The sequence below is a fragment of the Macaca mulatta genome, chromosome 14 (assembly GCF_049350105.2).
Source record: "Macaca mulatta isolate MMU2019108-1 chromosome 14, T2T-MMU8v2.0, whole genome shotgun sequence".
NCBI classification, from domain to species: Eukaryota; Metazoa; Chordata; class Mammalia; order Primates; family Cercopithecidae; genus Macaca; species Macaca mulatta.
The window spans coordinates 22,783,609-22,855,697 of record NC_133419.1 but is presented as its reverse complement, the minus strand read 5'-3'; positions in this window follow the sequence as shown (position 1 = coordinate 22,855,697).

Sequence of the window (72,089 nt, the reverse complement as noted above, 5' to 3'; positions counted from 1 at the left end):
GGTCAATTTCAAGTCGCTAATGTAATGTCGCTGAATGCAAAGTTGAGAAGAAATGTACCAATATTTACATACAGATGGAAAAATACCTAAATAATAGGCATGGCTCAAACATTTATGATTCATGCACTTTTCTCCAAGAAGATCCTCAGACATTTGCTCCATCAAAGCAAGGGAGGAAATCATGAAAAATCATTCTGAAAATGGTGTTCGCAATTCTGATTGGAAGAGATGGGAAGTCCCAGGAAAAGTGCTGTGGAGCTGATTTAAAGAGCAAGTTCAGGATAGAGCAGAAAGTCAAAGGACTCCAGGAGGAGGGCTTGGAAAAAAAAATTAAAAGGAACTCACAGTTTCTTCATTTGTTTAATTAATATTTAATGAAACTATATAATTTGGGTGGAAATTGGACTTGAGAATGAAGAGTTTGTGACACAGACAGGAAATTAAGAGAATGAATAAATAAGGGACTTATTAACTCCTACTAACATAAATAGCTATGCACAAAAACGAAATGTCACCAGTGAACAATACTTATGTAATAGGAATAACAACAACGAATAGTTATTTTTACCACATGAGATATTAAGATAAAAACATTGAGGGTGAGTCATGATGGTGACATCATCCTCCATAGTTAAAACACAATATATAATAGCTAAAATTTTAAAATAAATAGCATTATTTAAAATAAAAAAGATAAGTGCTTAAATTTACCTTACCAGGTCAGGAGTTCAAGACCAGCCTGGCCAACATGGTCTACTAAAAATAAAATAATTGGCCGAGTGTGACAGCGGGTGCCTGAAGTCCTAGCTACTCAGGAGGCTGAGGCAGGAGAATTGCTTGAACCTGGGAGGCGGAGGTTGCAGTGAGCCGAGATTGTGCCACTGCACTCCAGCCTGGGCAACAGAGTGAGACTCCATCTCAAAAAAATAAAATAAAATAAAATACTCTTGTATTTCATCAATTAACATGAATATACAAATTACCTATTACCAACAGGTCCTGATTCTGTTTACATAGACGGATACTAAGAAAAATAATCTATACTACATTTGGTTCTATTAGTGACCTTATTTTACAAATACCCTACAAGTAAATATGTTTAGGGATTTTCTAAACGTGAATCACCATGAAAGTCATATAATAAGAGGATATGAAATGAGAAACATGACTTTTGGGTTTCCCATTTAATCTTCTATGTCTATCCTTAGAGTTTAATGAGCCACTAAACACCTAGGCTGGCACTCATATTCATGGCTATAGCAAAACACACCCAGGAACTTTGAGGTGTGTCCCGTGAATAGATCAGTTTCCCATCTTTACATCTCCATTTTCAGCTATTTGGTCAGGGATCCTGAGAAGGTGTGCAAGAGAGTGTGTTACTCCAGTCATGTGGTGACAAGCGGTGCCATGAGTAACAAATGAGCCCATTATTGCTTTACAGTAGAGGAGACAGGTTAATCCTTTGTCAAATCACTGAGCACAGTGTCCTCTGCCTTGTTCCAATTACCCAGGAAGTGATGGCACTTTCTCATCCACAGCCTTTCAACACCTGCTGACATGTATTTAGGACATTGCTAGGGCAGTGAGTCTTAACCACACCATGCTCACGAATTCTCGTGGATAATAAAAGTAACAAAGACACAAAAGAGACTGAGATCCAGTGCTTTCTAGACTCAGATAATACCCATTTTTAAAAATCAGAGGAAGCCCCAAGACAAACAGAAAGGGAAAGATTCTTTTTCCAAATCAAAATATTTATTTAAATCCAGAAATAAAATAATTGCTGGAGTAGGATTCTTCATAGAACATAGCATATCACCAGTAAACAACATCTTGATTTTAATAACGAGGATGCTGATTCCAGGAAAATGCACTGATTTGCCTAAACCAGCTCATCTCACAATCCCTGTGATAGCCATGCCCTGAAACATCATTTACCTTTTCTCATCATTAGCAATTCAGGTTCCTTCACATTTTTCAAAAGCATTTTTTTTTCATTCAACAAATAATTTTGTAATGTCTTCCATAAAATTACTACTCTAGGCACTAGGGATTCAGTCAAGGTTGAAATGCAGTGATGCTGGGAATATAAAAGCAAAAGTCACAGGCTGGCTAGGAGATAAGCTTGTGGACAGATAATTAAAGTGCAAGCTGATGAGCAGAATCAAAACATAGTGGAAGCATAAAAGAGCATGCCTCAAAGTCTGCCTGTGAAACCCAGGGAGAATTTCCCAAAACAGGTGGCCCTTGAACTGACGTGAAAGAGGAACAGGAGTTTACAAATAATGAAATGGGGGAAGAACATAGGGGGCAGAAGGAATCGCATATAAATGGGATCCAATACTTAAGCAGCTACATAGTGTTTGCTCAATTTCTTGACCTCTTGTTAATAATTGGCTCTGATGACACACTTCCTTATTGACATCCTCCTTATTTTTTGTTTCCATGGCACCTTGTTAATATCCTGTTTCTCTGAATAGCTCCTGGTGTTCCTAAGGGTTCAGTCCTCAGCCTTCTGTTTCCTGTATACTACGCCTTGATTTCCAATGCCTTCCACATATCTCCCAGCTTTCTCTCTCCATAGCTCCAAATTGATACACATAACTCTGCCATGAAAATATTCACTTAGCTATAACATAAGCACCTCAAACACTACATGTCTGAAGGATTTTTAACATTTTCTCTTCAAAATCCATGCTCCTATTCCAGTGTCATATTAGTAAATGGTGCAATCACCAATGTAATTACCCAAGAAAAAAAATATCTGAATCCCTCCTGTTGCCTTTCCTTCATTCCTCACATCTAAATCAGTCAAAATTCTCCCTTACACTCAGCTACTGGCCTGACCCAAGCCAGTAATATGTGTACTGTGGTAATAGATTTAACTGCCTCCATGTCTCTCATTTTACTCCCATCCGAAACTATGTCTACATGCCATCTTCATTTCTGAGAAGCAAAATGAATCATGTCATCCACTCCCAAATACTTAAAACTCTTTGGTGGACTTCTAATTACCTTAGTCCAACTAATTAGTTACAGTTTCTGTGATCTGGCCACTGACTGTGTCTCCCACCTCATTTCTTACAATTATCTCCTCACAGCCTTTGATCGAGATTTATTCTAATCTACCTATTCTACTTCTTCATGCCAGGTTGCAACATATATGTCTCCTACTGTCTGAAAACATGTTTTCTTCCTTCCCCCTCTTTTCAGACTGGAGTGCAGTGGCACAATCTTGGCTCACTGCAACCTCCGCCTCCCAGGTTCAAGCAGTTCTCCCGCCTCAGCCTCCTGAGTAGCTGAGATTACAGGTGCACACCACCACACCAAGCTAATTTTTGCATCTTTAGTAGAGATGGGGTTTCACCATGTTGCCCAGATTGGTCTCGAATTCCTGACCTCAAGTGATTTGCCCACCTCAGCCTCCCAAAGTGTCAGGATTATAGGCATAAGCCACCACCCCAGCCTCCCTCCCCCTCTTTTCATGCTTCACATATCCTTTCACGTTAGGTTTCAGATTCAATGTAACTTCCCAAAATAATCCTTTCCCAACCCTATCCTAACTTGCTTTGTCCTATCATATTATTCATTAGCTTCTGTTGTTATGATGTTTCAAATGTGTACAGATTGATTTCTGTCTCATTTCTAGGCAACTAATTGTTGGCTTTCTGTCACTAGAGATTAGTTTTATTTTCTAAAATCTTATACAGATAGAATCAAATAGTAGGCATTCATTTTAGTCTAGCTTCTTTCACTCATCATAATCATTTTGGGGTTTTCTCAAGTAGTTTTCTGGTATCCATGCATTCATAGCAAGAAACAGTATTAAGAAAAAACACATAATGGAAATAAACTTTCAGGTAACATGGATAGTTGAGCTAATCAGAAATTAACTTTGAAATTATTGGAATTAATATATTTAAGAAAATAATAGGGCTGGGTACGGTGGCTTATACCTATAATCCCAGCACTTTGGGAGGCCGAGGCGGGTGGATCATGTGAGGTCAGGTGTATGAGACCAGCCTAACCAACATGGTGAAACTCCATCTCTACTAAAAATACAAAATTCAGCCAGGTGTGGTGGTGGGCACCTGGAATCCCAGCTACTCAGGAGGCTGAGGCAGGAAGTGGAGGTTGCAGTAAGCCAAGATCGTGCCACTGCATTCCAGCCTGGGTGACAGAGCAAGACTCCGTCTCGAAAAAAAAAAAAAAAAAAAAAGAAAGAAAGAAAAAGAAAAGAGAAAAGAAAAAAAGAGAAAATAATAAAATGTTTGGCAAAGAAGTGAAAGTTACAAAAAAATCAAGTGGAGTTTATAGAAATAAAAAATACTATAGTTAAAATTAGGAGTTCAGAATAGCTTGGTACAGCTGAAGTGTGGATCAATTAAATGTTTTAAAAGGCACACAGGAAATGTCCAGATTAAAGCACAGAAGGATAAGAAAGAGACATATGGGATATAGAAAAAAACTTTAACATACATGCAATTGGAATTTGATAAGGAGTCAACTATAAAAAGGAAAAAATAGTATTTGGAGAGGCAATGGTCAAGAATCTTATAAAATCCATGAAAGCCTTCAAATTATATATTTTAAAGCCACTCTGAAACCCAATCAGAATAAACAAAACCAAAAACTAAAAAATACCTAAATATTTGAAAACTAAGCTATATACTTCTCATATAGTATATGGAATTATAAAAGGGATCACAGGGAAATTAGAAAATATTTTAACTCAATGATACAAACAAGACATTCAAATTGTGGGCCACAGCACTTTGAGGGAATTTCGTAGGTTTATATGTCTATTAGAAAAGAATAAAAGTTGAAAATTAATGATTTATAAATTTAGGATACCACAATACATCTCACAGACATTCAAAAGACATAAAAGGATAATCTGGATAACTCTGTGCCAATAAATATTTAAATTCACTTGATATTAACAATTGTTTTTAGAAACATAATCTATTAAAAATGATACCAGAAATGTCAGATATCAGATTGGGATCCTATCTATTAAAGAAATTAATTTGTAATATTAAGAAAAACCTTCCCACAATAAAATTTCATGTTTAAATAGCTTCAGTGGTAAATTATTCAACAAAATAATTCTACTGAAGATTTTTGAGGGACTCTAGTGTTTAGATGAGAATATAGAGAACCAAATGTTACTCGTTACTAACAAGTTCAAAATGGGGGTCATGACAGGGATTCCTGCTCTCTCCAAAACTTTATGCAGTAAATTAACCAGCTAGTTCTAGTCAGAGAAATTGGAAAACCAGGCACTGATGAAGTCTTACTTGTCTGTTTTCTAAATGAAGGAAGATATCAGTAAAGATTTCCCAGCACTTCTTACTGATTCATATGGAAGCCAACTATAAGAGAAAACACTTGAGTTAGAGTAAGCACTATAGTAAAGGCAACAGCAGGTGAATAAGTGAGAGAGAGAGAAAGAGAGCCCTTTGCCTTTTGAATATAAGGATGACACATTTAGCTCTTAAGATTACCCAATGGATGACAAGCTTTACACATATCACCAATCAGCTAAAAACCAAACAAACAAACAAACAAAAAACCACACACACACACACACAAACAAAAACCTACTCCTACAGAAAGTAATAACTGAGATAGGGATAGAAAGTATTGGAGAATTGGTTTTAATATTGTCCCTTACTAAGAGGTGAAGCAAATTTCCCTTTTCAGAAATGTGAGAATTGAGGAATAAATGTTTTCCTTATCAGTCATTTCACTGCTGAAAACCAGGAATGAGATGAGAAAGTTGGTGATAATCAAAGCAAACCATACCTTTGCCTGTTGCAGAATACACTGCTGAATAATTTATTATGCTTTTTGTAGCTCTCCAGACCACAACTGAAATCTTGACTCTTCCTCTTACCAGTTGTGAGGCCTTGAGTGAGTCTATAAAGCCATCTTTGAAAAATGGCTAAATAGATTTTAACAAAATTTACATAGTCTGTGTAGAATAGTCTGATATATAATAGGCATACATAAAATCACATGGGAACAGTTTGAATGGGATAGTCACTTATTTACCATGGCAAGTGACATAAAAGCACCGAAAAATGTCAGTATAACTGCATACTGAAGATAAATAGAGCAGATGGATGGATGGATAGATGGATGGATGGATGGGTGGATGGATGGATGGAGAGAGATAGAGCAAGCTTAGATGAAAAAGAAAGAAAGAAAGAAAGAAAGAAAGAAAGAAAGAAAGAAAGAAAGAAAGAGAGAGAGAGAGAGAGAGAGAGAGAAAGAAAGAAAGAAAGAAAGAAAGAAAGAAAGAAAGAAAGAAAGAAAGAAAGAGAAAGAAAGAAAGAAAGAAAGAAAGAAAGAAAGAAAGAAAGAAAGAAAGAAAGAAAGAAAGAAAGAAAAGAAAGAAAAGAAAGAAGATAGAGCAAGCTTAGAAGGAAGGAAGGAAGGAAGGAAGGAAGGAAGGAAGGAAGGAAGGAAGGAAGGAAAGAAGGAAGGAAAGAAGGAAGGAAAGAAGGAAGGAAGGAAGGGGTGAGCCAGCTAGTTCAGAAAAAATAAAAATTTAGCTTAAAATTAAATGAAAAAGTGTTCCAGATTGTAAGCAGTTATTTGTGATTGAATTGTTTCTCATACAGATAATCATGTGCTAGCTTACTCCACGGTGATTAGTAGCAAGAATTGATTTAATATTGCTACATTTAATATTACTTATTATATAAGGTTTTATTGGGCATACTGTCTGTGTCAGGCACTGGGCTAAACACACAGTTGATGTAAGAGTTGTCTCTAGTTTGCAAGCATCTGGATTAGAATACATGGCTAGCCCAAGGATAAAAGCAGAAAATCACATCATTTTATTACACAGTCAGAGAGAGAGAGAAAATAATACGAAGGAGAGAAGGGTTATCTTCTAGGCACGTATACATTCTATTCCTTAGAAAGATAGTTGCCAAAGTTGCCCAACATTGCCTATTAATTGCAATCAAGTTTAAATCATAGCAAAGTCATAGAAAGTTTGATTGCAGTTATATATATAAGCTGTATTCTCCAAATTAATTCTAATCAGTAATAAACTAGTATTTTATTCCACAATTTACTTAATTTATAAATTAAGTAAAATTATTCAAGGGAGTAAATAAATGTGAAGTGTAGGAAAAATGCTATGGGCAAACTAATTATATTATCTAGTAAAAACATCTATCATTTATTGAACACTTATGTGTCAGATCCAGTGCTGAGTTGTGTGCGCGCGCGCGTGTGTGTGTGTGTGAGAGAGAGAGAGAGAGAGATTAAGTCCTTCAAAGGAAGATATTGCTAATTCTGTGTTTCAGACAGAAAAATGCCATTCAGAGATGTAGGAATGTCACTCAAGGCCAACAGCTGACTATGGAATGCTACACTCCAGGAGAATTCTATTCTTGCCCCAGAAGCCTGTTGACGCTCCTAGATCTGGTGGGTTTTATGTCATCTTTATAAGTTACAAAACCTGAGATATGTATTTTATGCAAAGTAACTGATTGAGGGAGTCATCTCAAGATAAACCTGTAAGTAAATGAGGCAAACAAGAATAGAACAGGAGAAGCAGCTACAGAAAGATATGGTTTCAGGTGAAACATGGCCTCCACCACTGGTTTTTTTTTTTTTTTTTTTTTTTTTTTTTTTTTTTTTTTTTTTTTGACTCAGGGTCTCACTCTATTGCTCAGGCCGGAGTGCAGTGGCACAATCATGGCTCACTGCACCCTCCACTTCCCAGGGCTCAGGTGATCTTCCTATCTCAGACCCTCACCCCAGGTAGCTAGGACTACAGGTGCATGCCACTATGCCAGGATAATTTTTGTATTTTTTGTGGAGAAAGTTTTCACCATGTTGCCCAGACTGGTATCTAACTCCTGGGCCCAAGCAATCTGCCCACCTAGGCCCCCCAAAGTGCTGGCATTACAAGCATGAGCCATCATGCCCAGACTCAGAACCACTTTTATTTTACGCTAAGTCTACTCCATCCAGGCATATATTCTACAGTATTCTGGATGGTCACATTTCTGGAGAAATGTATAAGCAGAGGGTCAGTGGAATGAACTTCAGCCCCAGCTACTGCAGTTAGTCCTAAGGTTGTAACTAAATAACACTCATCATCTTTGACCACACAGAAATCCCCCATTAGCTTGACTGAATAGAAGACCCTGACCCTCATCCCTGAGAGATCTCACACTTGTTTATTATGCCTATATCAGACCATGGTTGCTTTATTTGGCAATTTAAAGTTAAACGTTGGCATGATAGTGCCACGAATATGTCAAATATATTCTTCCCCAGAAGCCTTCAGGGTCTATTACCCTCTCCACTTTGGTGATTCTGTACTGTGTCTGCTGATCTATTGGCATGAGAAGCTGAAAGTGACCAGCCAACAGCCATAACTTTAAGTTTAGTGAGACTCATAATGGGTCTCCTGCTGGAAGCATCTCCCCTCTAAGAATCAGTAATTCTAGACCTGCAAAGTTTGAAGTTGTAAGCATGGGAAACACAAATTCCCCAAATACACCCGGATAGTGATAGAGAATAAGACACTTACTTGCCTACTTTCATTTCTCAACCCAGATATTTTACCTATAGTGGACATGCCCACGCAACAATGGCTGTTGGTTTGAGGTATACATTGCACGCTGAAGGACAGCACCTCATCCTTGCAGGGTGCCCTTTCCCAGCTGGCACCACAGCTGTACCCTCAAGGAGCTATTCCACTTCCCTATCAAGGCAATAGCTTCTAGAAGGTCTGGCATGTAGGAGGTCCACTGGGTCTGGATTCACGGTCATGTGCTCACTGATGTACCTTTATTGCTATAAAGTAAACTCCTTGGTTCAAGGAGAGTTACACAGAATCCCATGTTGGAAATGGTGTTGACAGAGCACTGTTACCAGAAAAGGTAAACCATCCCTGAAAAATGTTTCATTTCATCAGCCCTTTGTCAGATGGATAGATTGCAAAAATCTTCTCCCATTCTATAGGCTGTCTGTTCACTCTGATGATAGTTTCGTTTGCAGTGCAGAAACTTTTTAGTTTTATTAGATCCTATTTGTCAATTTTTGCTTTTGTTGTAATTGCTTTTGGCAATTTCATTATAAAGTCTTTGCCCATTCCTGTGTCCTGAATTGTATTGCCTAGAGTTTCACCTAGGGTTTTTATAGTTTGAGGTTTTACATTTAAGTCTTTAATCCATCTTGAGTTAATTTTTGGATAAGGTATAAGGAAGGGATCCAGTTTCAATTTTCTGCATGTGGCTAGCCAGTTCTCCCAGCACCATTTTTTAAAAATAGGGAATCCTTTCTCCATTGCTTGTTTTGTCAGGTTTATTGAAGCTCTGATCATTGTAGATGTGTGGTTTTATTTCTGAGTTCTCTATTCTGTTCCATTGGTCTATGTGCCCATTTTTATACCAGTACCATGCTATTTTGGTTATTGTGGCCTTGTAGTATAGTTTGGAGTTGGGTAGCATAATGCCTCCAGCTTTGTTCTTTTTGCTTAGGATTGTGTTGGCTGTGTGAGCTCTTTTTTGGTTCCATATGAATTTTTAATTTTTTTTTTCTAATTCTGTGAAGAATGTCAGTGGTAGTTTAACAGGAATAGCACCGAATCTCTAAATTGCTTTGGGCAGCATGGCCATTTTCACAATATTGATTCTTTCTATCCATGAGCATGAAATGTTTTTCTGTCTGCTTATGTCATCTTTGATTTCTTTGAGCAGTGTTTTGTAGTTCTCCTTGAAGAGGTCTTCACATTCCTTGTTAGCTGTATTCCTAGGTATTTTATTATCTTTGTGGCAATTGTGAATGGGAGTTCATTCATGATTTGGGTTTCTGCTTGTCTGTTGTTGATGTATAGGAATGCTTTTGATTTCTGCACACAGAATCTACAAGGAACTTAAGCAAATTTACGAGAAAAATACTAACAACCCCATTAAAAATGGGCAAAGGATAGGAACAGACACTTCTCAAAAAAAGACATACATGCAGCCAACAAACACATGGAATATATCTCAACATCACTGATCATTAGAGAAATGCAAATCAAAACCACAATGAGATACCATCTCATGCCAGTCAGAATGGCAATTATTAAAAAGTTAAGAAACAAATTCTGGTGAGGTTGCAGAGAAATGGGAACACTTTTACACTGTTGGTGGGAACAAAAATTAGTTCAACCATTGTGGAAGACAGTGTGGCGATTCCTTAAAGATTTAGAACCAGAAATACCATTAGACCCAGCAATCCCATTACTAAGTGTATACCCAAAGGAATATAAATAATTGTATTATAAAGATACATGTATGTGTATGTTCATTGCAGCACTATTCACAATAGCAAAGACATGGAATCAACCAAAATGCCCATCAATGATAGACTGGATAAAGAAAATGTGGTACATATACACCATGGAATAATATGAAGCCATAAAAGGGGACAAGATCATGTCCTTTGCAGGGACATGTGTGGAGTTAAAAGCCATTATTCTCAGCAAACTAACGCAAGAACAGAAACCCAAACACTGCATATTCTCACTTATAAATGGGAGCTCAACAATGAGAACACATGGACACAGGGAGGGGAACAACGTTTACTAGGGCCTGTTGGGGGAGGATGGGGGGGAAGAGCATCAGGGAAAAGAGCTAATACATGTTGGCTTAATACCTGGGTAATGGGTTGATAGGCACAGCAAATCACCATGGCACACGTTTACCTATGTAACAAACTTGCACATCCTGCACACGTACCCCAGAACTTAAAAAATTATAAAATTTTTTTAAAAGATTAAGCAGAACAAAATGCTCCTGGGTAAAACAAACCAAAAAAAATGTTTTATTTCAAATCTGAGTGAATTGTTACCTTTTCCAGAATGGTACTGGGTCTAATGTAATCAACTGCACACCAAGTGAATGACTAGTGTCCTACAGTGAAGGTACAGTATGGAAGGTTTAGGGTTATTCTCTGTTAATTAAAATTTGGCATTCAGCAATGGCACTAGCTAGATCATCCAGGCTATCACCCTGCATAGCCTTCATCTCTGCCACTGTGCCTTTTTATTTTATTAGTCCATTGTACATTCAAGGGTTAGCTGGGGACAGACTAGCTAATATCCACTGGCCAAGTTATCCTATACACTTGATTTTAAATTAAAAAAAAAAACTCTTTTGCAATAGATATTCTGTGGTGAGCATTAATATGCAATACAAAGGTTCCTGTATTTTGAATCTGTTCCCATAGGTCCATCCACATGACTCTCCTCGAGGATTCTTTGTCACAGATATTCCAGTCTTGCTCCTTTCAGGCTCCTAAGCAACCCATAAAGAAATTCACCACCACACCCGAGTTTGTGTAACTCAGGACACTTCTTCGTTTATACAAAGTAGATAATCAAGAAAACCAGCTAAAACTCTCGTTCTTCTCACTGGGAGAATGTCTACTTACCACTGTTTTAGAGGGCCACTCAAGAGTTGGGCTGTAGCATAGCCACAGTGTATTTTTGGCTTCTACCAATATATCTGAGCTGACTCCTGCATAAACCAAGCATGGTTTTTTTGTTTGTTTCCTCCTACATCAGCTGATCACAAAAGAGTCCCTGTGAGGCCACAGGTGTGAACTGAGGGAAGGTTATCAGTGCAGCAATGGTGAGTGACATGAGAGTCATGGGCACCTGTTCATGCAACCTACTTGTGATCTCTGAACTTGCTCAGACTTAATTCCAGAAGTAACAATACCATCTTGTAATAGATTGCTGTGGAGTCCACTAAACCTTACTGCTTGGTGGGTCTAACAGCATGTAATTCCCAATAAGCAATGCTGACTACACACTTACTTGATGCCTGGTGGTCGCATAACCAGTTTCTACCAGGGCCCAGCATCATGCCAGTAGCTATTTTTTGAATCAAGTTTGGTTTTTTTTGCAGATGGCATGGCCTTGCTCCAGGACCTTAGGGATCTGTGCTGTAACTCTCCTATTGGGGCTTGCCAGAGACACCACATGGCGTTTTTGCTCACTACAAATACCTCTAGTAACTTGGGATCAGCTGAACCATATGGCTCAAGTGGAAAAGCAGCAGTCTAGACCTGCTGCGGAGGCTTTTCTTGCTCTGAGTCTCTTTCAAAATAAGTAGTTTTCTCCATCACCTAATAAATTGGTAAAAGCAGTATTCACAAACTGTGGAGTATGCTACTTCCAAAACCCAAAGCATACTAGTTATCAGCTCATACTACCTTTCAGCTTCAGAAGGTGAGATCTCTTTAAAAGCTTCAAAGGAGGCCCTCTGAAACTCACACATTGCTCCCAGTTGGTGATTACTAGATCTGAACTTGTAATTTTCTCTCTTCAACGTATCAGCGGTGCTTTGCACCGCCACCCAAGTTCACAGTCCCTATAATTATTATTCTAATAATATTTCAGTGAGATTATATAAACATATGTATCCCCTCTGCCTGTATTCAGTTCCAGTTAATCACAGGTGAAAGAATAAACCATTTCATTGCTACAGCATCATCGCAGAAACCATCAGTACTCCACCTACCATCAGTGCTGGGATCCTCACTGCCACTCAGGCAGCAAATGATACAACTCCAGAATCCCAGTTTTTAAAGTCACCTTTTAGGGTCATTTCTGGTTTTAGGTCAGATTCCCTAGATGCAGCAGCTGAAATGGGAATTTTGTGCAAGTGACTTATTAAAAGAATGTTCTCAAAAGGACATTGTGAGAGAAATGAAAGCAGAATAGAGCAGGGAAAGAAGCTAAGCAAAGACAGGACTGCTGAAATCTCGAATTAGATTGATCTCTTGGGGGCATTCTAGGACATATAGAGCCTTACAAAGTTGTCTCATTTTGAGGCCAGGTGACCCAGCTTTTGAACCCTGACATTTGTTAGGATTGGCTGTGGACCATACCTTAGAAGGTGGGCTTAATCTCCCAGACACTCATAATAAGTAAAGAGACTCATGTCAACTAAGAAAAGTCCTTAGAAAATGGATACAGGTATGAGCCTTTATTGGCCAATATTTTCAACAACTGGAGGGATGGGTGCACCAGTCTAGTTAAGGGTAACTGGATGGGCTTCCAGATTTCTCTGGAAACCATCATTTTACTCTACCCAACGTATAAGTGAAGAAATTAACTGCCTTGCTAGTTACCTGATGAGGCTGCCACATATCACCCTCACCATAATTCCCAAATGCCTCCCCTACCTGCATTGTTGGATAGTCCCCTGGTATCAAGCATCTTCAGCACCTGCCATGATCAGAGAGTAGGTCTCATCAGCCAGCATAATCCACAAGTGTAAGTCATGGGGGGTAACCAAAAGAATTTTATTTTGTAGCTCACTTCCTTTTAATTGTGCTCAGTGAGAAGAGCTTTTATATTGCTTCTAAGAGCAAACTCAGGTAAACACTGTGATATTTCTCACCTTTCTTAGACAGACTAGAAATTAAAATGTCCAAGCCAGTAGTCAAAATCCCAAACTTATTTTGAAGTTCAAGACTCTCCCCTTCTAGGGGAGAGTGTCTCTTCCAAGGTTGGTGCTGAGAAGCGAGGAGAGGTGAAAAGATAAGACAGGAAAGTTCTTATTTGGCAGGCACTTTTGTGGTTTCCTCTGTATTCTCAGGGCTGAGCCTCCAGAAGAGCTGACTCTTTATCTGGGAGATACTTTCAAGGGTTTTGCAAAACCATGCCACTCACCACTGACACTTTCCTATCTGCAACTTTCTTTTTTTCAGGTTTATTGGTATATAATTGGCAAATACAAATTGTATAGATTTTAGGTCTACAACTTAATGTTTTGACAGATGTGTACATTGTGAAATGATCATCACAATCAAGCTATTTAACCTAGCCATCACCTTACATGGTTACCTTTGCTTTCTTTTATGGTGAGAACCCTTAAGGTCTATCCTCCTAGCAAATTTTGAGTACACAAAATGGTACGTTTAACTATAGTCATCATACTGTACATTACATCTCCAGGATTTGCTCATCCTGCATAACTAAAACTTTGTATCCTTTGACCAAAATCTCCTCCATTTTCCCCACCTCCGGACCCCTGGCAACCACCATTCTACTCTACTATCCTTTAATCAGTTGGTCTGATGACAGACATTTAAGTTGTTTTCGTATTTTGACTATTGTGAAAAATTCTGCAATGAAGATGGGAGTGCAGATGTATTTTTGAAATACTGACTTCATTTCCTTTGGCTATATACCCAGAAGTGAGATTGCTGGATCCCATGTTACTCCTATTGTAATTTTTAAAGGACCCTTGATAGCATTTCCCATAATGGCTGTACCAATTTACATTGCCACTAACACTGTACAAGGGTTCACTTTTCTCCACGTCTTCCCCAACATGTATCTGTAATCTTTGATAATAATAACCATTATGACACGTTTAAGGTGATATCTCATCAGGGCTTTTAAAAACCCATATTAAGTGAGCAAAGGGCATGAACAATTTTCAAAAGAAAATATACACGCTGCCAATAAACATATGATAAAAAAGAGCAACATCACTGGTCATTAAAGAAATGCAAATCAAAACCACAATAAGATACCATCTCACACCAGTCAGAATGTGTATTATTAAAAAGTCAAAAAATAACAGATACTGAGAAGGTTGTGGAGAAAAGGGAATGCTTATATACTGTTGCTGGGAGTGTAAATTAGTTCAATCATTGTGGAAAGCAGTGTGGCAGTTCCTCAAGGAGCTAAAAACAGAACTACCATTTGACCCAGCAATCCCATGACTTGGTATGTACCCTAAGGAATATAAATCATTCTACCATAAAGACACATGCACGTGAATGTCCATTGCAGCACCATTCACAATAGCAAAGACACGGAGTCAAACTAAATACCCAGCAGTGACAGACTGGATAAAGAAAATGTGGTATATAGACACCAGGGAATACTATGTAGCCATAAAAATGAATGGGATCATGTATTTTGCGGGAACATGGACGGAGCTAGAGGTCATTATCCCCAGCAAACTAATGCAGGAAGAGGAAACCAAATACTGCATGTTCTCACTTTATAAGTTGGAGCTAAATGATGAGAACTCATGGACACAAAGAAAAGAACAACAGACACTGGGGGCCTGCTTGAGGGTGGAGGGTAGGGGCAGGAGAGGATTAGAAAAAAATAACTATTGGGTACTAAGCTTACTACCTGTGTGATGAAACAATCTGTACAACAAACCCCTGTAACATGAGTTTAGCCATATAGCAAGCCTTTAGATGTACCCCTGAACCAAAAATAAACATTAAAAATAGAAATACAAAAATAAATTAATATTATTTTTAATGGACAGATGATGATTACATATACTTATAAGGTACATTGTAATGTTTTGTTAGAGGTATACAATGTGATTGAATCAAGCTAATTAATATATTCATCCCCTCACTTAATTTCAAATCTATCATCATTGTGGCTTTGATGTGCATTTCCCTGATGATTATTGCTATTGAACATTATTGCATGATCTGTTGGCCAAATATATGTCTTCTTTGGAGAAATATTTATTCATGGCCTTAGCCCATTTTTAATTCTGTTAGTTGATTTTTTTTTCTATTGGGTTGTTTGAGTTACTTATATATTTGGGATATTAATGTCTTATGAGATACATGGTTTGCAAATATTTTCTTACATTCCGTTAGTTGCTTTTTCACTCTGTTGTTTTCTTTGCTCCGCAAAAGAATTTTAGTTTGATGTAATGTAATTCTACTTGTCTATTTTATTGTTGTTGTTGTTGTTGGCTATGCTTTTGGTGTCATACCCAAAGAAAAAAGGTCATGAGGCTATGGCCAGGTCCACAACCATGACTGCAGATGGTAGGCTTGTTACCAGGGTTGCAGACTGGTGTGTCTCCCACCAGGTCTCTGAGCAGACAGGACTGCCTCCAGCACTACAGTGGAGAGAAGCCAGAACCAAGTCACAGGGCTGTTTTAGGATCTACGGTTGAGTCCACAGGCCTGTGGTCAGTGAGCCTGTTACTTGGGATGCTGATGCGTATGGCTCTGGCCAGGTCCTTAAGTGGACAGGATTCTCCCTGGACCATGAAAGATCAGGTTTGGAGCAGGTCACAGGGGTGCGTCAGAGTCTACAGTTGGGTCCAAGGTCAGTGGGCCTACCACTGAGGTATAGACAGTGTGTCTGCAGCCAGATCCCTGAGTGAGCAAGCCTGCCCCAGACCATGGTAGAGCAAGGTGTGAGCACGGTCACAGGGCTACTTCTGGATCTGTAGTCAGGTCTGAGGTGAGCATGCCTGTTACTGTGGGTACAGATGGCAGTGGCTCCTCCTGGATCCCTTTACAAATGGGGCTGGGGTCAGGACCATTGCAAGTGGGGTTAAAGTTGAGTCTACAGAGGGATGGGGTTGCTTCCAGTCCATAGCCAGGACCACGATCCGTGAACATGTCTTATGGATCTGTCTTCTAAATGTGGCCCTTCTCAGTCATGGGCTCCTGCCACAGGATTTTGCACTCTTTTACCTGGGTCCCAACACTCCTGCCAAGGCACGTTTGTCAGTGAGTGGCTGCCAAATCATTATTTCTTTGGGGAAAAAAGGTGTCATGAGCTGGGGACATTCTATTCTCCCATATTGCTGATGTCCTTGTCTGCAGCTTTCTTGATCTTAACAAATAAATCTCAGTTCAGCTATTCACTTACTCCCTTGCTAGTCCCTATGAATCTGGTGATATCAATTTCTGTTAGCTGAAGAATGTTCACATGTCTGTTCCGTCTTAATGTGTATTGAATTCCAGTTCTCTCTGCTGCCTCTGACCCATGGGAAATACTCACTCATTCTTTCCCCTGTATCTTGGAAAGATGAGGATTTTTCCATACTGTAGGATCATGACTTTGCTCCACTCCAAAGCAACTGGTTGATCAGGCTCTGGCTCTTTAGATTTGTCAAGTAGTTTTTAGAAACAGGCCACCATGTCCTCCAAGTCAAAGAGGATAGTTGTTAAACCCAGACCACTGAAACCAGTCATTAAGTTTGAGCTACATAGAAGGGACCCCCCCCCCCCACCCCATCTCCTTTGAAGTGCATGGTGGGATTTGTAGCACAACAAAAGCTTATTCCAGAATTCCACACTACAAAAATTCTCTCCATCTTTACTCTTTCTGCCTTGTTTTCTAACCTCTAATGTGGATAAGGAGTCTGAGTGTTTTATAATCAGTTTTTTGGCTACCTTTTTAAAAAGTGCATCTGCATTTGGCACTTCTCTGTGAATGAGATGCCCAGAAGGCTTTCACTTTAACATCTTGTTACATCCAGTTTTCAGTTTTTGGTATGAACTCTTTGGCTCTCTCTCTCTCAAACTTGAGATTCTAAACGTATTTTTCCCCAATTCTCTACGACACTTTTCCATTCAATCCTTTCACCTCTATTAAGCCCAGCCCAAAATAAATTTATTAAATAGCCAGCTATGTTCAGAAGATAATTTACTCACCTGCGTTTAACGCCAGATTGAGCTAAGATCAATTCCCACCTTTGTCATTCATTGGTTGTATGATCTTGAGTACGTTACTTAGCCTCTCCTAGCTTTATCCATAAAATACTTGCTTACAGAATCATTGAGATCTTTAAATAACATAACAGTTATATAGTGCCAGGTAACAAAGTAGAGGCTTCATACATATTAGAGTCTCTTATCTTCACCCAAAATTTTTCCTGCAGATTGTTAGCTAAAAGTATCACCACACAGGCTCCAATCAAATGCCAGCACTCTTTTCCTGGCCACCTCTTACACAGCAATTGAAAATCAATATCCTCACTCCAAGAAGAGAGTAGTGTCCCTAGGATTTGGAACTATATGCAAAACACTCTGAATCCTGTGTGAATGAAGGATTGAAGATCACTGGAGCAGAAACAGCTACATAATTTGAAGAGCCTAGTGTTAACTGAAAATGTGAGATGCTTTGTTCAAATATTGTTAAGAATTACAAGACATCAACAACAGAGTATTAAACTAAGCACAAGGCCCTTGTGGAGCTGGCCCTGCACTGAGGTCTGAACTCTATGATTGGATGCTGGCTTCCTATTTCTATTCTCTGCTGTACTAGAAAAGTTACACAGACAAATGAAATAAACTCGTTCCAGCTACAGCTTAATTGAAGCTGACTGGGCAAAAACACTAACTAGCAAGACAATGACCCTCCCCTACCTTCTTTGACAGAACAAGAGTTACATGGTTACCTGACAGGCCCTATTCAGCTGATGGAAAGTGTCAGAAGGCAGATTCTTTGCAAACCTTTCTACTGTTTAAATGTCTCTATGAAATTCTAGACAGCTTAGTCCTGGAGCAAGTTGAGGTCTCTTAGTCCTGGAGAAACTTGAGGGAGGGATGGGAGAAAAGAAGAAGAAGAGGTAGGCAGCTATAAGCCTCATCAAAAGCCAGTCCCCTAAAAAAGTCATGTCCCCACCAAAAGTCAGTTACCTAGAAATGTGATAAGAAGAATTCTTTGACTTCATCAGCTAGGTGTCAAAACCTGAGAGACTCCTGGATCCTTTCACCTTGGGTACTGCCAAGGTGATCATGTAGCATCACTTAATGATAATTCATACCTTTTTCTCTCAGATAAAGGCAAGAAACTTTGACAAACACCAAGACCCTATGCTCTCAATTTGGACTTAGATCTGAGCAGTTTTATTAAAAGTGTGTTCTAAAATATATTGGAGACTACAATCCTGCAAAAAGAAAAAGGACATCAGATTTTTTCTTTCCAAACTAGATGGGATCTTTGAAATCCTTTAGTGTATAGTTTCAATCTTTTGGGGGTTCTGAGCTATAAACACATTAATTTGCAGTCCCCAAAAGCTTTATGGAGTCTGCAGAATTCCCTGAGACCCCCAAACATCTCACAGAACAAGAATTACAGACTTAGAATCCGCCCATAGTATAACCTCCCTAAGTTTTCGCATTAATAAAATAAAGATAACAATGGTACTTATTTTACAGGATCATTATGACAATTAAAAGAGATAACCTAATACAAGTGCTTAAAATGCACCTGGCACATAGTTAAGTACTAAGTAAATATTAGATAGGCTAGTATCTTGCAACTCTACGTGTGGTCCTCAGACCAGCAGCCTTGGCACCCATTGGAGCTTGTTCAAGTTGCAGAATCACAGGCCCCACTCCAGGACTCCTGCATCAGAGTCTGCATGCTCACAAGTTCTCCAGGCAATTCGTATGCATGCACAAGTTTGAGAATAGCTGTCCTAGTGGTAATAATAATAGTTTTTCTGGAAGAATATAATATTATTCTTGGTATTATTATTACTATAGAAAAATTTTTAACCCCCTAAATACATATTGCAGGCATTTTTTACACTACTGACATAACTACCATCCTGTCCTCTTGGAAAAACCCCAATTTTGTCTAGGAATCCACCTGTCATGTGCTTTAAGAAAGGTAGCTCCACCTTGTGTTCCAGGAGTGAGTCGCATTTGTACAAAGCCTCACATAACAGTCTCATCTCCTTTGCAGTGGCCAGTTGGCAAAAGCCTGTGACTCAATTCTGAAAAATGGGAACTGTAAAGAAGCCCATTAAAAAGATTTGATATTGACCGGGCGCAGTGGCTCATGTCTGGAATCCCAGCCTTGGGAGGCCGAGGCGGGCAGATCACAAGGTCAGGAGATCGAGACCATCCTGGCTAACATGGTGAAACCCCGTCTCTACTAAAAATACAAAAAATTAGCCAGGTGTGATGGCAGGTGCCTGTAGTCCCAGCTACTCGGGAGGCTGAGGGAGAATGGTGTGAACCCAGGAGGTGGAGCTTGCAGTGAGCTGAGATCGTGCCTCTGCACTCCAGCCTGGGCAGCAGGGCGAGACTCCATCTCAAAATAAATAAATAAATAAATAAATAAATAAATAAATAAATAAACAAAAAACAAAAAAAAGATTTGATATCAGGTTTTCCTCATTTTTACCAAGACACATTTTGGATAAATCAGTTCCTCTCCTGCCACTGAATATTGCTGTAGATTTATATGGTTTCAGCATCTGCAGTAGTCATCTAAGCGCCATGTAGAGAAATAGACATACCGATATTTTTGAGGCGAGATTTGGAGAGCAAGTAGAAGCTTTATGACATAGGTGAGCTGCTGAATGAACCATGTAATGAAACAGTCTTTCCTCATCGTATCTCAGACACTGGAGTTACACTATGTGGTGAGTGATACATGTACTGCTTGACCTCCCTTCAGGACTCATTCCTCAACCACTCTGAGTAGTGATGGCTGGCAGCAATGAGGGGTGTCCCTCATCTGAAGACAGCCTCCTTGCCAAGATTGTGCATCCTTTCTGGGGAAAACCTCAGTGAAACAACCAGCAGGTGCAGACATAGCAAGGCCTGGCCCTGCTGCCCACTTTCAGCACCACTCCAAAGAGCTCTCTCAGCACTAAAGCTTCTGTGGAATTGGCTGAGGCCTTTTTGAGAATGGACCACAATTAAACTCTGTCCAGTCCTGCTTCCTTCATGTTCTCCAAGGACTTTCTAATAAACTTCCTGCATATAAGCCTCCAAATCCAAGTTTGCTCTGGAAATACTACTGGTCTGTGTCTGTATGCAACTCCTGAACTACACAAGGAACAAGATACCTGAGTCTGGGGCCAGCAGGTAAATTGCTAAGCAAATGAGTGGAGGATCACATTGGAGGAGATGGCAGGTAAATGCAAGCCCGTTAGAGGACTCAGGTCCAGCAGATAATGAAGGACTAGATGCAAGGACTGTCTTTGAAGGATAAGATGTCAGTCCTGAGAGAAAGGGGCAAGCAATAGCCTTAGGCATAAATGATCTGGATTCCTAAGTAAGCCCAGTGATTCAAGTATAGGAGAACAAGGAATGCAGGAAGCTAATAGTGAGAAATTAAAAAAAAAAAAACAAGGCAGAATAGAGTAAGCAAAGGATCAAAGAAGCTGAGCCCTCAATCTCTGTCTGGATCTAGAGATGCTTAAATTCATTCTCCTAAAGGGATTCCATGGGGTTTGGGCACGGCATACAAGGGAAAGCTTAATAACAAGAACTATGGATATTTAGGAACAACGAGCTGAGCTCATCACAAAACCTGAGGGTTGAAGAATAAATGACAGCAACTGGGTTTAAACCTCAACAGGACCTGACATTTGTGAAGGCAGTTTGTCACTAAGATGTAAATTTATGTGGTTACTCTATGTGCATAACTCCCCACTCAAATGAGATCTCACCAAATGGTTTTTCATTACACTGCTCTTTCCTCTGTTTAAATCTGAAGTTATTGTTTTGCTGTTGGTGTGAAGTATTCCTTTTCGGTAATTCCTTTTCTATGGTTCTTTGATGTCCTGACACAACTTAATAAATACTTAATACTTTATTAACTTAATAATACAAAATAAATATAAATGTCAATGTGGTTAATAGAATCTTAGGGAATGGTAGTGATGGCATACTGCTCAACTCATCTCCTAAATGGACATTCTAAACAAATCATGATTTAAAAATAGTAAGAATTTTCCCCACACCTTGCCCTGTGACCACCATCTTAATTTGGAGATGTGTTTATTGGGAGGTCTTCTCCCAGATTCTCTTTGTGAGCAGTTCTATGAATCCTGTGCCATTCATATTGGCATCTTGGTGCTTAGAAACTTCCCCAGTGGGAGGCCAGGAGGGATGCCTCACACCTGTAATCCCAGCACTTTGGGAGGCCAAGGTGGGTGGATCACGAGTTCACGCGTTCGAGACCAGCCTGGCCAACATACTGAAACCCCGTCTCTATTAAAAATAGAAAAAAATTAACCAGGAGTGGTGGCGGGAGCCTGTAATCCCAGCTACTTGGGAGTCTGAGGCAGGAGAATCACTTGAACCTGGAAGGCGGAGGTTGCAGTGAGCCAAGATCGAGATCGTGCCACTGCACTCCAGCCTGGGTGATAGTGCGAGACTCAGTCTCTAAATAAATACATAAGCCATGCGTGGCGGTGTGTGCCTGTAATGCCAACTACTCGGAGGCTGAGGCACAAGAATTGCTTGAACCCAGGAAGGCAGAGGTTGCAGTAAGCAGAGGTTGCAGTGAGCCAAGATAGCGCCATTGCACTCTAGCCTGGGTGATAGAGCGAGACTCTGTCTCAAAAAAAAAACCAAAAAATAAAAAAACTTTCCCCATGGGTAGAATAAAAAAAATGAGAACAAAGAAAAGCAGACAACTAAAATTCACTAGGGAAATGATAAGGACAATGTATTCTGTGATAAAAGGTACTAGAGTATTCCATCAGCGACTCTTTTTAACAAATAAATATAGATATCTGAAGAACATAAGGCAGAAATATTAAACTTTGAATCCAGGCCACTGCTGAGTCTAAATAGCTTGCAATTCCAACTGAAGTCATCAATTATATATGATCACTCTTTGAGATAGACAACTAAAGGCGGAGACATTATTTCCAGAAAGCTGTTGTCTTTCTAGGTTACTCAAAGAGATTGTAAGCCTTCAATAACCATGAATTTCTCTCTTGGCCCTCTCCAAATGGCTCATTTGTGCAAATTTTATCATATTATTTTATTGTCTTTTTATAAGGCCAAGATTCTGCTGTGGGTTTTGGATAAGGAATGAGAACTTTCAGAAGTAAAGCAGAACAGCTACTTTGAATTTCTAAGATCTAGACATGTTGTAAATATCACATTCTTTTTCAGACAATATATTTGGACTTAGGGTTTGATTGTTATCTTTCTTCAGAAAGTGGGAGGAGGAAGATATGTAGGAGGATACTTATTCCTCAGTCCTCTAGTTTCCGTGATAATAATTTTTTTTAATAAATGCTCTTGACTTCTTTTCCATTCCTTTCCCTGCAGTGAAATATTCGTGGTAGGCCGGGCGCGGTGGCTCAAGCCTGTAATCCCAGCACTTTGGAAGGCCAAGACGGGAGGATCATGAGGTCAGGAGATCGAGACCATCCTGGTTAATATGGTGAAACCCCGTCTCCACTAAAAAGTACAAAAAACTAGCCGGGCAAGGTGGCGGGTGCCTGTAGTCCCAGCTACTTGGGAGGCTGAGGCAGGAGAATGGCATGAACCCGGGAGGCGGAGCTTGCAGTGAGCTGAGATCTGGCCACTGCACTCCAGCCTGGGCGACAGAGCGAAACTCCGTCTCAAAAAAAAAAAAAAAAAAAAAAAAAGAAATATTTGTGGTGAGATTTCTAGAGGAGAGATTCAATATTAGGCAGGTCAGCATCGCCTCCCACTTGAATCAGCTTTGTCAATGATAAAGTTGATAGGTCATCTATATTTGCCTATTATTGTGTCTTATATTTCAGTTACCTCAAAATACAGATGGGAAATAAAATTGGGAAATAAAATTACTATTTCTTCATATGTATTCAGCCCCCTCAAACTCTACCATTAAATATAGGATATTGGCCCGGGTAGGTGGGGAGGTGAGGGAAAATGCTAACCAGCTTGGAACTGTAGCCAAAGAGTGGCACCTAAACAGAGTCCATGTGGGATATTTTTAAAAATAATCTCTAGACTGGGAGCCAGAAAACCTGGATTCTAATCTCAGGGTTATCTTTGTCAGTTTTGCCTCTGAATAAAATGAGTGAGAATAAATGAGGTAAAATGAGTGAGAACAAATGAGGTCCAGTCTCTGAACTAGATGATGCCATGTGTTTGTACAACTTTAATATTTCATGGTCCCAAGACTAGTGTCTGATTTTGATAATTACTGTATTCTCCTTTCGTCTTTTGAGTAATACTTCTCAAAATCTATGTAGACAAATTTTGCCACCCTTGCCCATAGCTGAGAAACCTCTAGCCATGGGTCGTGAGTTCCACCCTTTCCCTTACCCTTTCCTCATTCCCTCTCAATGCTGATGAAACCTCGCAGTCTAAGATGTGAGTAGGAATGCAACCCTCCATGCTGGGCTTGGTCCAGACCATTCCTACGATTGAAAAGCTGTCATATTATGGCAGTCTTAATAAGTAAAATTTCAAAATATGTTCCAAAAGATTCCCAATGTTTCCTCAGAGGGCATGTCAAAGCTGTGAAACTGAGGAGGAAGATGCATTTGAAAATGCCCAAGCACACCTCAAATACAGCACAGACTATAAAGAAGTCCTTTCCCAGCCGCTAGTTGTCCTCTAGTGAATATGACCAGTCAAGAAATGAGGAAAGTGAGAGAGAGGGATAAGAAAAGGTGGAAGGAAGGAGAGAGGGAGAAAAAGAGGGAGGGAAGGAGGGAGAGAAGGAAAAGAAGAAAAGGAAATGAAAGAAGGAAGGAAAGAAGGAAGAAAAAAGTAAAAGAAGAGGAAGAAACAGGAAAAAGGAGGAAGAGAGTGAGGAAGGGAAGAAGGAAGACAATCATTTATACTACTATGAGCCAAACATTAAGCTAGACATATCCACATACCTTACTCCATTTAATTAGGATAAAGCCCAGAAAGTAGCATCAGTATTGTCAGCACCATGTTGTACATATGGTAACTAATAATTCAGATGCTTTTTTAACACACCCCACCAGCTGAATGATTTCTGATTTTCTATTTGAAATGATGCCTCTTAGAGAGCTTGGGACTGATCATCCTTCAAAGAGAAGACCCAGGTACTCTTCGCAGTTAAACTTGGATTTAGTGTTTCATTGACTTCTCTTTCAAGTGCTCAAACAATCTGCTCAGTTAGTTGAAGCAAAACTGACCCAGACCAGTAACAAAAACTCATTGTTCCACAGTCCCAGGGCTAATTCCTAATGGCTTCATGACTTTCCTGTAATTCAGATCTGATAGCAGTAGAGAGAGGAATGGAGAAGTGTGAGGAAGGGGAGGGAGAGGTGGCCCTACAGATGGCCTTGGAGCAACGTGAACGATGTCTAATGTTCAGCAGTTATAGGCTATCAGACACTAATATACTCTCTGGGCTGAACCGAATAGGCCCATTACTCTCGACTGCAATTCGCCATCTGTGAAGTGAGCTGGTGGCCTCAGACAAGACTACAAATTGCACTTGATACCAAAAGAGACAGGGAGGTGATTGCGATGTAAAAGTAAGGGAAGAGCAGACAGAGAATGAAATTGACCAAAAGCCATACAAGGATAAGAAGAAATAAAGCTTAGCCTTCAGAACACTCGTAAAATAACCCGAGCCATTCACAAGATTGAATTTATGGATCCTAACAGACTGTGTATAAGTTCCGGGATCAAAGGTTTGCTGTCATTAGGAGAGATGTGCACAGCTGGAGCCCATAATGCCCTCCCACTAACAGGCAGCCCCATTCAGTCTGTTGTCACAATTCATTAGCTTCTTCTGACATTTGTGTGACATCATTTCAGAAAAGGGATCTAACCACAGCTCAAAGAAAAGACAGAGCCATTACAAAAAATGATGGCTGCAGATACAGTGCAGTTCATTAGTTTTGCATAAAGATGATGAGGATGATAATGAAAGCTCATGATGTTGACTAATGACATGTTTTCCTTCCCACCATAAGCAATGTCATTCTTGAGGTATAACTTTGCATTTTGATCCTGACTCTACCACCTAGGAGCTGTTATGTACTGAAGCCTGTTAAAATTCATATGTTGAAGCCCTAACCTCCAATGTGACTACTTTGAAGAGATAATTAAGGGCAGATGAGGTCATAAGGATGGGGTTCTAAGTCGATGGATGAGTGTCCTTAAAAGGGAAATAAGAGGCACCAAAGAGAACTCTTTCTCTGCATGCATAGAGTGGAAAAGCCAGTGAGCATGCAGCAAGAAGGCAGTGATCTACGAGTGTGGAGGAGAGGCCTCACCAGAAACCAACCCTGCTGGCATTTTGATCTTGGACTTCCAGCCTTCAGAACTGTGAGAAAATAAATATCTGTTGTTTAATTCAACAAGTCTATGGTATCTTGTAATGGCAGTTTGAGCAGACTAATAAAAGGATCCGTAGCTTAGGCAAGGTATAATGATACCTTGGGCAGTTTGGGAACATACACAATATTTATTCAATATTGGGGGCTTAGCATGGCGGTTGGCACATTGTCAGGAACTAGTAGCTCTCACCATCTTCCCAGTGACATTTCAAGCAAGTGAATCACGTTGAATATGCATATGTCTTGATCTTCTGCCTAAACTGAAGTCACTGGGCATCAGGAACCTATTGAAGCTGGGGCACCCTGGGGCACAGAGAACTTTTCATTCTACTTTAAGAAATAGACAAAAATAACTCTTATTCATTGAGCGCCTTCTATGTACTAGATATTATAAGAAGAACCCCTATGTTCCTTTTCTCATTCTTACAGCAACCCTGTGAAGGAGATAACTGTAACTCAGAAAAATTAAGAAACTTGCCTATGCACACACAATGAAGCAATGAAGACAGGCACTACGATCTCACAGGCTATAAAGTTATCTAGCATGATCTCCATGGCCTCTACACGGTAGGCCTAACTGCAGAAAACACTCTGCCTGGCACAATGAGCCTGTGCACCTGAAGCGCACACAGAACTATCAAGCAAAAGAGAGCAGTCTAATTGCATGGCATCAACCCAAATGGCCATCAATGATAGACTGGATAAAGAAAATGTGGCACATATACACCATGGAATACTATGCAGCCATAAAAAGGAATGTGATCATGTTCTTTATAGGGACATAGATGGAGCTAGAAGCCATTATCCTCAAACTAACTCAGGAACCAAAAAACAAAGACCACATGTTCTCATTTATAAGTGGGAGCTAAACAATGAGAATACATGGACACAGGAAAAGGAACAATACACACTGGGGCCTGTCACAGGGTAGAGTTGGGGGAGGGAGAGCATTAGGAAAAATAGGTCATGCATGCTGGGTTTAATAGCTAGCTGATGAGTTAACAGGTGCACCAAACTAGCATGGCACATGTTTACCTATGTAACAAACCTGCACATCCTCCACATGTACCTGGGAACTTAAAATAAAAATAAAGGAAAACAAAAGAGAGAGAGCAGTTTAAATAAATCATGCGCAGTCAAGTAGTATAGAGAACTTAAAACCATCACTTCTATGAATACCTAATGGAATGGAAAAAAGTATTATGATATATAAATGAAAAACCAGCATATATGACTTTGTAAAAGTATAATTCTACTTGTGTGTGTGCACGTGTGTATATATATATTCCACTTGTATATACATGTTCATTAAATTTGTTTAACATTCGTTTGACTTTATTTCAGGGAAATAATACTAAAGGATATGTATGTCTCATAATTATGTGTTTATATATATATGTATTCATTTTTAGAAAACTGAAATATATCAAAATATGCATTTTGTAGGGCAATCTTATTTCTCTTCATATGTCCAGTGTTTTCTATAGGTTTAAAATAATTACATATTTTTCATGTTTTTTTTTTGTTAGTTACATATTACTTTTTTAATTCACTTAAAGTCATATATTAATCAGATTTCTTCAGGTTTTCCACAAATGTCTTTCTTTCTGTTCCAGGATCCCACCCAGGATATTACATTACATTTAGTAGTCATGTCTTAGGGTCTTCTTGACTGTGCCAGTCTCTCAGACTTTCCTTGCTTTTGAGAGCTTAACAGTCTTGAGAAATACTATTCAAGTATTTTGTAGGATGTTCCTCCATAGGAATTTGTCTGACATTCTCTCATGATTAGACTAGGAGGAAGACCACTGAGGAAAAGTGCCATTTTTATCACACCATGTAAACAAATATACTGTCAACATGACTTATATCTGTCGATCTCGAGGTAGTGTTTGTCAGATTTCTCCACTACAAGGTACTATCTTTTCCCTTTCCACGCTGTACTCTTTGAAAGGAAGTCACTATAAACAGTCTGGACTGATGGAGTAGGAAGAGTTTTGTTCCACTTTCTGGAGAGCAGAGTTCGAATTGCTTGGATTTCTGCATTCTGCGCTCTTTTCTGCTTTTATCCAGTTAATTAGTTCGTTATATCAGTGTGGACTTACAAATATTTATTTAATACCTTCAAATATAATCTGACATTAACATATTTTGTTGCTGCAATTTTTTCAGCTTTGTGCCTCAGGAGCTCTTCAGTTGTTTCCTGTGTCTCTTTGACATATAACATTATTGTGGGCATTTGGCAGTTTGTTGTTTAGAGCAATTCTTTACTTTCTTACACTCAAATTTGCTCCAGATTCATCTTGTATATGCTCTGCCCTAGTCCTGGAATCGGCCATTTTAACCACTCTGGAAGTATCTTTTAATTGTAATATTTCGTACTTAAGTGATTATTAATATTGTTGGTTTAACATCTACCATATTTGTAACTGTTTTCTATTTCTTGCATTTGTTCTTTCTTTCCTCATGTCCTCTTCTTCTGCTTTCTCTGGTTTTAATAACATCCTTTCTATTATTCCATTTTAACTCCTCTCTTAGCCTATTTCTTGAATTTTTTAGTGATGGCCGTAAAGTTTCCAACATGCATTTTAAAGTAGTCTAAATCCAACTTAAAATAACACTATTCCTCTTCATGTGTAGTTCAGCTGTCTATAATAGAGTGTTCCCAGTTCCTCTCTCTCATTTCTTATGACATTGCTGTCATTTATTTCACTTATCCATATGCTATAATCACCCAATTTATTGTTATTATCATTACTTAAGAATGGAATAAACTTCAGACTTCTATTCCTATAAAATTAATATATTGGTCAGATGCCTTTTACAAGTATGGATTCACACACAAAAATTCCTGGAGCTGTGACAAATCCATTTTATCAGAAATAAAAATGCTATTTACTTTTCCAAGAAATCATCTCAAGATGCTAATGTAGCATCCTTTATAGACTGATTTTTGGCCCTTCTTTGGGTAGAATTTCCTTTTTTGAATCCAAAGACAACTATTTGCCAAGCACCCAGCTATCACACCCATGGAGTCAAGAGCATGAGAGGTAAAAACAAAAAAAGACAGTGTGGACTGAAAATAAGTCACTGGGATGTCCACTGAATCTCACAGCAGGCACAGCACAAAGACAAATGATGATAGACCTAGAGGATTTTGTAACCCACCCTTTCTGGCGCATTCCTCAACATCAGAGACACCCCCCTGCCATCTCTCCAAATGCTTCCTTAATGCCGCCAAAGAAACAGGAGCCTGTCTAGGAACCTCCATCCAGTTCCTCATGTACCCACCATATGCTGGGCCTTCCAAATAAACAAGAAGTTAAGAAGTTCCAAGTTCATTAGGAAGTCATCATTGCATTGATAATCACATGAAGAGTTCAGTGGTGCAGAAGCAATGCCACATATAGTACAAGTGATCTCTTCTATTAGAAATGAACCCCCAGGATCTCTTTAGTTATGATCCAGTAACAGAAAAGAAAATGATGTGAAGAAACAGCTTCCCTCTTACCGTTCATGTGTACTCCTTGTTACATAAACAGTATTTATGTTATGTTGTAGGGGTGAGAGAGAGAGGGGGGAAGAGTTGAAATAGTATTATGCGAAAGGCCACACCCAGGTACTAAGTCAATTGGAATGTTGGTCATCTGAAAATTCAAGGATGCCTTTTAGACAAAAATGTCCAGGCATTAAAACGAAGCTGTTTTCCTAATTTTTCAGCTCCTAAACTGGCTGCACATCATCTGGAGAGTTTCATAAAAGCCCTCATTCTAGAGGTTCAGGATTTAGTGAACAAATCTTTTACATTATCCTCATCTACATTATTCATGAAACTGTAAGTTCCACACATTTCAGTCATGTTCCTGTGAACTTTATTCTCTTGCACATGAAAAAATCTCAACCACCAAGTGTCTATTTGGTTCATTCTGCTACATGCTAGTTTCCCAGGGTTTGAAAACAGAAGACCTGCTCCTTATTTCCCTTTGATTGTATAATTAATCTGCAATAAATGAAGCCTCCAAGTGTTTTATGGCGCTTCAATTTCCCATTCCCCTCTGACATTTGGAGGGAAAATGGAACACACAGCAAGACCTTTGAACAAGAAGTAATAGCCGTTAAATTGAAACATGATGCAAGGTTTTCCTAACCATGAGTTCATAATATGTGTATTCATGGACAATGATGTGCTTGTTGCCTGCAGCAAAACCAGATGCTCTGTTTTCAGTTGATCAGTGTTGCTAGGAGGTAGTAATACAATGACTGAATTCAAGAAAGAGAATTAAAGGAGCAGTGTCATAATTCTATTTCCAGATGTCCCACGATAAGGATGATGAGTTAAAATGCAGTGTGCTTTAGATTCCATTCAGTGGAATCTAGCATAAAGTTATCAAAAGAATAATCATATTTGAAAAGTGAAACTTGGGATCGGATCCCAACTTTGCTGCTTCCCAGCTATGTGTCCTTAGGCAAGAAGAGTAACAATCACTGTGACCCTTAAAACACTTAAAAGTATAGGAACACTGCCCAGTACCTGCTCAATAGAGGTTGTTTATTGAAGAAAAATGTAAAATGGACATCATACTATTATATTTAAATATCATATTTATGTTCTGTATATAGAGGTTGTATTGGTTTCCCAAGGTTGCCATAGCAAAATACCACAGACTTCAGAAATTTATTTCTCACAGTTTCAGAGTCTGGAAGTCCAAGATCAAGGACCCAGCAGGGTTTGGTTTCTCCTGAGACCTCTTTCCCTTGCTCGCAGATGGTTGTCTTCTTGCTGTGTTCTCAAATGGCCTTTTCTCCATGCATAGACATCCCTGGTGTCTCTCTCTCCTTTTATAAGGACACCAATCATACTGAAATTGGATTACAGTCCTGCCCGTATGACCTCCTTTAACCTTAATTACATCCTTAAAGGCCTTATCTCCAACTATGGTCACACTGAGGGTTAAAGCTACAACATATGAAAGTTGGGAGTACATATACAGTTCATAACAGCGGTATTATAAATAGCATTTCATATACTATTACAAATACCACTTCAAAATGTAAAAACTAAAACACTTTTTATATCTTTCTGAGAAAGTCACTGGAAAATATCAAATCTAGTATGTCTTTGAATATTAGTAAATCATTTTTCTCTCCTACCCAATCTCTATGTCTACAAAGTAAACATCATTTTAAGGTCCTAAGATATGTAGATATTAGCTTCTCTGATTAGCTGTGACCGAGACCTGTTCTAGAAATAGGTACGTTGACTAGATATCTTTTCCTTGGAGCTAGGGTCCTAATTATTCCCTTTTTAAATGTCTTTCCACTAAAGTAAGAATTGAAGGGAAGAAAGATAATCCATGATAAATTCAGATATTGGGAAAATGTTCACAGGATTTTTAAAAACAACTTTGATAGTGACTCTTGTGATGTGGCGATTCTTCTATGTCTCATTCACTGCTACAATTAACTGTCCCATCTCCACAAATGGAGAGAATAACTGTGCTACCTACAACAGGTGTATAATTAACATGAAGTTGTTTCTGATATAGATAGAAATATCCACATAACCCCATTCTCTCCCCTATCTAGTCAACTGCTTTTATATTTGCTGAAGTAAGCATCCTCCAGTATCATTTGTATCATTCCGTTCCTTCTTACAAAAAAAAAAAAAAAAAATTAAGAACCTGTTATGGTTCCCTCTTATTTTTACTACTCATTTTTTTCACAAATTCCTCAGAATGGCCTTTGAAATGTTTCCCCAAATGTTTCCACCCACATCATCAGCATCATTTTTTATTCTCCTGCCCCCGCCCTGCCAAAACCTCCCACTACCAGGAGAGGGTAGATTTTCAGGCATTCTTTGCAAAGCCCAAAGCTGTGGGTGCAAACATGCATTAGGACAGAGTCCTGCTTGCTCAGACACCCTGTCTTTTCACCTTTGATTTCCTCAGTGCACCCAGGACAGGGCCTACTAAATAAAAGGTAAATAAAAGATCAGTAATAAAGAGATGTATGCCTCCTTGTTTCTTTCCACCTATTTAAAATCTGATTTTAAGTTTTCCCCTTCTAGATCTTTGAAAACAAACACCCTTGACTCTGACTACCCTTTGATTATGTGTTCCTATACTTTAGTTAGACCCCAGTAACAAGCATATACTGATAAGTTGCTTTGAGGATGTGTTTCATTAAAATGTGATTTAATAGGAGTGCCCCATGTCACCAGAAGGTAGAATAAGCCTTTATGCATAGTTCATTCAAATGTGTTTTTCATCAATAAAGCTAAATCAGTATTTCACTCATTTTGCAGCCCATATCACCTCTTATTTGTGAATATACAAACAGAGATAGTAGATGCAGCAATTTCTCATTAAACCATGTTTTTCAGTGCTTACTTTGTGGCAGGAATTGAGTTGAAGACCATACATACATGATTTTCCATAATCCCCATAAAAACGTTTGAAGGAAATTGAGGTTAAACCAGCTCACCCACTAACCCAAGGTCACATAGTAAGTCATGAAATCAGGATTCAAATGCATGCCAGAGTTGCATATTAATTCCCCTATGCTTTGGCGTCTTTAAAATTAGATTGTCTACTTATTCCTATGCCAAGGGAAAGATCTTGCAAGATGTTTCTCCTTCACACACACGACAAGGAAAGAAATCGATACACAGAGATACACTTACATTCTTTCTCCCTAAACACAGATAACTTTGAAGGAGAAAGAAAATCCTATTTAATTAAGTCAACTGGTTGGGTCTAAATTGGAAGAGGTGCAAAGAGGTCATGTAGGTAAGTCCCTTGGTTAACAAATAAAAACATACCTTAAACATCCAAGATTAATTACTGATCATCTTTATACCATTAGGAGAGCCACTGAAAGACTGACACACGGACCTTCATATCCTTTAATAGGTCAGTATGGAACTGCCATGGGATTTTAGCAATTTTTCCAGAATTCTCTAGCATTTCTTCAATTAAAGAAAACATGTAGGTATGTGGAGCTTTTTACTGTTTGGGTCTCTTTATTAAATCCACCTAAATATTTTTCAAGACATTAATTACAGATTGCTTCAGTCTTTGCCCTGGTGAGAGGAAAAGATTAAAAACTGCAAGAGGAGATAATTTCAAAAAGACACAAAGTTTATTCTTCAAGAAGATTCAGAGAGTGAAAGGAAATGTTTTTTAAATACATCTGAAACTAAGAGGCTTTCATATGCCTGAGTTTTGATTGAAGTCTGGTTGGATGTGATTACAGGGAAGTCTTGATTCCACAGATGAGTTTTAATCCTGTTGGCAGAGGGAGAAAGGGGCGTCTATTTGCTAGCTGATTTTGTGTGTAGATCATCTCACTGCGTTTTGATTCAAAGGATACAGCATAAAATATTTCCTGCTTTGAATGAGTTGAAGTTGGAGAGAAAGAGAATATATTCTGAGTTTTGAGACACTTTATAGCTCCAGGGGATACCTAGCTGCTGAAAAACTGAATTTGTATTGCAAGGAGTAGAAATAACTCTTTACAGATTGTGTGTGTGTGTTGGTTTTATTGAATTTTTGTCTGTGTGAGGGTTGACTACAAAAGTCTCCATTGGCCAGGGTGGTGGCTCACGCCTGTAATCCCAACACTTTGGGAGGCCGAGGCAGGGAGGATCATGAGGTCAGGAGATCGAGACCATCCTGGCTAACAGGGTGAAACCCCGCCTCTACTAAAAAAAAAAAAAAAAAAATAGCCAGGTGTGGAGGCGGGCACCTCTAGTCCCAGCTACTCAGGAGGCTGAGGCAGGAGAAAGGCGTGAATCCGGGATGCGGAGCTTGCAGTGAGCCAAGATCGCACCATTCACTCCAGCCTGGGTGACTTAGCAAGACTTCGTCTCAGAAAAAAAAAAAAAAAAAAAAAAAAAAAAATTCTCCATCAGGCCACATCCAAAGATCAGGACTATAGTTGAGGAAAATTTGGCATACAAAGCTCAGGCAAGAGGTGCTACAAGGGTAGGAGAAATTGGTATGTCCATTCTCCACAAAATGCCAACTGGACGTTTTGGGTAGTACAAGTTTGGAAAGGAAAATAAAAAAATCAGGGATAAACAAAAAAGATATCAGTGACTTCTGCCATGTGACTTTGCAGTCCCTCCCACTTAATGCTCCACTGAACCTCCTCGTTCCTTGTCTTTGGGATTTGCCTGTGACTTGCTTTGGCCAATGGAATGTCAGCAGCGGAAATGTTCTTGCTGGGCTGGGTTTTCACTCTTGTACTTCTGCTCCCACCACAAAAACAACATACCTCAAGTGGCTTACTAGACCCAGAAGGATGAGTGACACAGGAGAGATCTGACCCGAATCCACGTCCTGGAGAAGAGTTCAGCCAAGACCAGCGGAGATCAGCAGAATTACTCACTGTCCACAAGCATTTGAGTGAGAATAAATGAGGGTGGTTTAAGCCACTGACTTTTGAAGTGATTTGCCACACAGAATTTTGCAGGATAATGAACCAATAGAGGCTTTTAACCTGTTTTTGTTCAAAGACTTCTTTGAGAATATGATAAAAGCTGTGGACTTTCTTCTTAGTAAAATCATATGCATAAATTTAAGATTCCGTATGCAATGTCAGAGGATTCCTTGACCCCCTACATTATCCATGGAGACCTGATTATTAAGAACACTTGCTTTTTCATATGTCTAATTAGTGTTGCCTGAGCAAACTGGTAGTTAAACTTAGAATAATATACAAAGGAGAAAAAAAATGTGTCTGTTTTGTTTTGCAAATGATATTTAACCACTTCTTTCAGCGTGTTCTCTTTTCTTTCAGCACCCATATTCAATCTATGAGCAAATATTAGTAGTAACACTTCTAAAGCTTTTTTTTTTTTTTTTTTTTTTTTGAGACCGAGTCTGGCTCTGTGGCCCAGGCTGGAGTGCAGTGGCCGGATCTCAGCTCACTGCAAGCTCCACCTCCCGGGTTTACGCCATTCTCCTGCCTCAGCCTCCCGAGTAGCTGGGACTACAGGCACCCCTCACCTCGCCCGGCTATTTTTTTGTATGTTTTAGTAGAGACGGGGTTTCACTGGGTTAGCCAGGATGGTCTCGATCACCTGACCACGTGATCCGCCCGTCTCAGCCTCCCAAAGTGCTAGGATTACAGGCTTGAGCCACCATGCCCGGCCTCTAAAGCATATTTTTAAACTGTCCACTTCTCTCACTCCCAGCATTACCACTCTAGTCCAAACAACCATTATCTCTCACCAGGATGATTGCAGTACCTTTCTAACTGGCCTCTTTTCCTCCTCTGTGGCCCCTTTGCAAAATATTCTTCATCCAACAGTCAAAGTTGTTTTCAAAAATTTCCTTTGGCAAAATGTTGTTATTCCAAATTAAAGGACAGTATGTGCCTAGGTCAAGAAATCACCTTAAAACTTAGTTAAGAGATGAACTTATATTAAGCTCAGCACACGCAATGGAGAAAAAGGGCATGAGGCTCTTGAAATAGGCAACTATCTCTTCATTCACATACCTAGAATAGTTTATATAAAAAAGGAGATATTTAGTTAGTAAAGCATCTTATAGGATGATAAGCAGAATGATTAATGAATCCACTTGTGTGCATAAGCAAAAAAAAATTAACATTACAAATCAAGAGCAAATTCAGAATAATTTTGTCAAATGGATGTGGAACCTAATATTAATTAGGCAAAACCACTGATATGTTTCTAGTTGAGCCAACACAAACAAGACATGACACACATCTGGGGTTCTCACCAAATTTTCAAGGCTTGTTTACTAGGAAAAAAATTAGAAAATAAGTTTTATAGCATATTTATGTATGTTTCTAATTACTAAGGCTATATCCATGGGCGTGGTTCACAAAATACTGCCAGGAGTGGCGGCTCACACCTGTAATACCAGCACTTTGGGAGGCCCAGGCAGGTGAATCATGAGGTCAGGAGTTCGAGACCAGCCTGACCAACACGGTGAAACCCCGTCTCTACTAAAAATACAAAAATTAGCTGGGCGTGGTGACGCGCACCTGTAACCCCAGGTACTCAGGATGCTGAGGCAGAAGAATTGCTTGGACCCAGGAGACTGAGGTTGCAGTGAGCCGAGACTGTGCCACTGCACTCCAGCCTGGGCGACAGAGCGAGATGCTGTCTCAGAAAGAAAAAAAATAAAAATAAAAATAAATAAAAAAACAATAAAAAATCAATTAGCCTGACACCTGCAAGTCTCATTCTCTTAGAAGGGGAGCCCTAATAAGTGTTCCTTTTTCTGTTGGCCTTTCCATCTTTTGCAAATTACAGGAAGCAACAAGACCATCTGGACTGAACTGTGGAAAAAGTATTGGTAATATGAAAATCACAGGAATTTGGGGACATAGTGGGTCACCATGAAATTTTGGAAGTTAAATCATTCAACCAATAAACAAATGAAAGATAATGATATTATCAGATACTTAACATAGACTTTAGATAGCAGATTAAATATATATATATATTAAATATATATATATATATATATTCCTAGGGTCAGAAACTCTCAAGAAGAACATCACTCATACAGATGAAAGAATGTGTCAAATGAACATCTGGCACACAGTTCTTATGGGTACATAGGGAACTCTCTGATTATCCCAGATCTAGATAAATAGTATTTCTAGTGATAACCAAATAAGTATCACTCATACAAATCAGAAAATATCATGAATTTTCCTTGAGTCTTCCACTTTTCTCCTCACAGCATATTCAGTCTTTCTCATATTCTTATAGCTTTATGCCAATCTTTTTCACACCATTAATAATGAGACCAGCCTATCATCTTTTACAAAGCTTTCAAATATCTGAGCTTATTTAAAATGCTATAAGATAGTTAATACTTCTAACTCATACTTAGTTTATACTGGTATTTATTTATTTATTTTAAATTTACATAAAGAATGTAAGAAAGAAGTACTGATTATCTACTTGAGGAAGATAGTGTAATGATAGCAGACAATATTTTTAAAATTCAACAAATGCTCATTATACACCACTTTGTGTCAAGCCCATTGTTAGGCCTTGGGGATATAGCAGTTACAGAAACAATTGCAGTGTGTCACTATATAGTAAGAGAGCTATTTTGATTTTGGTGGTCAAGGCAGACCTTTCTGGAAAGTGATGTTTAAATTACTGCCTTAAAGGAAAGAGAAACAAATCCCATGATCAAAAAGAAAGTATGATTGGCAAGTCTACAGCCTATGGAAGTAGACTTGGACATGCTTCAGAAAGAGTTTAAGACCACAGAGAGTTTAAGACCATAGCTGGAACATAATGAGTAAGAAGTAGAAATTAATGAAATGAAGTCGGAGAGGTAGGCAGTGCTGGTTCCTACAGAATTGTCTAGGGTAAGAAATTTGGATTTGATTTCCAGGGCAATAGGAAGTCACTAGGTAATATAGTTTGGATGTTTGTCCTCTCCAAATCGCACATCGAAATGTGATCTCTAATGTTGGAGATGAGGCCTGGTGGGAGGTATTTGGGTCATAAGGACAGATCCCTCATGGATGGCTTGGTGCCTTTCTCATGATAACGGGTGAGTTCTCACTCTGTTAGTTCACACAAGAGCTGGTTGGTTAAAGGAGCCTGTCACCTCCCCCCTACTCTCTCTTGCTCCCTCCTGCCATGTGATTGTGAGGCCTACTCAGCCATGTGGAACTGTAAGTCCATTAAACCTCTTTTTCTTCCCAGTCCTGGGTATGTCTTTATCAGCAGCATATAAAGGGATTACTACAGCCATTATGGAGAACAGCATGGAGGATACTAAAAAAATTAAAACAGAACTACTATATGATGCAGTAATCCTACTTCTAGGTATATATTCAAAGGAAATGAAATTAGTGTCTCAAAGAGATACCTATGATCTCATGTTCACTGCATTATTCAAATAGCAAAGATATGGAAACAAACTAAGTGCCCATCTGCAAATGAATGCATAAAGAAAACATACATTGGAGAAAGGGCGTCCTACGCAATAAATGGTGTTGGAAAAACTGGATAGCCACATGCAAAAGAGTGAAACTTGATATCTATCTCTCATCATCTACAAAAATCAACTCAAGATGGATGAGACTTAAATCTAAGACTCAAAATCATAAAATTTCTAGAAGAAAACTTAGGAAAACCACTTCTGGACATTGGCTTAGGCAAAGAATTTATGGCTAAGACCCCCAAAAGCAAATGTAACAAAGACAAAAAATAAATAAATAGGACTTAATTAAACTAATAAACCTTCCACACAGCAAAACAAATAATCATCAGGGTAAACAGACAACACACAGATCGAGAGAAAATATTTGCAAACTATGCATCTGACAAAGGACAAACATCCAGAATTTACCAGGAAGTTAAAAAAAAAAAAAGAGCAAGGAAAAAAAATCTCATCAAAAAGTGGGCAAGAAAGGATGTTTCTCAAAAGAAGATATACAAATGGCCAATAAACATATGAAAAAATGCTCAACATCACTAAGCATCACAGAAATTCACATTAAAACCACAATGAGATACCCCCTTACCCCAGCCAGAATGGCCATTATTAAAAAGTCAAAAAACAATAGCTGTTGGCATGGATTTGGTAGAAAGGGACTGCTTATACACTACTGGTCAGAATGTAAATTAGTACAACTCTATAGAAACCAGTATATTAGATGTCTCAAATAACTAAAAGTAGATCTACCATTCAATCCACCAATCCCGCTACTGGATATCTACCCAAAAGAAAAGAAGTTATTACATTAAAAAACACCTACAAACATGTTTATCCCAGCACAATTCACAATTACAAATTACAAAGTGAGTGGATAAAGAAAATGTGGCACATATACACTATGAAATACCTAGCTGTAAAAAAGAATGAAATAATATCTTCTGCAGTGATTCGGATGGAGCTGGAGGCTATTCTAAGTAACTCGGGAATGGAAAACTAAATACCGTATAAATTCACTTATAATTGGGTGCTAAGCTATGGGTATGCAAAGACATACAGAGTGGTATAATACATGCTGGAGACTCAGAAGAGGGGAGGGTGGGAGATAAGGGCTTGAAAAGTATATTCTAGGTACAATATACACTACTCGGGTGATGGGTGCACTAAAATCTTAGACTTTACCACTATGCGATTCATCTATGTAATCAAAAACCACTTGTACCCCAAAAGTTATTGAAATAAAAAAGATTAAGAAAGTAGGCAAAATGCATGAGGAATTATTCACAAAACAAGAAATTCATATGGCTGATAAATATAGATTAGCCATAATGGGTCACACACACACATGCATATACACACATGCATACACACACACATATGCACACACACACACACTGTGATACTCAAACACATGAGTAATCAGTGAAATAAAAATCAAGAGCACAAAAAGGAAATGTAGAATATATATGTGCAATGAAACATTAGTCAGTCTTAGAAAAGGAGATCCTGTCATTTGCAACAACATGAATGAACTTAGAGGAAATTAAGTTAAACAAATAAGACATACAGAGAAAGAGAAATACCATATGATCTCATTCATACATGGGATGTAAAAAAGTTGAACTAATCAAAACAGAGAGTAAAATATTGTCTACCAGGATCTTGGGGACAGGAAAATTGGTGAGACGTTGGTCAAAGGGTAAAAACTTCCAGTTATAAAATGAAAGTTCTGGATAGCTAATGTATAGCATGGTGACTATAGTTGATAACAATGTATTTATACTTAAAATTTGCTGAGAGTAGATTGTAAGTGTTCTCACCACAGGGGAAATAAGGGTAACTATGTGAGGTGATGGGTATGTTAATTAGCTTGATTGGGGTAATCATTTCACAATATATACATATTTCAAATCATTACTTTGTACACCTTAAATATATACAGTTTTTCTTGTCAATCATACCTTAATAATCCTGGGGGGGGGGAATAAAAACATTATTTGGATAATTGGAAAAACTTTAATGAGGTCTGTGGATTTGGTGCTACTAATTATCCATGTTAGTTTCCTGATTTTGATAATTTCATTGGTGTTACATAACAATGTCTTTGCTAGTAAGGATTACACATTAAAGTGTTCAAGGGTGTTGAGGCATCATGGGAGCAACTTCCTTTCAAATGGTTCAGTAAAAAAATTTCTTCGAACTATTCTTGAAACCTTCATGAAGGTTTCAAAGCATTTTTTAAAAGCAGCAGAATTATTGTAATTTTATTATTATTTCCATTTTGTTAGGTCTTTTTAAAATAGTTTATTTGTTTTCTGGTAAAGACGTTGGTCTGTCTTTAAACTGAATCAAGAAATAGAAGCTAAAATAGATTAAATGGTAGTAAAATTCACTGTGCCAGAATAAATTAGACAACCGAATGCTGATAAAAACATACATTTGCAGTCACTCTCTGAAATCTCTGGAAATTCACAGAGAATTGGAGAGACGCCAGAAAATTATAGGTGGGGAAGTCTCCGTCCCCCCATTCCACGCCCTGTACAAATTTGACAACTACTAACCTATAAGCTTGATATTTATCTCAAGCAATGTTTTGGAATAGGTTTTTAAGGATCCTGCCTGAGGCATTTAGAAATGACTGTGGTGCCACTTGAACTAACCAGAAATAAGTCATGCTTCCCTTTCCTCTTTTCTTCTCTAGGCAGGTGGTTTTAGGTTGACAGATCATGGTACTGTTACAGTTTTTGTACTCATCAAAGACATGAATTATGTCTTATCATGTACTGTCAGAGATTAATACTCTTCAGAGATATGGGGGTGCTCGACAACAATTATTAAGGGGAGGAGAGGGAGAACAGAAAGGAGGTAAGGAAGGAAAGAAGGAAGGAGGCAGAGAAAGAAAGAAGGAAGGGAGGAAGTTAAAAAGGAAGGGAGGGAGGGAGGTGGCAAGGAAGGAAAAAAAGGAAAGGAAGGAAGAATTAAAGGAAAGAAGAAAGGAGGCAAGGAAGGAAGGAAGAAAAAAGGAAGTAGGCAAGGAACAAAAGAAGGAAAGAAGAGAGGGTGAGAGGAAAGAAAAAAGGAGAAAGGGAAGGAAGGTAAGAAGGAAGCAAGGAAGTAAAGGAAAAAGGGAGGGAGGAAGCAAGGAAGGAAAGAAGGAAGGAATGAAAAAGGAAATGAAGGAAAGAGTCAGGCAGGTAGGCATGGGATATCTGGATTTTTTTTAAAGTATTTGGTAGTTTATTTAGGTGAATCAATAAATGACCATACAGCCATACTTAAAACCCTTCATTCAGGAAGTAACACCATCCTGTTCAAAAGTTAGCATTTGTGTCATCCATTTCCTTCAAGGTCCTTTCGTTAATCCAATTCTCCTGTAAGCTACCATGTCTTCTCTATCAAATATGTTCAAATCATAGTCTACTGCCCACTTCTACTTACCCTTCCACTAGTACTCTTTAGTATATGGGACTCTGCCATGAGCTTCCTTCCTCTACAAAAATTGCTCTCTCAGTGGACACCAGTAACACTCTAATTTCCAAATGCAAAAGCATTCTTTGAACCCAATCCCATTTTACAAAATGATAAAACACCCTTCCAAGATAATTTCTAACTAAACTGCTATGATTTTTAGCTCTTTCCATTGTATGTATGCTCATATTTAAGGTAGATGTCTTTATAGCATGGAGAAGCTATTATTAATAGTGTTTGTGCCAATTTTTAAACTCAGAGCAATTTAGCTTTTGAAAGAGATTTTAAAATACATTCTGCATGTGGCATATGATTTAAAAGACTCTCAAAAGGGGAATAATAAGACGCGATGAGATAAAGATATATGAAATAATGAAAATGATATATAAAAACTAATAGTGTGATCCGATTAACCTTTTCCTGTAATACAAGACTATGACAGCATTTGTATCAAAGGAAAATGATCTTTACATAATGTAAAATTAATCTATGGAACTCTGAAACAAGAGATATTATTGAGGTAAATTGTTCAGCAAGTTTAAAGTGGGAGGGAGTCACCTTTTAGATAAGAAGAAATTGCTGAGTCCATTCCAGAGGCTGAGATTTTTTAAATAGTCTCAGTTCCCATGATGGAGGGTAGAGATAATCACCATCTAACGGTGTTGTAATCTGCTATAGCTAGAGCTCTCAGCATACAAAATAAAAATTCTTTCTTCAGATACAGTCCAATTGGGTGTCCATATGTCTGTGAATATGCATGTACAGTAAAACAAAAACACAACAGGACCCTGTTGAGAAGAAACAAAAAATTAAACAAAAGTAAACCTGAAATGACTAAAATGATATTATCTAATATTTTATTGAAGGAAACGTGCCTGATCATTTGACTGACATCCTTTCTATAAAACTATGTTGAATAAAATATCAGTATAATGCAGTTCTAACTCTTTTTTAATGATCAATTACATAATACTTGCTATCACTAGAGTTATTTAGTAGGAAATATCTTATTAATCAGATTACCACCTTGGAAAAGTCTAGAGTCTAAGCACCCAGTTTAAGCTGTGTTTTTAATTACTTGTAAGACTTCAGGCACTGGATAAAATGGAAATAATAATAACTTTGAGCCCAGACAGACTTGAGTTTGAATTGCCAGACTAGAGTATCTCCACCAGTTGTATAACTATTAATATTTATTTAAATTATGACTCTTCTTTTTGTACCTATGAAAGGGGGAATTCATATGAATGTAATAGGGACTAAACACTTAGTTTACATTGTGGCATGCAATAAATATAATTTCTTCTTTCTTCATTAACTAGCCAAGAGTTTTAGTTTCCACAACTATAAAATGAAGATAATAATTATTGGCCAACCAAGATTGCATATATGGAAACATTTCACAAACTGAAAATTAATCACAAAAATCATGGTATTATGCTGTCTTTATTACTCATTATTGACCCTTGTACAGAGATGTTAATGGTAGATGAATAGATAAGACCCCAAGGACTAAATAAAGCATTTGTAATGTTCTTTCTTATTGATCTATTTATAAATCTCTTATTTACGAGGACTACATCTGTATGATGAACAAAATGTTGAATGCATTGCCATTTACTAGTTATATGACATTATAGCAGGTCACTTGAAGGACACATTTATCTTAGGCAACATGCTAGGTGTGTTATAAATATTTCATTTAAATCTCATAACAATTCAAATATGCATTATTGCTTCTTTAGCCTCATTCTTCCTGGGTAATTGTATGGATCGGAGCTAATGTACATAAATCACTGAACACAATACATGATAAGCATTCTATAAACCCTGTGGTTATTATTAGTATTATGGCATCATGGAGACAAGTGATTCATTACTTTTAGAGATGGGAAAGCTAGAACCCAAAGAGGTTGAACATTTGTATGTAGTGACAAGACCAGTTAGGCTCATATACTGTCTAATGGCCCTTTCAGAATCAGATCATATATATTATTTAGTTGTTTGGAAACCATCTCCAAAGACTAGCAAACCTGATTCTACCTGAAGATTAATCAATACTGTTAAAACTTTTTTTTTTTTAAATCATTATCTACAACCATGAGACCTTAGGAAAAAGAAAAAAAAAAAAAAGTCAAGTTCTAGAGTAGAGTCCAGGACTGGATTCTCGTTTAGCATTTCTGGTTTAAAATGATGTGCCCAGAGAAAGCTCTGGAATGGAAGCAAGAAATAGCCTTACTGTGCTCCACAATGTGTTGCCAATTTATCAGCACCACCATTACTCCAGGGCATTTCCCAGAATCCCTTTCCTATATGGTTTTATGTCAAAGTTTGCCAGTGAGAGGGACTAACAGGAGGTTTGGAAAGCAGAAATGGAGCAGAAGCCATTAATCTTAGGAGGTCATAAAGGCCAGTCTGGTTGCCTTTCCTAGACTTGACAGTGGTCTGGACCTCCCCAGAAGCTCCCCATTTTGCAGTCACAGCAGCTTAGCAGGACTTGCCATGTGCTCCCTCTTTGTAGTAGACTCAAGTTGTTTCTCAAGCTTCCTTGAAAGTTCCCCTGATGCCACTTATGCCAATACTTTGGGGTGAAGTGATTAGTGACAGTTTCTTCATTCTTCTAGTTATAGTCTTCATGCCCAGCTTCTCCCACATTTGCATATGCATTTATGCCAATATTAAACTTTGATTTATACGACATTTGCAGTGGCTCTGTTTTCCTGACCAAACCAGACGGCTTCAGGCTATCCTCTAGGAGCACATTTTTAATTAAGCCACTTTAACTTCTCTTTCTGTCCTCGTCATTCCTATAGTGATATGTCACTCTGTTCTTTCAAAATATGAAGGGACTTCTGTCCCTTTCACAAGTAAATTATATATTACTTCATACATCAGTTATTCAGAGTCAGCTGTAAGTAAGAGACTGTCATTCATTCGATAAATATCTACTAAGCTGCTACTCTTTACCAAGGATTGGAAAAAACTATGATGAAATATGGCCCTACTCTCATGGAACTTAAAGTTCAGCAGAAAAAAAATTGATATGAATTAAGTATTTAGGCAAGAAAATGTAAAATTTCCACTCTGACAAATGCTAGGAAGAAATTCGCTGTGCTCTGTCAGTCTATAAAGGAAGTTTCCACTCACTCAGGGACTCCAGGGATTTTCCTAAGTGTGTGATGCAAATAGAAGGGTAAGAAGTCGTTAGCTAGACAATAGAGGAGGAAAGGGTATTTCTTGAGAAGAGTACAGAAAGAGTAATACACTTGAAAGGAGAGTCAGGAGGGTAAGAATGTTAACTGGGAAGAACTGAAAAGCATGAGGCTAGAGTGAGCACGCTGTGAGGTAGGGTGCACCCATACTACGCAGGTCAGTGTAAGCCATGTTCACTTTTTTATCATCCTAAAAGCAATGAAAAGTCACTGACCATTTTTAGAGAGGATATTTGCATATTTTAAAGATCCTTTAACAAATAATAAGGACTGGATTGGAGAAGGGCAGCATAAAGGGAGAGGGAACTTTAGGAAACTATTGCAATAGCTAAGGATAAGGAAATAATCATTCCTTTTACAGTGAGAAGACTCAGAAATAATGAGTAGCTAGAGTGATAGCCGCTCATGCAGTTAAAATGAAGCAAAGATGATGAAATCAACAGGCATGCAGGAGGTGAAATCCACCGGATATGATACTGTCTTGAGTAAGGGAGAGAAAGGGGCTAAAGATTCACCCCAGGTTTCTGGATTGTACAACTGGATAGACAGTGGTGCCATTCACTAAATAAGGCATAGCAGTAGAGGACCAGGTTTCAAGGGCAATCATAGAGTCATTGTGGATATTTCAAGTTTCAAGTACCTTTGAGATATCCAAGGAAAGTCAAATTGACAAGTGGATATCTGTGCAACGGGGCTGAAAAATGCATACTCTGTAAATCAGAGGTACCCAATTTATATTCCATTTTTCTAAGATATTTTATCAAGTGTTTAGTCTCAATTCCATCTGGCCAGCTCACAGATTAATGGGATGTCTTGATCATCTGATATGTGAAGTAAAGGGGAAGTCACTCATGATAACATTCAACCTGATGGTCTCATGCAAAAAGTTATTATAATCCAGAATATGTTTTTCTGAAAATAATGGGACTACCAGCAAAATCTTAAACCCCAAAGTTGTCAAAATAAACAAATAATAGGCAAGAGGCAAGAGTCACCTCAGGAGACAGTGAATTATGTGGTTAGCAAATCTCTGATAGCATGGGATTTCACCTGGTTCCCCAGACCAGGAAATAAGAAGACCTCCTTGGAGTCAGATCCTGAGGGCGGGCATAGGACAGGATGAGAACTTCATCAGGGGAGAAGTCGAGATGAGATTCTTATTCCTAGACTCTTATTTCTAGTCTCAGTTTCTAGGATTCTAGTCTCAAACACTAGAAGAGACAAATATGTAAGAAACTGCCAGAGCATGTTGACTATACTCACTGAAAATAAAGAAAACTTGGAAAGAAAGTAGTGAAAAGTTGTCTCAAAAAATTAGTTGATTTTAAAAGCTTCTGTAAATATTTATTTTTGGATGAGATGTGAATTTTATGTATCTATACTTGTATATGTTGCTCAAGAAAGATATTTTTTGGAGGACTGAAACAGACATGTATTTGTTCTCCAGAATATAAGTATGATCTCACCTAGGTAGGAATTATGTCATGGGACATGTAGTCGAAATTCTGAATTCTTTTCACACAAGACCTTTTCAATGGGACTTACTTGATATTTAAATTTTAAAGCAGGGTCAATGAAAAGCAGTGATAACAATGAACTCTCCGTCTTCCACGGAAAATTATCCATCCATTTTTCCACCATCTAATCCCCTCTTTACCTCCACAATAAAACAGCAAATACACACATGCCACCACCACTCTCTCAGGATGACACTGGGTCAGGTTTTAGTTCAACTGGTCATTATCAACAAAGGATATTGTTTGGCTCTCTCCATACACTTATTATAATGGACACTTAAAATGAATAGATAAATATTTTGACTCAATGCATCTTCACTTTAAAAGTCAAATTAAAAACTTCAATATATCATATGTTTCTGTTTCTCAGAGTATTCCCAGTCTGACTGGAGCCAGAGAGAATGATACGAGATTGAATTTAGATGTGCTATTGTTTGTTTATTCATTCATTCTGTTTTTGCTGATAGTCTATTATGTTCCTGGTGTGGAATAAGCAATTTGGAGAGGAAAGGGAAGATGGGGAGGGGAATACAGAGTTTCCTACTTATTCTAATCACAAGTTCAAAAGGAAAAAGAAGACAAACAGGATATATTTTTAACAAGTGTTTCAGAGCCTCTAACTTATATGCTAAAGTAAAAATGAGTTTAAAAGGAATAGAGTAATTTAAGCTCTCCCTTGACACATCAAGTTCTTCGAAACGGCCACCTTAAGTGAAAGAATGCATATATGTAAGAAAATCATTTTTGTTTTTTTCATCAGCCTTATAAGGAAATTACATTATTCAATGTTTGACTTAAAATCACAGTTTCCCAGAACATATTGACAATGTTAAATGTCAGTAGAACTTACTGTAGAGACAAAAAACTGTGAGTTCATTAGAGGGTGAAATCATGCTAGTTGTGGGATGTGGATGTAGGCTTCCTGAAGGGACACTGAAAGGTAAGTAGGCAGTAAGAGAGGCACCACAAACAATGTAAGAAGACAAGGAAGGGCAGTGAGGTAGAACAAACAGGATGTGTAGAGAAAGTCCTTCGAAATGAAGTTAAAAAACTCTCACCTAATCCAGTAAATACTTAAGTCACTTCAAGTTTAATCAGTAAGAGAGAAGATGTTGTTCCTGCCTTTTGTTCACTTATCCTCAAACCTGGTTCTTTGGAGCACAAATTAACAGTTGGATTACTTTCTTTCTGTTTTTTTTTTTTTTTTGAGATGGAGTCTCGTTCTGTCATCCAGGTTGGAGTATAGTGGCGTGATCGTGGCTCACTGCAACCTCTGCCTCAGCCCTCTGCTATTTCTCACTCTCACCTCTAGGTCTTTGCACATGGTACTCTTCCCCTTTTTGCATAGCCACATTCTATTAGTTTATCCCTCTCTTGAACACAACTCTGGGGCACCAGCCCTAACTCTAAACTAGATTAAGTTTCTCTCTTTTGTCCTGTCCCTCCCCAGTCATGAAACAACCTATATTCTATTCTAATTGCTCATCAACTTGTTGGTGTTCCCCACTAGGTTATGGATGGTTTAAGAGCAAGGACTCTGTAGTAGGCTGAATAATTACCTTTACCCATCTGTGTCCTCATCCTTGGAACCTATGAATATGTTACCTTCAATCTCAACTTGAAAGTGGGATCATGTTAAGGATATTGAGACTGGAAGATGATCGTGGAATCTTGTAAACCCAATATAACTAAACGAGTGAATAAGAGGGGGCCACGATGATCAGAGTTAAAGACAGAAGATGTAATGATGAAAGCAGAAGTCATAGAGGAGAAAAGATGCTAAGCTCCTAGTTTTGTAAATGGAGGAAAACACCATGAGTCAAAGAATGCAGGCAACCTCTAGAAGTTGGAAAAGGCAAACAGACTCTCCCTTAGAGCCTCCAGAAGTAACATAGCCCTGGCAACACCTTGATTTTAGCCCAGGGAAACTTATTGAACTTCTGATCTCCAGAACTATCAAAAAATAATTTTGTATTGCTTTAACCCATCAAGCTTATGGTAATTTGTTACTGCAGCAATACAAAGAATATTTCTTGTTGTATCATCATTGATAGTTTGCATAAGATTTCTTTCTTGTATTATTCTTTTTCATTTATCCCAAATCTCTATTCTAATACAGTTGATGTTTACCCTTTTATTTGTATGGGTTCTTGTGAAAACATTTATTAATGTTTTCTCTGCATGCATTTTTTTACATAGTGTTATGCTATAAATCTTAGTTTGTGTCTTACTTACTTTTAAAGTATAGTACAGCATTTTTAAGATATACCTGTGTTGCTATGCAAGCCTGTTCTGTTGCTTCTGAATGATGCATAGTGCTTCTTGATGGAACCTACTCCATTGCACCTATTTATTTCTCCAGGGATAAATATCCAGCTCACTCAGATTGCTTCCAAATCCTTGCAAACAATGCTACAATAAATAATCCCCATGCATGTTCCCTTACCAGTCCATATAAGAATGTGTTTGAATGTATATCCAGAAGATGACTTGCTGGATCATGAGGCACAATGTATACATAATCGCACCAAATACTGCTAAACTTCTACCCTGAAAACCTATCAGCACTAGCTCTCACTTCCATCAGCTATCTATCAGGGTGGTTATAGCTCCACAGGATAGAGGTGGGACCAAGGAGTAAATGACTCAGGTGTGCAACAGCAGAGGTAGCAATTGGGACTTCTCTCATTCAGACCTAATTATACCCCTAAAACTAAGGGTTTCCTGGCTAGATAAGAGCTCCATTCCTCCAAAGGGAATCTGTGACAAAAATAAATAGACACAACGAGCAAGTAAAAAACTATCTAACACAAAAAAGATGGTTTCACTTTTTTTTTTCCTCCCTGAATTTACAGTTTCTGCCTTTACTCTATCCTTCTTCTGTCAGGAGCAAAAGAGTCTCAGGTGCCCAGGTGCAGGGTAGGAAGGAGGAGTGAAAGGGAGAAACCCATGGAGAGCGCTCTGTCCACTCTGGTCTTCTCTACCCCTCAAATGATGCTTCTCTGAGTACCTCCTGGTCGCTTTGGCAGCCTGGGATAGTGTTTGGGTTTTGAAAGTATCCTCCACCAAGGCAGAGCTCAATCTGTAGGACTGAAAGCAACATGGAGTCCCTCTCATGCTGTGATGTCTGTTTATTCCAGCACCATACTGGGAAGGCCAAAAAATTGCTTACTACTTCTAGGCCTCCTTGGAAGCAAGAGACTGGGGCTACCCTTCCGGATGTGCCTTCATGACAGCTACATCAGATGGCATGCATCTTGAAAGATTTCAAAACTCAAAGCCAGGGAGTCCCGATGCAAAGGACCTGCCACAGTGAGATCCACGTGAAGGCCAGGAGCACTGGTCACCAACAGCTCACTCAAAATTGCCATCCTGAGCTTATAACCCACCTCTTCCCTTAATGTGACAACAAGAGGGTTGCAGTGCATGGAGAGAGAGCTATTAGGTCATTCACAGGGGAATTCCTGGACTGAATTATACTGTTAGTGCCTAAATCATGCAGAACTTGGAGAAAAATGGTGTTGCAGGCCAGGGAAGCATCTTGTGCTCTCCTGTCTCAGAGGAATGTTGAAAGAAACTTGGGGAGGTCCTTCTGGCACAAACTCCATGCCACCCACCTCATCGTCTTCTCTATGTGAAGAGAGATGCAGACAGAGGTGCAGATCCTGCTGGGAAAAAGTTCCCAAGTAGGCAAGTGGGCCAAGCCAGATGGTATCTTCTCTAGAAAGCTCTACCTCTCTTCTCCTCTATGAGACCTGTGATGATGATGATGATGATGATGATAAAAATAATAACATCTAGCATTTGTATCCTTCACCACAGCATTATCCCCCCTTCAACATAATTAAATCAGACCCCCCAAATCTGTCACTTTTCTAACCTACTGCTTGTAGCAGAGCCAGGATTTGAACCCACAACTCTTTGACCCTGGAAATTGCTCTCTTAACAAGTTTAGACTACCCTCTCTCCTATACACTCTTATAGTGTTATTCTTTGCTCTGAATTGTTTTTATTTATTTATATTAGTCTGAGAGCAGGGATGATGTTTTACTCATTTTTGCATCCCTCCCAAGTCCCACAATGCCAAACACAAAATTATATCAAATGCTTATAGATGACTTACGATATTCCAGTAACTATTCAAATAAATTCACATGGATTAAATCATCCAGTTTGCTCAATGATTCTATGATGTAGGCACTAAAATTTGCCCCATTTTGTGGATAAGAAAATTGTGACACACAAAAGTTAATCAACTGGTCCAGTTAGTTAAATAATAAGTGGTGGCTCTGGGAACTCTGGGTTCAGAGTTTTTCCTTTTAAACCATATATTAATCTGCAGAGGCAAGCAAATTATTTCACCAAAGTTTAGATTATTTGATAAGTATTAAAGAAGGGTTCTTTTTTTTTTTAGGAAAAATCCTGATTTCTACACTTGTCAAATGATTACCCTCCCTCTAGATCAACCCTCCTTCAATACATCATAACTCATCACAAACTTAGTTTTCTGAAATGAAAATGTCATGATATTTTCCTTTTATAAAATCCTTTAATGGTTCCTCATTGCATTTTGTCTAAAAATCCATACTTTTTTTTTTTTTTTTGAGACGGAGTCTCGCTCTGTCGCCCAGGCTGGAGTGTGGTGGTGTGATCTTGGCTCACTGCAACCTCCGCCTCCCGGGTTCATGCCATTCTCCTGCCTCAGCTTCCCGAGCAGCTAGGACTACAGGTGCCTGCCACCACGCCTGACTAATTTCTTTTTGTATTTTTAGTAGAGATGGGGTTTCACTGTGTTAGCCAAGATGGTCTCGATCTCCTGACCTCGTGATCCATCTGCCTCAGCCTCCCAAAGTGCTGAGGTTACAGGCGTGAGCCACCATGCCCTGCCAAATCCATACTTCTTAGCTTTGCATGCAAAGTCTTTCATCTCATGGTCTACACCTTTTCTACTTTATGAGGACTTCAATTTGGTGCTACTCTGTTACTGAGCCTGCCTCTCCAGCAGTTACCAAACTGCTTGCAGTTCCCCAGGTCAAACAACTTTCTTATACCTCTACTCTTTCTCACAAGTGGACTTTATGCCTAGACACAACCCTAGTCCTCTCAGCTCCTGCCCAGAATCAGTCCCAACATTTCTATTCCAGGAAGCCTTACTTGACCATGCCCCAAGGCCTGAGGTTCAGCTTATTTGTTCTCTTTGCATACTGAGTGAGTCTGTCACCCACACATCGCATGTCTAATTCACCTTCATGTCCTCACAAGCTAGCACAGCGTTGTGTGGCACATAGCAAGGGCTTAGTACAAGTGTAGGTGGAGGATCCTGCTTCACAAATGGTGTGGAAACAATGGCCACTAACTGTGGTTTCAACTCATGCCCCTGCATAGCCAGAGAAGCAAAAAATCTCATCTCTCCCAAGGCAGCATTCCTCTCCCTTTAGTGTCCCAGATTATCCCATCTTAAAAAGACCAATTAAGTTTTCTTTTGCCTGCCTTACAGAGCCACGGCTCAGCGGTACCTCCTTGTGACTAGCACGTCCCACAACTACAGAAAATTGCTTGGGAAAGAGCCATTAGCTTATCGCTCTGAGCTGTCTGTCTCATCTGAAGCAATGAAATTGAGGCCATATCTCCCACCTTAGACCCTGCTACTTATCCACCTCTCCACCGAGAATGCAGATTTTCTTCAAAGTATGAGAAAAAAAATGTCCTCCCTTGTGCTTGTGATACTCAGGCAAGTCTGATCCACACCAAAATTGGCCCAGTTTCTAGTATCCTGACTCTTGAACTGTCTTCTCTATCCATGTCTTAAGAGCACAAATTTGCCATTAAAAGGTGAAGAAAGAGGCCCAGCACAGTGGCTCATGCCTGTAATCCCAGCACTTTGGGAGACCAAGGCAGGTGGATCATTTGAGGTCAGGAGTTAGAGACCAGCCTGGCCAACATGGTGAAACCTGCCTCTACGGGGGAAAAAAAAAAAATTAGCTGGGTGTGGTGTTGTGCACCTGTAATCCCAGCTACTTGGGAGGCTCAGGCAGGAGAATTGCTTGAACCCGAAAGGCGGATGTTGCAGTGAGCCGAGATTGCACCACTGCACTCCAGGCTGGGTGACAGAGGAAGACATCTGTCTCAAAAAAACAAACAAACAAACAAAACGAACAACAACAACAGAGGCAGCTTTACACAGATCACTCCTCAGAAGCTGAACAGCTTAACACAGTTGTCTTCCATTAGTCAACCTCAAATGCCTGACTCAAGTATTAATGCTATGCTAGATTTGGGAGACCTGGAACATAGAATCCTGAAAGTGTGCATATGGTAAGAACATTTAAGATCTATTCCCTTGGCTAGGAATGGTGCTCATGCCGCAATCCAAGCACTTTGGGAGGCTGAGGTGTGTGGATCACTTGAGGTGAGGAGTTCGAGACCAGCCTGCCCAACATGGTGAAACCTCATCTCTACTAAAATTACAGAACGAATAAGGGTGCGGTGGCACATGCTTGTAATCCCAGCTACTCAGGAGGCAGAAGTGGGAGGATTGTTTGATCCCGGGAGGCGGAGGTTGCAGTGAGTGGAGATCGCACCACTGCTCTCCAGCCTGGCTGACAGAGTAAGACTCCGCTAAAAAAAAAAAAAAAAGCAAACAAAGACAGGGAAGACTAGGAGTATGATTTTGTCAAAGACATGGACTTACTCTTCCCACTTCTCTGTCAATAGATTCAGTGCAGGAGCCACTTTACTTGCCCACTTGCCCCCACACATTCATCTTGTATCATGATTTTATAATAGAAGACTTGGGGCCAATTCCTGTCCCAGATATTTGGTCCACTGCAAGAGGTTCCAGTAACTTCTCATCTTAAAGATTTAAGATCTCCATTCTTTCTCTTAACTCATGCAGATGGGTTCATGTATCTTAAATAACCTTCACCACATAGCAATAGTTTTTCTCCCTCACACACAAATATATTTTTTTAAGTAAGGGAAAAATCCAACAGATCCCAGCAACAAACCCTACAGGAAAAGGGAGCCAGATGGACAGAAAGAACACCAATAAAAACCTCCCCAACCATTCATGTACCCACTGCACATCCAAGAAAGGCTTCTTTGCCCAATTCTATGGTTTGAATGTTCCTTACAACAGTCATATTGCAACTTAATCCCCAATGTGGCAGGACTGACAAGTGGAGCCTTTAAGAGGTAATTGGATCATGAGGACTTTGCCTCAGGAATTTATTAATCCATTCATGGATTGATGGATTTATGCATAGTCATGAGAGGATAACTGGTGGCCTTATGGGAAGAGGAGGAGACCTGAGCTAGCACAGTAACAGGGTCAACCTCCCTCACCATGTGATACCCAGTGCCACCTTGGGACTCTGCAGAGAGTCCTCACCAGCAAGGAGGCTCTCACCAAATGCAGCCCCTAAACCAGAGACTTCTCAGCCTCAAAAACTGTATGAAATAAATTCCCTTTTTAAAATAAATTACCCAGTTTCAGATATTCTATCATAAGCAACAGAAAATGGACTAAGACACTCCATAACCAAATCTGAGCAGGAGAATTAAGAGTTGATCCAGGCTTCCATCCTCTGAGTCCAGCCAGCCTTAACAGTATTGAGCTAAAGGTGTTCTCTCTGGGTTCTCATAGCCCATTTATTGTTTCATTTTAGCGACTCATTGACATTTCTATTTCTTATTAATCAGCTTTAACATATTTTACAAATTGTCCTGGTAGCACAATTGCCAATCCTCTGGATTTATAGAACTCATCTCACTTCCTAAATATCACATTTGGCAGAACATGTGTCATTTTCTATAAATATTGAATAATCAATAATTGCTGCCAGAAATCCTGTATTTGTTCAAATCCCAGGCAAGATAAATGATGAATAGAAATACCATTCTCTTTTAAAATTCAGAAATAAGGCAGATCTGGTTGCTTATTCTTTTGATGTTTCTACAATGTGCCTTGCTTCAATAATCACAGACCCAAGCTTCCTCCTTTACTCTTCCTTCTGCTACATTTTTATTATTTTACATCTATCTCTAAGTGAACATTTGGACTTAGCACACCATCCTCATCATGCAGAGGTGAGAGACACAAGCCTACATAGAACTGAGTTGGGAAAAAGAATGGAGTCAAGTGATACAGTTCTCTTACAGTGATGCCTTCGCAAAATTTTAACGTAATAGATAGTGTGACAATTTTCAGTCTGGTAGTCTCTAATTTTTTAACATGGACTAACAAGAGTACAAAATTTTGAGCTTCTCTCTCTCTTCTGTGTGTCTGTGTGTGTGTGTGTGTGTGTATTTTATACATGTTACATGCAGTCACTAAATACCCCCTCACGATGTACAGTAAATATTATAAAAGTTTATTCTCAAAATATTTTATAAAGAAAATTAGAAATAATACAAGCCAAAATATATTTTTCTGTTTTCCCATTTGCTTTTCTTGCATATTACTTGCCGAACAAGACACTTTGAGGACTATTATTTTAAATCTTCTTTTGTAAAAAGCAAGAAACATTTTCTGTAAACGGCCAGATCATAAGCCTTTTAGATTTGCAGGCTATATAGTCTTTATCATATTTAATCAACCCTCCCATTGTAACATGAAAGCATAGACAGTACATAAATGAGCAAGTCTGATTGTGTTCCAATAAAACTTTCCACACAAAAAACAGGAAGCAGGCCAGATATGACTGCTGGCTGGCCAGAGTTTGCAGATCCCTGGTTTAGAAGATGATGAAAAGATGCTCAAAGAAGTAGTACAAAGGCAATCCCATGAGAGCTGTAGAAAAACTAGTTACAGCTGCCATTTTTTTCTGTGTTTATTCTCCCCAAAATGAACCTTAAAATGCCCTTTTCTTTCTCAAACCCTAAACCTGTTGCCCCAGATTTAGAATTTGGATCTGAAAAAAAGAGAATGAGACCAACACACATCCACACAAACAGCAGAAAAAGATCCTAACATCATTTGAGTGCCTGAATTCAGCTATCTCTAGAATCAATAAAATTACAGATGTGCTTTCCAAAGCCCCTACATTCCCTCTTAGTTTTCGTTAGTTTTGGTTAAATTTTTGTCACTTGTAGCCAATAATGAGGATATATCCTGATTAAAAATGCATTATTTTATTTAATCCTAACACAACTCTGTGAGAGAAATTCTTTTTCATTTTAGTGTGCAGAGAAGCAAGCTGCCAAAGTACATACTTCTTGGAGGCAGTAGGGCCAGGTTGTGAGTTCCGATGGGATTGACCCCAGATATGCAGTAAGTTCAGCTGGCCCTCTGATACTTGACAGTTTCTCCTGCAAACCCATAAATCTGGGAACAGCCCTCACAGAAGAATAAATACACAGAATCAGTTCCAGAAGCTACCACTTGTGTCACTGAGTTAAATTCCTATTTAACTAAGAGAAAATGGGTATCGACCACAGTTGGCTTGATTGCAAATGTCAGGCTCTTTGAATTATTAGGAACAGCAATGAAAAATTGATTATATTTAAAACATCCTGCGAAAAGTTTTACAATTGCACATTAAGAAATGGTGTTAAGTAAATAAGAACTAATTGTTCTCAGCTGCACTGGTAATAGCCCTGTCTACCTTCCCAGTACAATGCATATTCATTTCATTTGAACAGGAAAAGTAAATAAAAAGTCCCAGGTCTCATTCACATTCAATCACTATAATTCTAAGCCTAAGGTTATCCTCCCAAGGGAGGAAACCAAGGCAACAATGAATGCTTTCCCCATTAGTTCAAACTGTCCAGAAATCTCTACCAGACTATTACTATGCCTAGATTAAAAAAAGAAAAAAAAATTACAGGGAAAGAATATCACACACCATGCAATAGATGTGCATCCAAAAGTTTGAGGATGAATTTGAAGGGGGAATTGAACTACTGTAAGATCCTAACCGTATTTTAAGAGTTGGAAAACAAACCAAAGAATGTCAAAGTAAATACACCCTCTGCCTTTATCTGCCTTCAGCATCAAATGGCACCAATTTGACTCAGAGCACTGTTCAGAACAAAAGTTAACCTAATCCTATCAGCCTCCCCACCTCATATTTCATAAGGAGTCAGAATAGGGTGTGCTGGTCAGCTCCCCACATCTACTCTCCTCTTCATACTGTGATTCCTCTCCTCTTGTATCAGTCAAAATAGGCTAGATTGTGCTGCAGTGATGACCCATGACAAATATTCAGTAGCTTAGAATCACAAAGGTTTCTTTTTCATTCAGGCAAAATGTCCATCATGGGGTCTACATGTAGGATGAGTAACTTTGCCTTGAACTTTCCCAGTTTTTGCATGGTAAGCCTCAGCAACCTAGGACAGTTGTTCATGTTATCCATCAGAGCACTGTGTCCCACACTGTACCACATGATTGGGCAGCATATGTTTAGTTGGACCTTTACTTTAAGTTAACCCAATCTACATGGGTATGATTCCCACAGTCTTATTTGATTCTTGCCCCAATACTGAGTTTTAATTGTTCATTTCTGTTCCCATTTTCTCAATCATGTGTTTCTCTATTTGTAGATGGGAAGTAGTCTACTCATCCAACCTTGAAGTACTTTTTATTTTGTAATTTTATATCCTTTCATTCCTGCTTTCAGGCCTGGCTTTTGCTCCTAAATATAGCCATCTGAATCCAACACAAAATACCAATACTTGGTTTTCTGATTTTTTACCTTAGACCTACATACTCATCAGTACATGGTCGGCCTCCCCAGCCACCTCACATGACAATTCTATTGAATACTTTAGCACAGAATAACATGGATTGTTACTTTTCCAGCCTTTGAGGCAGTGTCTTACTACTTGCCACACAGTCTCTAAGCAAATGCCACATATTTTATATCTTTTTATGGCAGCACCATTTCAAGGCACTAATTTCTATATCATTCAGGACAAGCTAAGTTATGCTGAGGTAACAAGTAAGCCCAAACCTTCTGTGGCCTAAATAAAAATAAAAGTGTTGTGTCTGCTCCCATTTCATGCCTATTATAGGTCAGCAGAGGGGCCCTGGTCTAGGACCTCAGGTTGATGTTCATTATTTAAAATGTCACTAGTTACCAAAATAAAAGAAAAATAAGTAGGGCAAATTATGTATTAATCAGTTTTTTTTGAGACAGAGTTTCACTCTGTTGTCCAGGCTAGAGTGCAGTAGCATGATCTTGGCTCACTGCACACTCCACCACTTGGGCTCATAGGATCCTACCACCTCAGCCTGCTGAGTAGCTGGAACTACAGGTGCACACCACCATGGCCGGCTATTGTTTTGTATTATTAGTAGAGACGGGGTTTCACCATGTTTCTCACATTGGTCTTTAACTCCTGGACTCAAGTGATTCATCTGCCTCCCAAAATGCTAGTTTGGTGGCTACAGGCGTGAGTCACCACACGTGGCCTCCCAGCTACAGGCATCAGCCACTGCACCTGGCCACTGAATTAATGTATAAAGCATCCATCTAGAACTGACAGATATCATCACTTCTGTTCACTTTCATATTGGTCAGAGCAAGCCACATGGCCCCCTTAAATCCCAGGAACATGAAGGTAAGTCATGTCATGTGTCCTGGAGGAGAGGGAGCTGGAATGTTTGTGGGCAGTCCTAATGACTACCAGCTCCATTCCATCGCAAGCTCAGTTTCCATTCTGACATTCCTAATGCACCCTCTAAAACTCTTTTTCAATTGTTAAGAAACATATCTTACCCCAGAATATCCTCTCCACTCTCTACTTCCTGACTTAACTAATGTCTCTTTCTCTCTCCTAGATAATGCACCTCTGCAAACTTTCCCTTTCCATTCCTTTTTACCTTCCCTTTTTTTTTTTTTTTTTTTGAGATGGAGTTGCACTCTGTCACCCAGGCTGGAGTGCAGTGGCACAATCTCAGTTCACTGCAGCCACTGCCTCCCAGCTTCATGTGATTCTCGTGCCTCAGCCTCCCAAGTAGCTGGGACTACAGGTGCCTGCCACCACGCTTGGCTAATTTTTGTATTTTAGTAGAGACAGGATTTCACTATGTTGGCCAGGCTGGTCTTGAACTCCTGGCCTCAAGTGATCTACCTGCTTCGGCCTCCCAAAGTGCTGGGATTACAGGCTTGAGCCACCAAGCCTGGCCCCTCCTTTCTTTTTTATACACACACTCACTTACTTCTCTTCTCAGGGTCAGCAGGTAGAGTCAGAATATTTTTTGTTCCATGATATCTTACCTGCAGACCATTACTCTTCCATTCTTGTGTTTAAAAAAAAAAGTCTTAATTTGAGGTTCTTAAATGTTGTCATATTCCTCTTTGTCACTGCTCTTTATTCCCAGCTTCTCTGTTCACTGAATTTCTTAACTCTAGTGACCTTCATCTATTTTCTAATTCAACCCCATGGCTGCACTCTAGTCCTTATATTCACCTGAAAACTGTGCTCTTTACCTTTGAAATCTTAAGCTTCTACTTTCTGGCACCAACCTCCTGTTCTTTCATTCCTGATTGAGACCACCAGTATTGTCACTCTCAGTTCCTTTTCCACTCAGTTGTCAGAGTAATTCGAATGCAAAATTGATTATCTCTCTCTTCAATAGCTTACTTGCTGATATGGTTTGGCTGTGTCCCCACCCAAATCTTAAATTGAAGCTCCCCAAATGTCCTAGGAGGGACCAGGTGGAAGGTAATTGAATCATGAGGGGGGGTCTTCCCCCATACTGTTCTCAAGGTAGTGAATAAGTCTCACAAGATCTGATGATTTTATAAGGGGTTTCCTCTTTCACTTGGTTCTCATTATCTCTTGTCTGCCACCTTTTGCCTTCCGCCATGATTGTGAGGCCTCCCCTGTGAGACCATTAAGCTTATTTTTCTTTATAAATTACCCAGTCTCAGGTATGTCTTTATCAGCAGCATGAAAATAGCCTGATACACTTGCCAGAAAGCCTTCAGAGGTTTTCTATAGCACAGTGTCTCTAAAACTTGGCTATGCATTAGAGTAACTTGAGGAACTTTTAAAAAAATTCTGGTGCCAGGCCACATCTCAGATCAATTAATAAGAATTTTTTTTTGAGTGTCAAGCACCAGTATTTTTTAAAGCTTCTAAGTGATTCCAATAGGCAGTCAAGGATGAGATACGTCAGCCTAAAAGATAAAGTCTAACCATGAAAGGTAAGGTAATTCATAAATTGGTAGGGTTTTTTTTTTTCCAAATGTCTTCTAACCATTTGTAGCAGAGTAATCAATGTTGCTTATTTTCCTGAGCTTCACCCCAGGATGTTGGATTATAGTGTCTCTAAGTACATTCAAAAAATCTGATTTTAACTAACTCTCCAGGGTGATTCTGTAGCACCCTGAAAGTTGACAATGACTTTCTGACTTGCACATTAACTTGGTTGCAAAGAAATACCACTTTTGATATGTCCCGATGAATATAAATGATGGTTAAACTCATCAGAAAGAAGTTTGACCCATCGAGAGTGTGGGAAAAATGAAGGAAACTAGTAGGCAGATACCATGAGAGATCATGAAGATCAAGATAAAAGAGATCAGCAAAGCCATTCCAGATTCTGGTGTCTAAAATACAGGATGTCCCTCCATGAATCCTCCCTTTTCTTAAAATACCCAATGTGTCTATGTTAATGTTGCAACAACAAAATACCCATGATTGGGTAATGTCTATAGAACAGAAACTTATTTCTGACAGTCCTGGACGCTGAGAAGTCCAGGATCAAATTGCTAGCAGGTTCAGTGTCTAGTGAGGGCTGCTTCACTGATGTCATTTTCTTCCTGTGGCATCTCACATGGCTGAAGGTGGAGGTACTGGACTTAGTACCTGGGTGACAAAATAATCTGTACAACAAACCCCAATGACATGAGTTTACCTATAAAACAAACTTGCACATGTACCCCTGCACCTAAAATAAAAGTTTTTAAAAAACACAAAAATCAGTATTATTTCTATATACCAACAAGGAACAATCTGAAAAAGAAATCAAGAAAGTAATACCACTTATAATAGCTACAAACACAATACCTAAGAATTAACTTAACCAAAGAGGTGAAATCTCTCTACAATGAAAACTAAAGCATTGTTGAAAGAAATTGAAAAGGACACAAAACAATGGAAAGATATTCCATGTTCATGGATTGGAAGAATCTAATTGTTAAACTGTCCATACTACCCAAAACACTCTACAGACTCAATGCAATGTCTATCAAAATACCAATGACTTTCTTTACAGAAATAGAAAAATAATCCTAACATTTATATGGAACAAGAAAAGAACTAGTATAGACAAAGCTATCCTGAGCAAAAAGAACAAAACTGGAGGAATCACATTATCTAACTTCAAATTATACAACAGAGCTATAGTAACCAAATCAGCAAGGTTTTGCCATAAAAACAGACATATAGATCTGCAGAACAGGATAGAGAACCCAGAAACAAACCCATACATCTATAGTGAACTCAGTTTTGACAAAGGTGCCAGAAACATACATTGGAGAAAGGACAGCCTCTTCAATAAATGGTCCTGGGGAACCTGGATATCCACAGAAGAATAAAACTAGATCCCCTATCTCTTACCATATACAAAAAACAAATCAAAATGGATTAAAAACTTAAATCTAAGACCTCAACCTATGACACTATTACATGAAAACATTGGGCAAAATCTCCAGGACATTGGAGTGTGCAAAAGTTTCTTGAGTAATACCCCACAAACACAAGCAACCAAAGCAAAAATGGACAAATAAGATCATATCAAGTTAAAAGCCTTCTGCACAGCAAAGAAAACAATCAACAGAGTGAAGAGACAACTCACAGAAAGAAAACATTTGCAACCTATCCTTCTGAAAAAGGATTAATAACCAGATATGTAAGGAGCTCAAACAATTCTATAGAAAAAAATGTCTAATAATCCAAAAAAAAATGACAAAAGATCTGAACAGACATTTCTCAAAAGAAGACACACAAATACAAAACAGGCATATGAAAATGTGCTCAACATCACTGATCATCAGAGAAATGCAAATCAAAACGACAATAAAATATCGCATCATCCAAGTTAAAATGGCTTATGTCCAAAAGACAGGCAATGACAATTACTGAGAGGAGGTGGAGAAAAGGGAACCCTCATACACTGTGGGTGGGAATGTAAATTAGTACAACCACTATGGAGAACAGATTGGAGATTCCTTTATAAACCAAAAATAGAGCTACCATACGATCCAGCAATCCTACTGCTAGGGTATACTCAAAAGAAAGGAAATCAGTATGTCAAAGAGATATCTGCACTCTCACGTTTGTTGCAGGACCATTCACAATAGCCAAGATTTGGAAGCAACTTAAATGTCCATCAACAGATGAATGGATACAGAAAATGTGGTCACATACACAATGGAGTACTATTCAGCCATGAAAAAAAAGAATGAGATCCTGTCATTTGCAATGACATTGATGGAACTGGAGGTTATTCTGTTAAGTGAATTAAGCCAGGCACAGAAAGACAAACTTTGCATGTTCTCACTTATTTGTGGGAGCTAAAAATTAAAACAATTGAACTCATGGAAATAGAGAATAAAATGATGGTTACCAGAGGCTGGGAAGGGCAGTGGGGAGATAAACAGGAAGGAGAGATGGTTAATGGGTACAAAAAGAAATAGAAAGAATGAATAATATTAGTATTTGAAAGCCTGAAAGGGTGACTATAGTAAAAAATAATTTAATTGTACATTTTAATATAGCTAAAAGTATATTTGGATTGTTTATAACACAAAACACAAATGTTTGAGGTGATGAGTACCTCATTTACCCTGATATGACTATCATGCATTATATGCTCTGTAGCTAGTCATGTACCCCAAAAATATATACCCACAAAATTTTAAAATATGTTTAAGATCTGAACTCTGTGTCCTCACATGGCAGAAGAGCGTAAGAGAGCGAACCAGTCCCACAAGTTCTTTTTATAAAGGCCTTAATGCATTCATGAGGATGGAACCCTCATAATTTAGTCACTTCTCACAAAAGCCCACCTCTGAACACCACAATAATGGGGATTAAGTTTCAACATGAATTTTGGAGGGGACACCATCATTCAAACCGTAGCTGTAAATCTATTCCTCGAGTCACAGATCACAAATTACCAAATGAATACATTCTCTATTTTTATTACTTTTTTACCTGTAACGCTCTGTCTACCTAAAATGAATATTTATTCGTTCAATGAATCATTTAATTTTGGTGCCCCAAAATTCTCAGTGAAACAATTTCTGGATACCTCTCTATCACTAAGATAATCATTATATCAGTGTCATATTCTTCAACTTAGCACAAATCTGAAGTCTCCATTTATCCCTACTAGAAGTGTTCTGTTGTCTTTTCACTCTCAAAATATCCTCCATGTGCCAACCAAATACTAAAGGGTACCACATATCTTGCTCAATGAAGTCAAATCACTTCTCACCCAGTAGTGCCTACAACCCAGTTAATAAAAGCCAGTTGTTAAATATTCAGAAATTCTGCAAACTTGTTTTCAAACAATTGTTAACTTGAAATCAGCCACTGTAGGAGTATTTATATCATTGAAGTTGGTAAATGCCACAAATCAAGGTCTTTTGGGGGGTTGGAGAGAATAAAACCAGTTTATCAGTAAAAACACTGCCCCCACATAAATTATTATTTATGTAGTCATTTAGAGCTTACTTAGTCATTTAGGTTTCATAATGTTATTAGGAATTCAAATGTAATAATGAAGTCTTTCAAGTTCATTATTACATTTGAATTCCTAATAATATTACGAAGTATTGTTTTTGCCATTTTACATAATGAAAACTGAAGCTTAAAGTGTAAACTTTGACTATTGTAACTGAGGTTCTTAAAAAAAGATGTGACTTCTAGTCCATGCCTCTTTCCAAAGCAGTATCTTATTTAATAAGGTTAATAAATTCTAAATCTAAGGCAAAAAGTATAAATTATTTGCCTGATTCATTTATTCTTGTCTTTTATTCATTAGAAAATACTTATTAAGTGACTAGTGTTTGAGAATCCATGCCAGGCACTAGGAGGATTACAAAGATAAATAAGACAGTTTCTGTCCTCAAGGACCTCCCTGTCTATTGAGAAAGACAGACATCCTAACAGAAAAATCACAATACAGAGTGATATAAAGAGCCCTGGGTCCCAGGTCCACATATATTCATTGTGGCTGGGAAAGAAGTCATATGTCAGCCAATGAATCATGATCCTGACAGTAATAAAGTTTTTTTTCATTTTAGGACAATAAGGAGTAAAACTTCAAAAACCTCACAGCCTCATTCATCTCCATATATGTAGCTGATGATACGACAATTCTGCAAAACATATTCTTACCTAAGTAAAGTGCCCAAAGATCACAGACAGGAAAAGAACACCCATTTCCCCATCTCAGATATATAGCCAAGCAATGCAAACATATTATCATCAGTTTCCTTACATCTGCCGGGAGGCAATATGTCAAATAAATAATTTAGACCAGCTGAGGCACCACGAGAAAACAAGGCCATCAATCATCTTGGCTGCATTATTGATTGCCAATACCAAGATACTTGCTAAGACAAATGACTCAGCTATTATGCTAGTAAGGTTTTAGCCTACCCTGACTACATAAATCAAATGAACTGTTTGTTGTTTTAAGATGTACAAATGTATGTATAATTATTTCTCCGCATTTGTGTAATCTGTCTAAGGTGGCTCCTCCTATGCAAAACCTAGATACATTATTTGCCCACTTACACAATTTTTCCCTCTCTCTTTAGGTGTTACACATATCTGTGGCATCCATCTAATGGAGAACTACCTCTGCTTATGCTTATTCCTGTAAGACATAGCTATTGGTTTAGACTTAAAAGAGAAAGAGTAAAATACAATAGCTTTAATCAAATTAATTTATTTCAGGTAAATCAATTTGTACTAGAATAAACACAAAGCAACTGGAATCAGAAGGCATACGTTCAAAGGTACCCTATTAATTGAGTGAATGTGAACTTCAATTTTCTTATCTGAGTCTTGATTTCCTTTATAAAGTGGGGATAACATTAACTGACCTGCCTACTTCGTGAGGTTGTTGTGAGAATAACAAAAATAATGAAAATTTGAAAACTGGAGAGAGATATAAAGAATCTGTTTTAACATAAACATGTTCTTTCATGAATTAATTTGAAGGTAGATGCATTTATTTGAAATTCCAAGCAAAAATAAATAGAACACTCAATTTAGGATAATTCCAGTGATGCTAATTTACCAAGGGACTAATGACAAAGGTGTGGGTGGAAACAGAGAAACCATAAGGGATAGTGCAGGAACCTGAGGCTATCAGCATTATGACTGTGAGTAACCTATGCCTGAAAACATGCAAAGTGGAGGAGACAAACTAAAGAACCCAAATGGCAGAATCACGAAGATCAGACTACCTTGGGAACAGCCATAACCTTCGTTCACAGAGACAGCCAGTCATCCATGACCTCAAAGTAAGAACTAGAGGTATGTATTCTGATTTCTCCCTGTTGGTCATACTCTACCAGCAACCAGGAGACACAGGAGCTTGTCTTTGTAACTCGCACAGGCCAGGCTCCTGGGGCAAGAGTGAGGTGACAAGGGAAGAGAGTGCATCTGGAGGGACGAGGGAAGAAATCCAGCACAGAGAAAGCAGTCTTCTACTGCTCAGGATATCAACCCCAAAGCCATATTATATTTTTCCTTTCTAAAGCTCCACTTCAACTTATGAAATCATGTCAACTTTCCCTCTACCGCTTCTCTCAGATTTATCTCCTATATGCCAATCCATTGCCTATGTTCACGAACATATTAGGCAAGAATCTTTTGGGAGCAAGTGGCAGAGACCAGCTCAAACTGGCTTAAGCAATACAATGAATTTACTAGCTCATAAACTGAAAACTCCACGGAAATTATGTCTCCAGCCATGATTGGATTCAGGAGTTGAATCTTTTCATTAAAATTAAGTCTTTCTCTCCTCTCTGTGTTGTCATCTTTCTCAGGCTATGCTTTCCTCTGCTAGTGTCCTTCTTGGGAAGTCTCTCTTCCCATCTGGGATTCAAGTTGCTCTGATACAAAAAATACGTTTGAAGCTAAAAAAAAAAAAAAAAAAAAAAAAAAAAAAGGCACAGAAGAAAGTATCTCTTTTTCAGCAGAAGTTCCAAGGTTGAGTCTCATTAAACTGATCTAGATCACCTCTTTGAGTCAACTACTATGACCAAAAAGATGAAATTGTTGAGCTCAGACCTGGGGCAAGCATCTTCCCTAAGGACCAGTAGGAGAAGTATCAGACATACCCAAGTCAAAGGAAAATTGATTGCTACTATGATATTCTCATTTCTATATCAGACCTTCTTTCTTCACATCTGCCTCTGAGCTTCAGCAGCATTAGAGGCTACCTGTGTCTTGAAACATTTTGACTCTGACAAACTCAACTACTCTGGTTGACACACACACACACACACACACATGCATAGTAAAATATGCCCAGTATTTCTTTCAAAAGATAAATGAGAGGTTATGAGGTGTTTGTGGAACAATGCATGCCACTTTAACAGGTACTTGAAGGAACCTCAAAAATTTTTTGTACTAATCCTGACTACCCCAGACTTAACTCACTTTCTGACTTCTTGAACCCACTCCAACCTTTAAGAGAAAAGTAAAAGAATTTTCCCCTGCATCTCATGTAGAGAAATGACTGTGCAGTCCCTGTCTCAGCTTTGATTCCAGCAGGCACTTACAGCATTGAAGATGGGATGGAAGCTGGAGAGCAGAGGCGAAGAGATGTCTTGCCATCTAGATCACTTTTCAAAGTATTCTTGCAAACCAAGGCAATGCTCTTTCCATGAGAAATTCTAGCAATAAAACAGCTGAGAAATCATGTCAACTTTATTTCTGCCATGCTTCTCATACCCCTTTCCTAAAACCCATGTTCACTGCCTTTGTTCACGCCTGGAATAATTTCTAAGGAGAAATAAATAATTGGCATGCTTTTGTGTATTGACCATTACTAAGTAGATACCTTTTTCTAAGTACTATTCTCTTTCTACATAGGACAAAAGGGAAGGAAATAGAACTCTCTTTCCCAAAATTATAATAGACAAAATAAACTGTCTTCATCACTCTAGGGCAGTGTTTACCAAATTTCAGATACATCCATTCTTCCAATTTTTTACATATTTGCATAACACTTCTAATATTTATGTAATATACTAACAGATTTATTTTTATATTTAAATGTGTACTTTGGTCTTGTGTTAAGTGAAGTCTGTGAATAGACCCCGAAGTTAATTTTCTTCTAACACATTAAAATAACCACTTTGATTAAAATGTTGTCCATGTACCATCCTAATTTTCTCTTTAGTATACATCCTACTCGTTGGAAAAGATTTTTCTAAGTCAGTGGATAATGGGTAGAGCTGTCATTACTGAGGTACATAGATGTTTAAACTTCTATAAGCCATCTACACTACCTATAAACAAATGTATACAAGAGTAGACGGATGCAGAAACCAACATACTTCCAGGGAATTAAAATGGGAGCCAAGAATAAAACTGTAAGTCTACTTGGCTTTAAATGGAATCACACTATTTGTAACCATCCAGGGTCAGAGAAGAGATGTAAGAAGAACCCAAGTTCTCTTTTGTTCTGATTTTATTTTGTTTCATTTTTACAGTAAAGAGGAAACAGAATGAGCTTTAGACTTAGACCAGCCTGACTTTGAATCCCACTTACTGTCTTTATGATTTTGAGCAAGTTGCTTTACTTCTGTGATCCTTGGTTTCTACTTAGAAAAAATAATGAGAATAATGCCAATGATCTCTGGATTGTTGTGCAGTATGCAAAGTGTACGGGACAAAGTCAATGCATAGTATTACCAATCACCAGATGGCTTTAGCAATTATGAGCTTAGTCTTCTATTATGGAAAACTGAGCCCAGGGGCAGCAGCAAAAGCCTCTTTATTCCTATTACATAAGATTTTCCTTTTCTTTCACAGAGTCTTGAGATCCAAGATAGGTGATGGAATCACAAAGCAGCTCATGGTAAACTAATCACTCAGAATGAACGATTCTTTAGAAATGGCAAAAATCGGACATCTACTCCAGGCGTCACAAATTGGTTGATAGATTCATGTTAAATAGGTAATGCTTCTTTCCTACTCTTGTTTAGTTTGTTTTTTTCCACAATTTGACCATCAAAAAACTCCTGGCATCAACCTATGTCTGAATCAGTCTTCTCTAGAAGTAAAGCCACTTAATCTGATTAATGAGTTGGGGAAAAGTATCTGGACATATATAAACTTTCATCTTCCTCTTCTCCGTGACATCAAGTGTCATCCATCCCAAGCAGAATGTCAATGTTTTTGCTAGTTTCACAGGGTCCATCTCTACCAGTGACTAGGTCAGATATCTGAGTGATTCCGCAGTTCAGTATTAGGAAGCTCACTTGTCTCTCACCCACACACTGCATAACAATATTTCAGTCAATGGCAGACCACACATATAACAGTGTCCCCATGAGATTATGCCATATTTATACTGTACCCTTTGTATGTTTAAATATGCAAATATTTACCATTGTGTTAAAATTGCCTAAGTATTCAGTGCGGTAACATGCTGTACAGGTTTGTAGCTAAGGAGCAATAGGCTGTACCATATGACCTAGGTGTGTACTAGACTGTACCATGCAGGTTTGTATAAGTATACTCTATGATGTTCACACAATGATGCGACCACCTAATGATGCATTTCTCAGAGTGTTTCCCTGTTTTTAAGCAGCACATGACTGTAGTTATTAACCACTCTCCATTATCAGTGTTATGAATAATACAGGTGATAATTTAAGGCAGTTTCTCATCTGCCTTACTCTTTTAATTCTCAACTGATATAGACTAGAAAAAGGGATGTTATTTTGAGAACATTCTCAAACTTCAACAAAATGTTTTCACAAACAAGACTTCATTATCACAATACTTACTGCATCAAAGCTATTTCTGAGTTCCTAATTAGAGTGATTCTCCCAAAACAGGCACCACAATTTTTGAACAGAGTAACTCAGTGCCTGCCACATTTATGAGGGTATTTACCATGGCAGCTATGCTGAGTTCATCTAACTAAGTCCAAGATCCAGAAGCATGTGGTTGGTTTCATTTCTGATCTCTAAGGAATCTAAAATATCTTCTATTTCAACAGAACTCCTGGCCTCCAAACCTCTTGTATTTCCTGGGGTGGAATACAAATGTACAATTTTTGTATCAAAAATATATTAAAGATTGTGAATGCCTTATTTCCATAGCACTTTTGTTTAAAAAATACTTTTACATTTATGTTCATTTTGCTTTCAATTTACTTTCAACTTTTTATCTCTTTCTTATCTTTATTATATTCTGCAAGGTTACCTTAAATGAAAAAAACACACGTGAAAGAGGCAGACTTGAAAACAGTCATATAGACCACAGCACACTTAAAACTGAAATTCAGTTTACCCAATTCCCTGCCTTCAAGTTGCTCCTAACTTACTAAAAGAGACAAAAAGGCAAACAAATGACCCAAATTGTGACACCTACCTCATAATGGCCACCTTGGGAGTCTACATAGAGGGACTGGTGATCCTATCTTAGGGAGGTAGAGGAGACTTGCTGGAGGGGAGTGAAGAGATAGACTTTAAGGCATGAATATTTCAAGCACTGAAACAGCATGTTCCAAGAGGGAAGAGAATATGATTGTTCAGGGAACTGCAAATTGTTCAGAATGGCTGGGGTGCAAATTGCTAGCATAGAGCAAGAAGAGATAAGCCTGGAAAAGGAAGTAAAGACCAAACAAGGCAGGCTTTGCAGAGTCTGACAATTTGGTCTTCACTAAGAAAATAATGAAACAATCCCATCTGTCATCAAACCAAACCAAATAAGACAGGTCAATGCCTCTTTACCTCTTAAACCCAAAACACAAGGAAAGACAACTCAAATATCGTCCCAAAACAGTCAAGGTTGTAGCACCATGACAAGGTTACCTCCAGTTTACCTGGAAAGGGCATTTCAGTTTAAATGATAATTCCCATAAACCTAAAAAGATTTTCCCAAGACCATTCAGTGTTCATAGAACTGCTTTTCCAAGCAATCTACACACTCATATTGGTCACTGTCTCTCAAGACTGACTGATAAATGGTTTTGTGCTTTCAGCTAGCTGTGCTTGTATGTTCTAGTAGAATCTGACTGTCAGATAATTTGGTATTCAGGACAACTTAAAAGTTTTCCTTTTTCTTCCAGGAGACAATCAACTTGTCAAAAGGCATTACATTTTTCAATGTATGCACATTTCATTCTCGCAAACATACATTTGGAGCTAGGTGCCTCCTTTCACCAGCACACACACACACACACACACACACACACACAACCCATTGTTAAGTGGATACATATATCAGAATGGCACATCCAGAATATGTAACAGTAATAATTCCTTATATTTTCATAGTTGCTTTTTATTTATAATTTATACACAGTTGCACCCAAAAAGAATGTGAGACAGCTATAGCACTTTATAATTTATAAAGCATTCCATCTTATGAAAATCTCGTGGGGTAGGAAGAATGAGGATTAATATTTGTGTCAGGAAAAAATGGAAACTCAGGCTGTAAAAGATAAGGTGACTTCCTAAAGCCCATATCCAGATCTCTGAAAGCCTTAAGCTATGTCTTTCAATTGCATTAGACCATCTCCTCTAACAACTTGTATACCCACCAGCTCTCTTTAAGGACATACTGAGAAATAAACAAGCAAAAAATAATCACAAGTATGAGGACATGCCTCAACCACTCTGCACTCACTCTCCACACCACCACTCAGACTTTCAAGTGTTAAGAATCATTGCTAATATTTATTGAGTACCTAGGACATGCATAACTCTATTATAAGTGGTTTACCTTTGTTACCCCACAAGAGGCCTCTGAGGTAGCTAATATTATTTCCATTCTAATGATGAGAAAGGTGGGGTACAGAAACGTTAAATAATTTTCCCCCAAAGACATGGCAAGTTGGTTTTGGAGTCAGGGTTCATACTCAGACAGCCTTAATCAAGGGGTCACATGTTTAACCACTATACTATTCTTGTTCTTTGTACCAGAAACTTCTTCAGAGTAGATGTATCACAAGCAATGGGTTTTCTCCTAAAAGACTTATTTTGTGTGTGCGTGTGTGTGTGTGTGTGTGTGTGTGTGTGTGTGTGTGTGTATTGTGTCTTCCTCTTTTCCCATATGCCTCAAGGAACCAATGATTCTTTCATCCAGATGATCCAGGCAGTCTTCTCAGGGTGCATATAAACCCTTACAAATCCACATGCAAGTACAGTTCCTAATGAAGTTCTCGTTTCCCCGAATGCAAACTTCTGTCCCTGCCATGACCATTCAGACTGGTGCCACTACCTAGAGGGGACAATTTGACTTGGCCCATAAGTTATTTTATAAAATGAGAACATGTCTGAAAATTTGCTACTCAGGTACAAAGGTCACCTATATAATAGTCCAAAAATGTATTGCCAGAGATATAATGAATCATCTTGCCGCTTTGCATTGGTATATCTGTACTATGATTGCCACTACCAAGGCAGTGTACTGATGTACCCCCGAAATCCTTAGCTTTTACCCATCACCATCAGGCACATGTGCTATTATCTATAACTGAATCATCACTGTACCTTACAACATTTCTGATTCTTCTAAACTTGAACCTCTGGCAATTGTTACCCAACTTTATCCAAGGGTTCCCAACTAGGTGAGGGATTGAGTTGTCAGTAGAGCTGCCAGTGAGAGGAAAGATTATGAGAGTAGAATAGAAAGAAAAGAGCTGAGGTTCTTGGACACTAATTGATAGTTAAAAAGAATTCAGGGAGAGAAAAAAGTTCTATTTTAATATTATTTATATTTGTATATGATTTATATCAGATAATCATAATCACTAACAAACAAATCAAAACTAACCATCACTAAACTGTTTTGTAGAATGATTAAAGTTCTGTTTTGTTTCATTTTGTTTTTTTAATTGACTAAATATGGTGGAGATTGCCAGTTACCTACCCAAATCCATTCTCTTGTCTTCCTGACTGACTGAACCCAAATTTTGTCAGGAGTCTAGATAGATTTAAAAGGACAGTGGGGGGAAAGAAGAAGAAACTACATTTCCCAGTCTGTCTTGCAGATAGCAATGGCCATGTGACAGAATTCTGGCCAATAAGATACAAGCAGATGTTGTTGGGGAGACTTTTAAACTCTTCAAAACATGTCCAGCTGCCTTAGTGAATGTCTATTTCCAGTGCTCGAAACCTTTTTCTTATGTGAAATTCAGATATAAAACCAGCACAAATCATCTATCTTGAGACTGAAGGGACAGATAAGAGACAGTACTCTGAGGACAGAGAGGAACTGCCATAACACCAATGAGTACCAAACCTATTTTATGCTAGAAAAATAAAATTCCTAGTATTTCAAATCATTATTTTTCAAGTCCACTGCTTACAGTTGAATGAAATTCATAACTGATGTACCATGCTATGCTAACCTGTGCAAATGTCAACGTAAGTACACAAATTCATTCCAGAGGGAGATCAAAAACCCCAACAGGGATTTTGTTGAGATAAATGTCATCATTATTTGAGCTATGCCAGATCCCTTGTAGGATTTATCGCTTTTATTTTCTATTTTGATTAAAATATTATGATTTTTATCACATTGTCAGAGAACAAATACAACCATGAATGACAATTTATAAAATAGCCATGCATTGCTTAATGATGGGGATATATTCTGATAAACGGCCATTAGGCAATTTTGTTGCTGCGTGAACATCACAGAATGTACTTACACAAACCTAGATGGTATAGCCTATTGCTCCTAGATTACAAACCTGTATAGCATGTTACTGTATTTAATATTGCAGGCAATTACAAAACAGTGGTAAATATTTCTGTATATAAACATATCTAAACATTAAAAAGGTACAGTAAAAATATATTAAATATCTGGCATGGTGGTGTGTGCCCGTAGTCCCTGCTATTGGGGAGTCTGAGGCAGAAGGCTTGTTTG